The sequence below is a fragment of the Moschus berezovskii genome, chromosome 11 (assembly GCF_049115385.1).
Source record: "Moschus berezovskii isolate FMDL1 chromosome 11, NW_MosBer_1.0, whole genome shotgun sequence".
Lineage (NCBI taxonomy): Eukaryota > Metazoa > Chordata > Mammalia > Artiodactyla > Moschidae > Moschus > Moschus berezovskii.
In genome coordinates this window covers 91,321,156-91,393,244 of record NC_142470.1, presented here as the reverse complement: position 1 = coordinate 91,393,244, position 72,089 = coordinate 91,321,156, and positions in this window count along the sequence as shown.

Below are 72,089 nucleotides of genomic sequence, written 5' to 3'. Positions count from 1 at the left end.
TCTGTGACTCTACCACGCTGGAACAGTTAAGATGCTCACAAAATGCACACTGAATCAATTAATCCACTTCAGACAAATTTGAATTATAGAGTTGTCATTTTTGAGAGATTGTAGTACTGACAGCATCATGTTACTGATAGCATTCCTCACAATAATTCTTAGCTTGATGTAATGCTGGGAAAAACATTTGAAATTTGTTTTTTCTCTAAGACTATGAGTTCTGCAGATTGTATAGATTGTAACTGTGGACATGCATTTTAGCTATCAATTTGTTGGCTCAGAATCTCGTTTAAGCTCCTTCTCCTACCATTTTGGAAAAACTTCCTAGATATCTCCAGAGATTTACATAAAGGACCTGATAAGGGCAAGAGCTAACCAGATGACATTTAGTCTTTAAAGTGATTAATTTGATCTCAAGTTTTAAGGAAGAGCTTTAAGAAAAGGCAGGGTCACCAATTATGAAAGAGGAGGTGGAGACATTTCAGAAGGGATGAGAAAGTGATTACAGGAGAGGTGATGAGAAAGCAGTAGCCTGAACACTAAGATTTGCTGGTGGAACTTAAGTCGGGGTTAAGGAAAATTGGCCTGAAGGCATCTGAAAGGAAAAAAGATAAAAGATGACTGTTATAAGGAGGCTAGTTAGGGAGAGATCTTTAATGATACACTGATTTTTATTTTTTCACTTGTTTCTCCTGCAGCTTCTGGGCAGTTAGTATGTCCAACAGTTTTCTAAACTGAGGGAGCCTTTTAGATGTGGAAATTCAGATTATTTATCTTCCACTTAAAAGCTCATTCTCACTTTCACTCTATAAAGATGGAGAAGAGTAGAACCTGAGTACCCCTCTGGGAGCTTAGACCCACAATGTAGCTAGATATCTCTGGTTATAGCTGACCTCTTTGAAGGATGTCCATGTATCTGCTGACCCTGCCTGTAAATTCTAGCCTGAACTAAGTGACACTGGGTAGGCAATCCAGAGCACCTTAAATGATAGCTGTAAGCCTGTAAACTGGGAATATGTCTTTAAGTTTCCTTCTGTTAATTCTTTACATGCCTAGACTAGAAAACTGAAAGAACATTGTCTCCAAGGTACAGCTATGTGCATCTTGAAGGGAATGTGCCTTCTTTGGTCCAAATAAAATAGTGTCTATTAAAGTAGTTTTTAATGAAATTTCTCAAAATTCTAGCTCACATTATTTGGCTTATATTTCCTCTCAGCATTCTATAGTGACTAAAGTAAAATAATCTAGTAAATTGGATCATTTTATCAGTTTAATAGGAGTAAACTGGTAATTGTTTCTGCAGTGCCTTAAAACATTTGATTTTCAGTGGCTACACCAAAAAGTAAAATTAGATGGATTAAAGGGATATACACATTGAATTAATGGATTGATAGATAAATAATTTCTCTTAACCTAAAGCAGTAGAAATAAATGTTCTGTATTCTAATTATACAGTTTAATCCCAATAGATTATTTTATGACCTCAATCCTGGGTAGAAAAAGTAGATCTGCTTCTGTAATAAACAGAGATTCAGTTTAATACATGTCATGGCTTCAAGAACAAAGTGAAGACTTCACTTCCTTTTCTTCTTTTATTTCTTTCTTCTTCATAAGGAATATTTCCATTCAATCACATCGGCATGGTCAGTGGGGTCAATCACTTCTTGACTGCCTTATTGCAGCCTCTGTTAGTACCGCCTCACCGCTTAGGAGGAATAGAAGACAAGGGCAAGAACGACTTGGGTGAGCGTTGGAACACCCCTCACTTTTTGTGGGAAGGCTATATCCTAGGAATAGTGATGCATTCCCAACTGTCTCCTGCAATGCAATGCATCTGGCAGTCTTGTATGCCATTCTTCTCATCATTATCAGTTTCATCACTATCTTAGGTAATTTCAAAATTACCCTGGTGTTCATATATACCCTGATGTTCATTAATGAGAATTTGGACTATTTTATCATTGAAACCACTTCTAGGATTTTAAAATTTGAAATTACTCTTTCTGACTATCATGATTTCACATCACACACCATCACTTTCCTCTCCTTCATCCTCACCAGGACCTTCTTACCTTCTGTCCTCCATATTCTTAGAGTCAGTTTATCTTCCCCACTAACCCCACAATCAACCATTCTACTTATCAACCATTCTACTTAACTATTTATACTTAACCATTTCTAGAGCTTTATTTCCTTCAACATTGTGAATCTCTCAAACCAACCATCATATTTGACCTCATTGCTCAATTCTCTATTTTTTGAGTGAGTTTCCATAGGATTAATATTGTTTTCTTAAATTTTGAATTGAATTCACCAGTGAACCTATATTGGATTAAATTTTCTTTGTTGTTATTGCTTAGTTGCTAAATTGTGTCCAACTCTTTTGCAACCTCATGGACTGTAGCCCCACAGTTCCCTCTGTCCATGGGATTTTCCCAGGCAAGAATACTAGAGTGGGTTACCATTTTTGTATCCAGGGGACCTTCCCAACTCCGGCAGGGAACCTATGTCTCCTGCATTGGAAAGTGGATTCTTTACCACTGAGCCACCAGGGAAGCCCAAATTTTCCTTGTAGGAAGGTTTTAAATCACAATTCCAATTTCTTTGATATAGGATTATTCAGGTTTTCTATTTCAGTTTTGTTAACTTGTAACTTTCAAGGATTTTATCCAGATTACCTAAGATTTTTTTTGTTTGGTGGGTGTGAAAATATTTAAGTTCTACTCTCATTATATTTCAATTACATGATATAGTGTTATCAACTATAGTCACCATGTTTTTCATTAGATCCTCAGACTTTATTCATCTTATAGCTGAAAGATTATTTCCTTTACTAGCTCTATAACTCATATTTGTCTACAGTAGATTAATTCATTTGGCATACATATTATGAATATTTATTCTGCTTTCAGAATGGTGCCAGAGATTCTGTCCTCATTACTCCTTGAATTCAGAGAAATGTTATCCATTTACAAAATCTATGTGAGTCAGTCACCATTTGCTCTGAGAAAACTCTGGCTTAATAATTTGATGTAATGTCTCATTCCTTGGAATCACCTAACACTTTATTGGACTTCACTCAAGACATTTACCTGATACAATTTGACTTTACCCAGGTTGGCAAGTTTCAGAGAGAAGGAAATCTGGTTTGATCATCCTTGTACTACTCATCACATCAAGTATTTACATGAACAAACTCAAAAACTGAATTTTGAATTCAATTAGCATTGTTATATAAGATAAATTGTAACATTTTTAAACTTCAGAATTATATTCTATCCCTTAGTTTTCAACATAATCTCTCGTAAATTTATTATTTTATAATTATTAAACCCAGAAACAGTTTTCTAGTTAATCTTTTCTGAAAATACACTAGTTGAAGTACTTAAGAAGAATGGATAGAAGAAATTGATGTTAAATAAATGAATCCTAACTCCAATACTTTGGCCACCTCATGCTTAGAGTTGACTCACTGGAAAAGAGTCTGACGCTAGGAAGGATTGGGGGTGGGAGGAGACGGGGACGACAGAGAATGAGATGGCTGGATGGCATCACCGACTCAATGGACATGAGTTTGCATGAACTCCGGGAGTTGGTGATGGACAGGGAGGCCTGGCATGCTGTGATTCATGGGGTTGCAAAGAGTTGGACACGACTGAGCGACTGAACTGAACTGAACTGAATGATTATAGTCAGTATATGTTCTCTCACTCTTGTTCTTCCTCTTTCTTACCACCAAATACCCGCTTGCTTGTATTCATAATGAAGGCCATAGTTTTCTAATACTAATTCAAATATAACCCATTGTGTCTTAGAGATGCAACAAGTCTGGAGATTTTGTAAAAGGGTATGTCTTAGTACTTTGCCTGGATAATATGAAACATATCGCCATTTTTTTTTTTCACCTTGCCCTGGTGTTTGGATAAGGGCAGCACTTCCAGCCTTTTCAGTTTACTCAAACTTTTTATGCTGCCACATATTAGGCATTATTATTTCACTACCTTTCTAAAAGACAGGATGCTGCCCTGCAGCTCTATACCAGGTCAATGATTTAAATCCAGTTGTGTGAGAAAGTCAAAAGTGTCAGGCAATAAATCATTAGGACACATTTACAGAAGAATCCATATCTTCCGTAGAGGTGGTTTGTCTAACTTGGCCTAGCTGTGTTTGATGTTCAACTCAGGACAGGACAACAGAATAAGTGGGTAGGATTGCTTGCTCAGAAATGTTCTCCTTCATCCCTTGCTTTTTCTCCCTTTTCCCCTTGCCCAATCTCAGATGTGAACTTTTTTTTTTTCCTTAGTGCTCCCATATTATGGGAAGAAATGTAGTCTTGGAACACTTCTTATTGTAAAACTCAATGTCTTGAAGCAGGCTTATGAATAACAAAGAGGGAGAAAAGGGAAATTTGTGAGAAAAAAAAGGAGTAGTTTTCCTGAGATGTAAAGATAATTCAAAATGCAACAAACCAATAAAACAGAGATAAATCTGTGAGAAAAAGACCTGCTGAGAGAATATATATTATAAATGTGTAGTTTTTTTACCTGAAATGTTCACAGTGAAACCAAGTGTAGAAAACAGGGTTTCTGAATCTCTTGTGAACTAGAACAGTCATCTGCTCCATGAGTTCCAGGACTGAATGCTAATGCTGCATGTACTCAATGGAGAGTCTTATATTATGTCTTGTGATCTCTGACCTGTGAGTTTACCTATGTGTACCACAGTCTCCCTTACCTCACTATGACCCTGATTTAAAATGTATGCTTCAATTTTAGAATGGTCTCTGGTGCAAGTAATAACACTCTACTATTACTTAATGAAATGTTGTATACCACTCCTAAGAATCATCTCTTCAAACCACTAGTTAACCTGCTCCTTCCACCCCGTGCACCACCCCCCCCCCCCAAAAAAAAAGCCACATGCTTCAAATCCATATGAGATTGGGAGCAAAATAAAACATGATCTTTTATTGTATTATTTATAATACAGAATGCTATTAGGAGAAAAGAAAAAAAAAAAGCTCCTGTATTTCATCACTTCTGTAGTTTAAGAGGCTAGAAGTTAATGATGCAGGTAATAAAGATGTGGACAGTGCTTTACCTTTGATTTTTGTTCACCTGTTTTTGGAGAGCAGTCAGTTGCTTGGCCTGAGGAAAGCAGCATAGACATGATCCCAGAGGCTCCTCAGTTTAACATGCACAGCAATCTGGGAGGAGGAAATCAATAGCTATCTTTTGGACTTAAAGTGGAGGTAGTCCTCCCCATAGACCAGTTGTTCTCCTCCATATCAGCTGAGAGTTGCCGTAGACAGAGTGTTCCAGCGCCCTCTTTTTCAGTGTGAGAACTGGAACACCTGACTAGCATTGGCCCAGAGAACAGGCAGAGTTTCAGCAACCATGAGGAGAGCTCTCCAAGTCTCTTATTCATGTTTTAGATAAAAAGTCATGCTGTAAATGAGAATGACCCCCTCAGGGAAGATCTTCTGGTCTTCAGATGGCTCTCTGAAGTAAACTTTCTGGGCATCTCCAGTACTTGCCTGATAATTAAGACTCTTCTGTTGACTTGTGCTTGTCTCAGCATATTTCAGACGACTTCAGTGACCTGACTCACTGTGATTGACTCACACCCAGTCATTCTACTACTACGTCCTTGTACCTGGAGGGTGCAGATGATACCTAGGCATCCTTTGGCATCTTTCTAAGAGGATAGTGGCTGATAGGAGCAAAGAAATGAAACATGGTTCACATTTATGTTGAGTAGACCAGGTCTTTACGTGGATCCTCTTCTCCATTAGTTCAGTAGCCACCAATTCTGTTTTTAGTTTGCATGTCACTTAAAAGGCCAATATTTTGGGGGAATGAGGGTGAATTAAAATCATTATCAGTCAATAAAGTATTCAGTTCAGTTCAGTTCAGTCGCTCAGTCGTGTCCGACTCTCTGTGACCCCGTGAATCACAGCACACCAGGCCTCCCTGTCCATCACCAACTCCCGGAGTTCACTCAAACTCATGTCCATTGAGTCGGTGATGCCATCCAGCCATCTCATTCTCTGTCGTCCCCTTCTCCGCCTGCCCCCAATCCTTCCTAGCATCAGAGTCTTTTCCAGTGAATCAACTTGTTGCATGAGGTGGCTAAAGTATTGGAGTTTCAGCCTTAGCATCAGTCCTTCCAGTGAACACCCAGGATTGATCTCCTTTAGAATGGACTGGTTGGATCTCCTTGCAATCCAAGGGACTCTCAAGAGTCTTCTCCAGCACCACAGTTCAAAAACATCAATTCTTCGGTGATCAGCTTTCTTCACAGTTAGTGTTAAAGCAGGCATTATTTGATGCCCTTAAATAATATTCAGATATAAGCTATTGAAAGTGGCATCATTAAAAGATTTATTTGAGGAATTTGGGGTGCGGGGAGGGGGAGTAGGTCTTCAAACATACTCCAGCATTTTGTGTGTTTGCTTTAATAGCTAGACTGTCCCTTCTCCCTTTCAACAACTGGCTATTACTTATCCTATGCCCACCATTTGTAAACATGACTACATTAAGAGTTTCAGTGAAATAATTAATACTATAGAGTATTGCTTTTTTCCTGAGATCAGATTTACTCAGACATGCTTCTGATATCTTAATAAAATGTGTCCATGACCACTAGTGTAAATAGGCATTTCCATGCAACAATTTATTTTACTATTCTTTGCTTCACATTGTTTGGTATTGCCTTCCTGTTTTCATATTTAGACTATTTTCTGTCCCTCGTTTCCTGTCTTTTGTTGAATTTTTATAAGCTCTGTCCTGTGGGTGTTATCAGTTCTTCTAGCTATATTTTCCAGGTTTTCTAATAAATAGTCTCTAGTTTTGAATATGGCTAGAAAGACTGTTAGACTTGAAATAAAAAGCACAGTGGTAATTGTGCTATCTCTTTCCTTGAAAAGATTTCAGCATTCAGGTCAGATGTAAGCTGGTTCACACAGTGTCATAGGCACAGGAATGGATTAGCATTCTTGTGAGAGCTGTGCCTGCCATTGTTTTCATAATAATTTTCTACTTGGGGGTTCAGTGTATATTTTATTGGTAACTTTATATATATATCCATTCCATGATTACACTTCTCAGGGAGTAATTAAGTTCAACAAATATTTTTTCACGTCTTACACCGTATTAGGCACTGTGTGATTACTATAGTTTCATAGACACAATATAGGTATGCTCTCTGCCTTCTTGTTATTGTGGAAAGGATTCATAATAACAATGCTTATGTGGCATTTCATAGTTAAACAAACACCTTCAGTTTTATCATCTCATCTGATCTCTGTGGTACTCTGGGAAAAATAAGGGTGGGTATTGCCGTTCTCATTTCACAAAGAAAAGAAATGATTTAAAAAGATGAAGTGAGTTTCTCAAGGTCACAGCTTATAAGGGGCTGGTTTAGGGCAGTGAGTAGAAGAAACTTTTATTTGAAATTGTTCTGTAAAGATAGAAGTCCTTAAATTCCAATAACATGTGACTAAAGACATTTGCTTTATCACAGCCCCAAATTAGTATCTTTCTGATTATAATGGTCTCCATCATTCATCTTTGGAAAATAAAAAAGAAAGATACAGAGAAAAGAACTGCTGTAAAGGCAAGCTATTTGACACTCTCTATAAAATATTATTGTTGTTTCTCAGTTTTATCCCAGAGGGATAGTTAAATCTAAGAAACGCTAATTTATATGTCAGACCAATAGCATAGTCCAACAGAAGATCAATTTAAATGGACATTTATTCTTTGATTTTTATTTTTAAAGAGATACTAGTAGAATAAAAACAATTTCATGAAAGAAGCAGTAATATTTTTCTTTGCTCCTTCTGGTTCTTGCTACAGTTCTCTCTGGCTCTCTCATGCTTACAGCAAAGGCAGAGGAAAGACAGAGCATTTCTTTATCATTAGTAGCCAGCATCTCCTTTCTTCTTTGTAAAACTCGGCACACAATTAATTTAACTAAGAAATTTATTCACATACATTTCATAGCTTTTTTTTTTTATTCTCTGGTCTTAGAGTATATCAACAAATATATGAAACATTTTCTCAGCACTTTATGGGAGAAAGAGGCACTAGAGCTTTCCAAGTATCTTCCTAACCTCCAAGCAGTATTTCACACTTTTGACCACTTCCTGTATCTTGAAGTTCTCTCCTTCCTTAAATTCGATCACCCTGCATTGTCTAATTCTGTTCCTGTCTCCAAATCTCAAACTGCTTTGTTTTTTTCACATGCTTTTCTCATGCTTTCAACTGAATTAATACCTTGAAGTTCTATCTTTATTACCCTTTTCTGATAGACCTTATTGCTTAACAGTGTATCTATTTTCATGCTTTTATCAGTAATCAAATATGAATGACTTTCATATATTTAGTTTTGAATTCTCTCTTAATGCCAATTCAAAATATCTTCTGGATAATATCATCTTAAATAATATAACTGATATTTCAGTATTTTAAAAGCCAAATATCGCATTTCAATGTCAAATTTATTTCACTCAGCACAATGACCTCTCTTTATTTCTGCTGGCAGTATCCTTAATCTTCTAATCTTCTTGAAACTCATTTCAACCTATCTTCATCGCCCTCCCCTTTTATTAACCTATTTAATCAGTTTCTAAGACTTATCAATTTCCTTTTTAAAATTACAATTATCCATGTCTGTATTTATTTATATTGCTACCCTCAGGTACTCTATTTTCACTGCTATCAAGTTTATTTTTTAAACATAGGTATCATCAGTCCTTAACCGTGATTGAAAACTGTCCATATCTCCCAATATCTCCCAAAAAGCCTGAGAGGCAAGTCTGCCTGCAATAACCCTTTATGACACTTACTCACTTTAACGTATCTCTCAGATCAAGTATCATAGTCTGTCCCAGGTAGATATTTTGTCTGAACTTGGTTTTATGGCTTTATCCATGCTGTTTCCCCAATGCATGATTTCTCGACTCCTTCTTACCACATAGTAAGAACTTCATTGATCTTTTGCAGTTTATTTCACATATTCTGTGTAAGTCATTACTGACCATTCAGAATGAAAGTATATCTTGGCTCTGTTATGCTATAGTAGATCATTTGACCTTCAGCATAAAATGCCTTAAAAATTCACTTGTCCTTTATATACGTGTATTTCCTATCTTCCCAACTAATTTATAAAGTGTTTATTCCAAGGATTATGTCTTATCTTTTCCTGCAGTTACCACAATAACTACTCCAAGCCACTTTAGGCATTCAGTAAACAGCTGACTGGTTGCACGTAAACAAAATAAATTCTTCAAGGAAATTATTTCTATTGATAAGCTATATATGCATGCTTTTAAAGATCATTAACAAGAGTATGCATGGTGATCATTCTTCATCAGTGTTTTATAACTGTTTTAGGCACTCAGTAAACTGAAAACAAATAAAAATCTATTAATTAGTTTCAGTTACTTTGGCAGTTGACCAAAGCCCAAAACATATGACAGAAAAACTTAAACAAAAATTTTCCAGTGTCTGGTCCTTTAATCCCAAGCATAGCCTTCTCTAGGTTGTATCCATCCCTCTCTTCTGACAGTTATCAAGGCTTTTCCTACTTGCTTGTGCCCAGAGAAGGTAAGCTTACTTACTGAGGCACAAAAAAGGACAAATTGAAAAGTCCATCTCATATGTGAGTTGAACAGCAGTGGCTTAGTGGTAGTGGTAGCAGGGGTGGGGGGCAGTTATGTATTTACTGGACCCAGTATCTTTCAATCAGATTGTTCTAATAGGCAAAGCAAGGTTCTACACTGCCTTGCGTTGTCTTTCCCCCTTGGTATGCAAACTCTAAAGACCAAGAGATGTGCTTTATTCATTTCTGAATCCTCAGTGCCTATCAGTTTTGTGTACTTACTTTGGTTGCAAAATTTGTTATTTCATTCCTTTTCTCAGTGGGCAAGAGGATAGCATCATGCCCTCGTTTTATTCAACAATAAGTGGATCTCGCTTGTGTGCTAGGTCATCAGCTGCTACTGGGTAACATTCAGGGCTTAAAGAAACAGATAAATATCTACAAAAAACGGGAGACTCCCCCCACTCCAACACAGGCACATGCTTTCCTCCCTTTGTCCCTCAACCCACACATTATTTTATTAGACAGAAAATAGCTAAAGACTAAAGGAAGTAGTCCTTCATGGTGTTGGGATGGTGACTCTGCTGATGATCTAAGTCATGCAATTCCACACTTCATCATGCATGAAGGAGAAAAGCAGATTTTCAGGCCCATCTCTCTAGATCAGTGGTTCTCCACCAGGGGTGATTTTTTCACAAAAGGAACATTTGGCAATGTCTCAAGACATTTTTGATTGTCCCAATGTGCACACTTGTGTGTGTAGGCACACTCTTGGCATCCAGTGGGTGGGGACTATGGATGCTGCTAAACATCCTATAAAACACAGGACAATCCTCACAACAGGGAATTTTCCAGCCCTGAATGTGAATAGGGACAACATGATAAACCCTGCTTTAGATTCTAAATCAGTAGCTAAACTAGAAGCTTGAATTTTGTATTTTTAACGTATACTCTATATGATCTAATATAGATGATTCACAGACTCTCAAGATGCAAATTTGTCCTTTTAATAATTAGTTTATTTCTCTATGACTCAATCACATGAGAAAATTAGGTATGCAGAACATTCAATTAAAACTTTCAGTACTTTATACCAGTGTGTATAATCCTTGTTGACATGGAATACTTAAAATGAGCTTCATGGAGAACCAGCATGACTTCTTATTACTAGTGGGAAGCAAGCCAGGGTTAACACCCTCACCGTCTAGTCAAGTCTGACAGGCTTGTCAGCTCCATTGTCAAAACATGCACCTACACAATTACAGTGTGCAACCTGCTCTGGTGTCCCACAAAGGAAAAGTATTATAGCAGATAACTGCTTCTCGGATCCCTGCTGTCAGAGAAAATAAGCAAGTTATAACTTCTCCATCATCCTGCTACAGAGCGTTTTCAGTGGTGCCTATTGCTGCTTCACTAGGGTGCTACACGCTATTTTTCTCCGGTAAATGGTCCGGCTAACTTTTGACCTTATCTCAGGTCATGTCGTATTGATGACTGCATGAAGTTACTATTCTGGAGGTAAGCCTTTTTCTCCCGGTTATAAAACTTCATACTACTTGTGATATGCTAACAGCTTCGAAGTCACTGGAGGGAAATGCTACTTCTTTCTGTGCAGTACAGAATGTCAGCCACCAAAGAAGCTACCTTCAGCAGGCTCTTCCTAGTCTTCTTTCTCCTCCAATACCACAGTCTCACTCATACCCGCTCCACCTGTGGTCCTGCCGATCGTTTATAACCACAGCTGCCTTCATGGACCCAAGCAGAAACCACTCCTTCGTCTTTAGTTCTGATATCCAGTTACCTGATAAAGTTGTTTTCACCTTCATTGCATTGTCCTTTTTCCTTATCTATAAATTCACCATCTCTGCTTCAGTTTAACCCTTGAAAATCTTTGCTTTCAAAATTACAACTGCCTTCCATTTAGTTTCTCTCCTGCTCTTGTCTCTTGACTGTCTTCTAATCTACCTTCTATGACATTTCTGGTTTTCTTCATGAAACAATTCTCATATGTAATCCTCTACATGCAGTTTACAAAAATTATTGCCTATTACCTATGGCCACACCATGCTATGCTTAGTTGCTCAGTTGTGTCTGACTCTTTGTGACCCCTATGGACTGTAGTTCGCCAGGTTCCTCTGTCCATAGGATTCTCCAGGCAAGAATACTGGAGTAGTTTGCCATTTCCTTCTCTCGGGGATCTTCCTGACCCAGGAATCGAACCCATGTCTCCTGTGTCTCTTGCATTGCTGATGGATTCTTTACCCGCTATACCATCAGGGAAGCCCATTACCTATGGACAAAAATCCACATTCCTCAGATAGGCAACCAAGAACCCTTATAATTTGGGTCCTACCTTCCCCAGATATACTGTAAATTGCCTCTCTGGTATTCTAACAAAGTTGCTTAACTAAGCTGTTATTGTTAAGTTGCTAAGTCATATCTAACTTTTTGCGACTCCATTAACTGTAGCATGCCAAGCTGAATAAGGTGTACTCTTTCTTATCTCTGCTTTTTCTTGCATTGTCCCTTTTATATGGAATGTATTCTTTTTTCATCCTTTTCAGGAGACAAACTCTAATTAACACTGAGGGAAAAGTCTCAAATTGTAATATGACTAACAAGTCTTCTTTGACCTCTCTGGACTAAATATAACAGGTCAGTTTCCCCAGGAAGCAGACTGTATGACAGAGATTTACCTGCAGAAAGTTTTTGGGCATTATATGTTCTTAGAATTAATATCTATGGGAGTAGGAGAGTGGGAAGAAACCAGGAATATCCAGAGAGAGAGAGGCTGAACAGTCATGCAGTCACAACAAAGGCCTTAGAAAATTTTATGGGGAGGTCACAGCTAGCATGTCTCTTCAGACTTGCCCTGAATTCAGACAAGGGGACTTAGCCTTTATACCTCAATGTTGGCAAGTCACTGTATGCAGATAGCCCCAAGAAGAGATGTGACATGAGGTGAAACCCAGGGTCAGTTCTAGAGAGGGGCTCTGCCAAGAGCTGTGAACAACTCAGGCTTCATCAGCGTTGGGAGTAAGTACTGACATCTTCAAAGAGAGACTGAGGAGATATGAACGCAAGACCACATGGCATTCACTATACTAGAGTATCCAAGCTTCTGCTCATACCTTTATTCTAGAAATTGGCATTTTTCTCACTGTTTATATCTTTTCCTCACTAAATCAAGCTGTTTTTTAAAGGGAATGTATTTGGGAATCAAGCTCATGGACCAGGAGAAGGTGCGATAAGCACCCCAATGTAGCAAAAGTCATTTGTACTAGCCCTTTCCTTACTGAAGAGAAAAATAAATAGCATTGATCTGAATACTCTGTTCTTAATTTTAAATGAGACTGGTTTCTATTTTCAATAATTAAAACTCCACAGACTTTCAATAAGCAATATTTATTCTTCTCATTAATAAAGGACTTAGCTTTTCTATAACATCACAGCACGTTGTGCTATTGACACTGTACATTTATGACCCAGAGGAATGATATGGGGAGGGAGATGGGAGGGGGGTTCAAGATGGGGAACACATGTATACCCGGGGAAGATTCATGTCAATGTATGGCAAAACCAGTACAATATTGTAAAGTAATTAGCCTCAAATTAAAATATAAAAGAAAGAAAAAGAAAGAGGAATCTTACCATAAAAAATCTGGACAAAATAAATGAACACTGTCCAAAAAAGAGCTTACCAATGCTCAGTTACAAAGAGAACAGGCACGGTATTCCTTCAGTGCTTGGCAACATACTTAGATTCTCTCTTACTTGTAGAAGAAAACATTATTATAAGATCAGAGGTACATATTGAAATGAGAAAGCTGTGGCCTTTGAATGCAGCTCATTTAGTTCTGATCTTTAGATGCTAAAATATAATTAGTTCATCATTATGAATGAAATTATTCAGAAAATGTAATGGAGTTTTCATAACAATATATTTAGCATAGCATGCAATTATTCATTTACTGTTTATACTATTCATCATGATTCAGTTGACGTCAACATTAAAATTTCATCATGAATATCGAACATTGCCTGGCTTCTCTTTTGTTTAACTTGCAACTTGAAAGTTAAATTCTAGATGTTTTATTCCTAATTATTACTTGTTTTATTCTTTTGAATGCAAGAATATAATGGGAAAATAGTTTTTTTCTCACTTGTTAGAGACACTTAGAATCTTCATAGGTAACAGACACCATTGCTTATATAAATTCCTCAGCTTAGGGAAAATGATGTAGCTACGAGTTACCATGTCTGGACCTGAAGCTCAGAAATAACTTTACCCAGCCAATTAACATCTGAGGCCATTGGAAGCTGGAAGGGTCAAGGAATTATTCCCATATAGGGCCTTCAGTTTTAGCTTTGACCTGATTATACCTTGATTTTTAACTTCTGGACTTCAGAACTGTGAGGAAATAAATTCTTGTGTCTTAAACCTTAGGAAGCAAAAACATATTTTGGTGCCCACTTGAATTGTTATTTTAAAAAAATATCTCAGTTTTTATTTATAAAAGCTGTCTGTTTATGATACTGTTGGTATTTAAGGCTTAGAGATTAACCAGTCCAGTGTTGACAACATTTGGGGCTGCTAGATTTCAGAGAACTAGTGCCCACTCATTGCGTGCCCTCTAGCATCCAGAAGAGCTGGAACAGGCTGGCACAATTTGGTGCTTGGATAAAGCAGAGTTCAGGCTGTGTTCAGTCTGTGTTCAGTCTTCCCACAGCACCCACCCACAAACTGTGACTCCACATCTTTCTCACTCAGCAAGAAGGTCTCCACACTTCAGTTAAAAGTGCTTAGCTCATCATGTTATTTTAGAAATGTTATTTTAGACATGAATCTCTAAGCTAAGACTTAGCCACAGGGACATAGTGAGCTAATTTTTCACTCATTCTTACTATCTTTTACTTCCTGTTGAATAGGAGGACAGCTGAACCTGAGACTGAAACATTAATATTGGTGAATCAGTCAAATGTAATCATTTGTTTTAGGAATACAATAGTTGTAAAAGTATTCACATTCGTCTTAAAACACTTCTTACTCCCAACCCATATGATGCTAATTGTATAAGACATTGCTCAAATTAACCAAACATTTGTAGATCACTTTTTATGCATGCTACATTTTCACGTCTATTATCATGCTTGTGATCATCATAACTTCAAAAGTGTCATTTGTCCAAGGTAAGTGACACTTGTTTTTCTAGTTCCTAGTCTATTTTTCACTGGAACAGTGGCAAAAGTTAGTACAAATAGGGTAACCATATAATTTGAAGAGAGAAATGAGTCACTATTTATAAACACACTAGACACCAGGCATAAGCAGGACTGTCCTGGCACAACAGGATACAAAGTATAAGTAAGAAGGCTCTGGGATATTACCACCATATTTCTTTTCAGTAGAATTTTGAACATGGTCGACACAGGTGCTAAGTCTCCAGGACGTAGTGTGCGCGTGCGCTGTCCCTCAGTTGTGTCCACCTCTGTGACCCTATGGACTGTGCCAGCTCATTTGTGTATGGGATTCTCTAGGTAAAAATACTGGAGTGGGTTGTAATTTGCTCCTCCAGGGGATCTTCCCAGTTCAGGGATCGAACCCACATCTCCTGAGTCTCCTGCTTTGGCAGGCGGATTCTTTACCACTGATATGTTTCAAGCAAAAGAAATCTCTCTAAGAAGTGCATTGTAGCAGTCAAACTCAAAACTGGGATAAAAAGTACTCCAAGATACAGCCCAGTGTAAAGGTTTTTAAGAATACATAGAGTGCTCTCTGAGAAATCAGATCCAGTGGGAGTCATCCATGATTTTTATTGCAGTTCAGTTCAGTCACTCAGTCGTGTCTGACTCTTTGCAACCCCATGAATCACAGCATGCCAGGCCTTCATGTCTATCACCATTTCCTAGAGTTCACTCAAACTCATGTCCATCGAGTTGGTGATGCCATCCAGCCATCTTATTCTGTCGTCCCCATCTCCTCCCGCCCCCAATCCCTCCCAGCATCAGAGTATTTTCCAGCGAGTCAACTCATTGCATGAGGTGGCCAAAGTATTGGAGTTTCAGCTTTAGCATCAGTCCTTCCAGTGAACACCCAGGATTGATCTCCTTTAGAATGGACTGGTTGGATGATTTTTATTTAGGTGAAATCAAACTCTGGTCTTCTCTTGGCATTTCTGAATTTTGCATGTGCAATTGGGCTCATTGCCCTCTGTGCTTCTTAAATCTTTCCTTCACACCTCTTTTAGAGCCTTTATTATCTTGTAATTTTTCATGAATGTGTCCCACTCCCCCAGTAGAATGTGTGTCTCACCACCTTTGCCACCCTTGATACAGAATGACAATTGCTCATGATGGGCACACTGGATGGGGGGACATTACTGCAAACAGCAAATGGGCACACAAGAAAGCAGGCTACTCTTTCTTAATCCTAAAATAAATACCCAACAGAGCCAAGAGCAGAGAAGAAAAGTGGGCCACATTAGTAGTTTGAAAGTCTTTATACATAATTTGTCATACTCAATTTTAATAATAATGGTATCAATAAACATGAAACCAACAAATTGCATATATAGTGTTTAACATGTGCAAGGACTCTTCTAAGACACTTTCACATCACTTGACAGTAAAGACAAAAAGGATCTTAATATGATTTTATTATTCTACAGTCATTAGCATAACTCTCTATTCCAGAAGACCTTTGCCCAGGATGAAAGAAGTTGGAAATAACTACATTACTTGTTACATGAATTCCCAAGACCCATTAGCTCTTCAACAGAAAGCACCAACATTGTTTTTCATATTTCTTGACTCTCTCTGTCTCTTCAAAAGGCTCTCCTTGCTGTTTTCATCAGTCCCAAACTATTATGATTCCTAGCCAATCCTCATCAAGACCAACATTTTGTGAAAAAAATCTTTCAACCAGATTTCAAAATGTGAATCAATCCAGCCTTTCCCTTTTTCATCATAACTGCTATCAGATACTGCAGAGGTTTTATTCTCCTGGATAAGCCATAAACTCTTTTTTCTTTTACCAAAAGCTTATAAATTGCTTTGTTCTGGGAAGCTCTCAGAAAGCACATTACATATAATTGACTTAATTCTCACAGAAACTCTGTGGTGTTTAGTGTATTATTATTCCCATTTTGCAGAGGAGAAACTAATCCTAAATTATTCTGTGAGTAGATGATACAGTTGGAGTCTAGGCTATCTGACCCTATAACCAGTGCATCTGGGTCATATTAATATTCCTAGGAGTCACTTAGAAGCCTCTTTAATTGGTCTCATTTGGAAGAAATCTCAAAACATTAGAAAAAATGAAAATGCTTAAATATTAAAAACAGGCATAATTACACATACAACATTAAAAATACATTATTTACATAAATTCATCAGGTATTCTTCCATTCACTTCAGTTCAGTTCAGTGGCTGAGTAGTGTCGACTCTTTGTGAACCCATGAACCGCAACACACCAGGCCTCCCTATAAATCACCAATTCCTGGAGTTCACCCAAACTCATGTCCATTGAGTTGGTGATGCCATCTAACCATCTCAACCTCTGTCGTCCCCTTCTCCTCCTGCCCTCAGTCTTTCCCAGCATCAGGGTCTTTTCAAATGAGTCAGCTATCGCATCGGGTGGCCAAAGTATTGGAGTTTCAGCTTCAACATCAGTCCTTCCAATGAACACCCAGGATTGGTCTCCTTTAGGATGGACTGATTGGATCTCCTTGCAGTCCAAGGGACTCTCAAGGGTCTTCTCCAACACCACAGTTCAAAGGCATCAATTCTTCAGTGCTCAGCTTTCTTTATAGTCCAACTCTCACATCACATTACCACTGGAAAAACCATAGTCTTGACTAGACGAAACTTTGTTGGCAAAATAATGTCTCTGCTTTTTAATATGCTGTCTAAGTTGGTCATAACTTTCCTTCCAAGGAGTAAGTGTCTTTTAATTTCATGTCTGCAATCAACATCTGCAGTGATTTTGAAGCCCGAAAAGATAAAGTCAGCCACTGTTTCCCCATCTATTTGCCATGAAGTGATGGGACCGGATGCCATGATCTTAGTTTTCTGAATGTTGAGCTTTAAGCCAACCTTTTCACTCTCCTCTTTCACTTTCATCAAGAGGCTTTTGAGTTCCTCTTCACTTTCTGCCATAAGGGTGGTGTCTTCTGCATATCTGAGGTTATGGATATTTCTCCTGGCAATCTTGATTCCAGCTTATGCTTCTTCCAGCCCAGCGTTCCTCATGATGTAGTCTGCATATAAGTTAAATAAGCAGGGTGACAATATACAGCCTTGATGTACTCCTTTTCCTGTTTGCAACCAATCTGCTGTTCCATGTTCTGTTCTAACTGTTGCTTCCTGACCTGCATACAGGTTTCTCAAGAGGCAGGTCAGGTGATCTGGTATTCCCATCTCTTTCAGAATGTTCCACAGTTTATTGTGATCCACACAGTCAAAGGCTTTGGCATAATCAATAAAGCAGAAATAGATGTTTCTCTGTAACTCTCTTTTTTCTCCATGATCCAGCGGATGTTGGCAATTTGATCTCTGGTTCCTCTGCCTTTTCTGAAACCAGCTTGAACATCTGGAATTTCACAGTTCGCGTATTGCTGAAGCTTGAATTGGAGAATTTTGAGCACTACTTTACTAGTGTGTGAGATGAGTGCAAATGTACAGTAGCTTGAGCATTTTTGGTATTGCCTTTCTTTGGGATTGGAATGAAGACTGACCTCTTCCAGTCCTGTGGCCACTGCTGAGTTTTCCAAATTTGCTGGCATATTGAGTGCAGCACTTTCACAGCATCGTCTTTCGGGATTTGAAATAGCTTTCCTGGAATTCCATCATCTCTACTTGCTTTGTTCATAGTGATGCTTCCTAAGGCCCACTTGACTTCACATTCCAAGATCTCTGGCTCTAGTGAGTGATCACACCATCACGATTATCTGGGTCATGAAGATCTTTTTTGTATTGTTCTTCTGTGTCTTCTTGCCAGCTCTTAATATCTTCTGCTTCTGTTAGGTCCATACCATTTCTGTCCTTTATCGAGCCCATCTTTGCATGAAATGTTCCCTTGGTATCTCTAATTTTCTTGAAGAGATCTCTAGTCTTTCCCATTCTATTGTTTTCCTCTATTCATTTGCTTTGATTGCTGAGGACGGCTTTCTTATCTCTCTTTGCTATTCTTTGGAACTCTGCATTCAGATGCTTATATCTTTCCTTTTCTCCTTTGCTTTTCACTTCTCTTCTTTTCACAGCTATTTGTAAGGCCTCCCCAGACAGCCATTTTGCTTTTTTGCATTTCTTTTCCATGGGGATGGTCTTGATCCCTGTCTGCTGTACAATGTCATAAATCTCCATCCATAGTTCATCAGGCACTCTGTCTATCAGATCTAGTCCCTTAAATCTATTCTCACTTCCACTGTATAATCATAAGGGATTTGATTTAAGCCATACCTGAATGGTCTAGTGGTTTTCCCCACTTTCTTCAATTTAATTCTGAATTCACTTATTCTGCAGTTTTTCTTCATTTAAAGGAGCATCTGACATTTTCAATGGTCATGATGCAAGGAAAGTATCTTAATACCTGAAACTTTCTGTCTTATTAAAAATAACCTTTGTATTTATCAGGCCAATGTGTTTTTACAAGAATTTCGACATGAATCTGCTGTTTTAGGGAAAGAGAATTATCTGCTTATAATGCATTAACTATTAAAATTTAAAAAACTGAAGCTCTTATACTTTGGCCACCTGATGCAAACAGCCGACTCATTGGAAAAGACCCTGATCATGGGAAAGAGTAAGGCAAAAGGAGAAGAGGGTGGCAGGGAATGAGATGTTTGGATGTCATTATCAACTCAATGGACATGAACTTGAGCAAACTCCAGAAGACAGTAGAGCACAAGGAAGCCTGGCATGCTGCAGTCCATTGGGTCACAAAGAGTGGGAGACAGCAGCGACTTAACAACAAGAATTTGTTGATGTTACCTCTTTGAAAGTAAAAGCGAATGGATAATCAAATGAGGATGAAAAAAAAGGAGTCCTATGAGTGTGTTTTTTTTTAGGCCTTATCATATGAAGAAATGGGAATGTGAATTTTGGAGGGAGAGAGAATACTCAAGTCTAGAGTCCTATCTCAATGAATGCTATAACTGATTTTGATAAAAAGGTTTATTGTTATGCAATGTAACAAACTTTATTGGTTTCTAATATTATCTATGGTGGCAAGATTCCATATGTCAGTAAGCTAGAAGAATATGACAAAACCAGTTTACGTCTGAAAAATAGTGTTAAATGCTTGTTAACAACTATAGCTCACAATGAAACCTCCAACAAGAGAGGTATTTAGGCAGAACATTGATGACTCTCTTTCTGGAATATTCTGTATGACAGTTAAATATAATGATGTTGAAGGTTCTTTTAAATTACTAGTTCCACAGTACTGATATAACTGTGCTTTTACAGATATAAAGCCTGCATTCAAGTTTTAGTAATGTGGCATTTAGTCAGCCAGCCCTCAATTGACATATTTACCAGTAAATATTTTTGGATGTTGTTGGGAGGGCTTGGGCAAAGCCTTTTACCTACTTATATACATGTTCACATAACTTTGGCCACCATCAGATGTCCAAAATTAAAGAAGTAAAAATGATTGTTTATAAGACTTCTTGGTCCCTAATTCTCTATCTCTGGTGATAAGGATATCCTTCTACCTCCAGTTACAGCTTTCATATGGTAGATTTATTTCCTGATTTCAGGGAGACACAGAAGGGTTGGTTTCCTTCTTACATGTACTGCTTCTCAAGTAACTTTAATTCAAAATAATCAATCTGCCACTGTGTCTTAGAGTGACCTGTCTTGAACACCAACATTACAATCTGAATTCTTAACAGTTCTATCTTGCCAAAAATTTATTAAAGGTCCCACTTTGTGATCAAATATTCCCCTATCCATAACATATGATTTTCACTGACCTTTTCTCCATTCCTATAGTTTTGCCTATCTAGAAAGTTGAATAAATGGAATCACAGTTTGCAATCTTTTGAGACTGGCTTTCACTCAGGCTTAATGCTTTTGAGATGCATTTTGTGTCAAAATTCCTTTTCTTTTAATTGTTCCCTTCCATGGATCACTGTCTTGTCATGGCAGAGAGGCTTGTGTAACTCAATGAAGCTATGAGCCATGATGTGCAGGGCTAACCAAGATGGACGGAGCATGGTAAAGAGTTCTAACAAAATGTGGTCTACTTGAAAAGGAAATAGCAACCCACTCCAGATTTCTTGCCTGGAGAACCTCATGGACAATATGAAAATGCAAAAAGACTACTGAAGCTTTATGAAGTGAAGTGAAGTTGCTCAGTCATGTCCGACTCTTTGCGATCCCATGGACTGTAGCCTACCAGGCTCCTCTGTCCGTGGGATTCTCCAGGAAAGAATACTGGAGTGGGTTGCCATTTCCTTCTCCAGGGATCTTCCCAACCCAGGGATTGAACCCAGGTATCCTGCATTGGAGGCAGACGCTTTAACCTCTGAGCCACTACTGAAGCTTTATAGTGAATATTAAAACCAGGTAATATAAGTCTCCCAATTTTTTTTTCAATATTATTTGTGCTTTCCTTTCATTGCTTTTTCATATGAACTTTAGAATCACATTGACTAAAAGTATAAAATATTCCAGGGATTTTTTTAAAGAATTACATTAAATCTAGAGATCAAATTGGGGAGAATTAATATGTTAAATATATTGTCTTCCAATTCAGGGATCATGTCTTTCCTCTTATTTAGGTCTCCAATTTCTTGTATTAGTGTTTTATATTTTTTACCAAATAGATACTGCACATATTTCATCAGAATTATACTATACCTGTTTCATTCTATTTTGGTGCATATATAAATATATATACACACACACAAATATATGGTAAATTCAGTTATTAGTTCTAGGATTGTTTTTCAAAATTCCATGGAATTTTTTACATAGGCAATCATGATATCTATGAATAAGGGCAATTTTCATTTCATGCTTTCCAATCTGTATGCCTTTCAGTTCTTTCCTTCTCTTATTTCATTGGCTAGTACTGAGAGCACAATATTGAATCAGAACGGTGAGAATGGATATTCTTTTTTCCCAATTTTAAAATAAATATCATCAGCATTTTACTATTAAGTATGTGGGTTAAAAGTATGTTTTCTTTTGAAACATTTTGTCCAGTAAAGGAAGTTTCCCACTAATCTTAGTTTGCTGAGCATTTCTGTAATGAAACAGTATTCTTGACTTCCTCTTGCAGTGATAAGAATAGTTCTAGCCAGAACTATATACCCAGGAAAGAGGACAGATTGAGAGTGGAGGGAAATAGCTGTTTATTACAAAACTGCATAGTACAAGGTCAGAACTGTGGTCTTTAAAGTGTCAATATTGAGTGACATTGCTTTGAACTCTAAACTTGTGGAAACATATATATCACTGTTTCTGTGAAATTTATTGAATAATATCTGCCACTTAAACAGCCATTGAGAAAAAAATTCATAAAAAAGCCTTCAGATCAGTACTTGCTTAATCAGGGTTATGTCCTTATCTTATATAAAGAACAATTTACCAGGTAAATGGGGGAATGGAAATTTTCTATAGCTAGTTCACTTATAATGTATATCCTATATTCTTTCAAAAATATTTTAATTTGTTGCAGAAACAAATATGTAAGCATATTATAGCCTTAATTGTTGGTTAATTAAATAATTTGAATTATTTCTCAATTAATGCCTTAACTGACTGCTCATTTTTAAAAGTTACATTTCTCTAAATGTTTGAAGTTGAATGAGGTCTGTTTTCTCATTGTACTTACCTGACATTTCATTGGAACAGCTGTTCACATTGTTTTGTGTTCTTCAGTTTACATGAATTCTGCATCACAGAATACGTAGCAAGACAGATTGCACTGGCCACTACCTTCTTCCTGAATGTAATTTAAAGTGTTGACATGACTTCAGAAACCTGTAAATGTTTGCAATTATCACTACATTATAAATTATTGTTCCCAACTGTGGTTTCAAAGTAAGGGAGATAAGCCAATATATTCCTACTGATAAATGCTTGAAATCTACATTTGTGGAGTCAGGGCTTAGACATTTATTGGTATATTATCTAAGGAAGATCTTGTCTGACTTTGCCTGGAAAATTAATATTTGGTTTCTTAGTAGATGATATGAGGCCTACAGTTTTCAGATTTTTGGGTGGCATCTTAAAATTTTATAGTTGACTTTGTAAAACATGCAATATAAATTGCAATGTCATGAGGAATCTCTTTTTAATGCCTTTATTAGCTATTTTTCCCTGAAGCAATTCTTAGAAGAGCACATTTTAAAAATTAAACAAATCTGAAGAGGGTTTAAGGAAATGTATGGCTTGACATAATTACAAATTTAGAGCAAAGACTATTCACACACTCATTTTCTTACAAGTGAAATTATTCACTGGGTTTTGCAGTGATGTTTTGTACTCTTGGACTGCACATTTCCAGCCAAATCTTTGTATTCAGTTTTCTTTTCTTTCTTACATCTGTAATGGTATATTGCTGTGCAGAGATTTTTATTCATACAAATTTAGAATACAGTCATTCAATATATGTGATAAAATTTTTAAATCTAACTCTTCCTTCTTTTGGAGTGTTATAATAGAATATCAATTAATATTGCTTCAACCTCTTTGTACCTCTATCTCTTCATACATCAAAAATAGATAATTAACTAGTTTCCTTATCTATTATGCTTCTTGTTTGGGGGAGTCACACATACATGCACACACAGGTATACATGTGTCTAAGTTCCATAATTTTCTGTGTTAGTCACAGAAAATTTGTGTGCCTAACACAGAAAATTTACACTGTTAAATGAAGTATTTAACTTTTTGGATCTTTGGCTTCCTTAGTATAAAATAGGAAAGATAACATCTACCTTTTAGAAGTTTTATGTTCAACTATTGCTGCTGCTGCTGCTGCTAAGTCGCTTCAGTCATGTCCGACTCTTAGTGACCCCATAGACGGCAGCCCACCAGGCTCCCCCATCCCTGGGATTCTCCAGGCAAGAACACTGGAGTGGGTTGCTGTTTCCTTCTCCAATGCATGAAAGTGAAAGGTGAAAGAGAAGTGGCTCAGTCGTGTCCGACTCTTAGCAACCCATGGACTGCAGCCTACCAGGCTCCTCCGTCCATGGGATTTTCCAGGCAAGAGTACTGGAGTGGGCTGCCATTGCCTTCTCCATGTTAAACTAGATGAAGTCATTAAATTAGACTCAGCCTGTGAAGATTCAGCTTTTAAGACCCATGTTATCAATCTGCAGCACTTACTGCAAGCTGAGAATACAGAAGAAGTTATATCGGCCCATCTGGATTGAGTCATTGGCTACTGTGGTTGCTGACCTGTAGTACACCCAGAAAAGAATTCAGGGTGACTATCAGGAATGAAACACTCTGTATTCTGGGAGAACAGGCATAACAGGCCTTTTAGATAGTTTGAGTGTTATAGTTCAGGAAAAATTTTATTAAACCCAGATTCTTGTATCTTCCCATACATAAAGAAGCCCTAAAATTATTAACTGAAATACCTGATCCTTATGATTAGCAATAACCTTATACTGAGCTGTATGCTTGACTTCTTGTATCCCCTAACAAAAATAACATATACACTAGTCTTTTCCTACTTTCTTTTTGGAACAGTTCCTCAGAACTATCTAAGAGGCTGTATCCCAGGATACAGGGCCTTTCCTAGTGGCTCAGTGGTAAAGAATCTGCCTGCCAATGCAGGAAACACAAGTTCAATCCCTGGGTCAGAAGTTCCAATCCCTGGAAAGGAAAATAGCAACCTATTCCAGTATTCTTACCTGGGAAATCCCACGGACAGAGGAGTCTGGTGAGCTACAGTCCACGGGGTCACAAAGAGTCAAGCACAACTTAGTGAGTAAACAACAGCAATGTCCCAGCTTATGCTTGCATGCATGCTCAGTCACTTCAGTTGTGTCCAGCTCTTTCTGACCATATGGGCTGTAGCCCATCAGGTTCCTCTGTCCATGTGTATTCTCTAGAATCCACAAGAAGTATTCGCAAGAATACTGAAGTGGGTTTCCATGTCCTCCTCCAGGAGGTCTTCCCAATCCAGGATCGAACCCTCATCTCTTATGTCTCCTGCATTGCCAGGCATGTTCTTTACCATTAAACCACCAGGGAAGCCCCATCCCAGGCTAGAGTCCTTTTAAAAAATCTATTCCTAAGTCCTCTATTCTTTTTGATGTTATTGTGAATGAAATTATTTTCATTGTCAGTGTACAGAAATATAAGTGATTTCTGTGCATTGGTCTTGTCTCTTACAAGCATGCTGAATATTTTTGTTAGTTCTAATGGTTTTTTTGAAGTTTTCTTGGGATTTTTTAGATACAAGATCATATCATTTACAAATTGAGATAGTTTTATCTTTTGCTTTCCAATCTGCTGCTGCTGCTGCTAAGTCACGTCAGTCGTGTCCGACTTTGTGTGACCCCATAGACGGAAGTCCACCAGGCTGCCCCGTCCCTGGGATTCTCCAGGCAAGAACACTGGAGTGGCTTGCCATTTCCTTCTCCAATGTGTGACAGTGAAAAGTGAAAGTGAAGTCGCTCAGTTGTGCTTTCCAATCTAGAAATCTCGTAATTCATTTGTTGCCTAATTGCCCTACCTGGAAACTCAAGTGCAAAACTGAATAGAAGTGACAAGAGTAGACCTCATGTTCTTAAGTCTGATGTAGGGAGAAAGTATTCAGTCTTTCACCAGTAAATATGATGTTGACTATAGGTTTTTGTAGATGCCTTTTATCAGATTGAGGAAGTTCCCTTCATTTCTATTTTGTTGCATGTGTTTATCATGAAAGTTTTAGTTTTTTTAAAATGCTTTTCTGCATGTATTCAAATGATAATGTGATTTTGTCTTTTGTTGCTATAGTGCATTATATAGATTTTTGCATGTAAATATAATTTTTATTGATTTCCTTTTTTTACTGGAATATTTTCCACTTTAGTCCTGCTACTTCATTTACTCTATCAATTGAAATCCTATCCACCTTTCCAGGCACATCTCTAATTAAACCTCTTTCCAAAATGTCTGCCCCATAACAATTCATATTTGCCATGTAATATTTTCATGATTTGCATTTCATCTTATTCATTCCTATGTATATCACTTTTTTATCACTTCATGTATGTGTGTACATTTGTCTGTGCATACTCAGTCCCACAGTTGTGTCCAACTCTTTGCAACGTCATGACTGTAGCGTGCCAGGCTCCTCTGTCCATGGGATTCTCCAGCCAAGAATACTGGAGTGGGTTGCCATTTCCTCCTCCAGGATTGCATGTGTATGTGCTGTATAAAATCACTTCTCAGAGGCAGGAAACATCCCATGCTTACATTACACCATAGTTTCAGCAGAGTAATACACACAATATAGACATGTTATTCAATAAATGTTTGCTAAATTGTAAGGAGTTTCCAGTTTTGTTGAGTCCAATATTCTATTAGCTATAGCATTGAAAGAGTTGAGATAATCACAGTATACTCAAAACATGCTAAACTTTAATAAGCAGACTTCCACTTTCATTCTTTTATCATTTACTTGGGCTTTCCATCTTCTTGATATAAAGTTATGGCATATATTTTAATATATGAATGACTATTTCTAGAACATTTGAACAGAAAATCCATTTAAGAAAATGTATCCAAGTGGAAAAAGGCATTTCCAGTTTAACTCAAAAAGCTGTAAGTATTAAGCAATGCTAACATGACATATATCCAATCTTCAGCTTTCAAACGTTGGAGATAGTTATGTAACACTAAATTTAGCAGCTAAAAAATACAAAAAACAAAACTTATCTGTCAAGCTCATAGACTCATTGTATATGCTGAAAATCTGATCCCCTTCTAACTTATTTAAAAGATCTCCCTGAAATCCAGAAATTGCTTAGGACCAGAAAACATTTTTTAACATTGGTTATTTAGAATTAAATTTAATTAAGAAATGGCCAATGCAAAGGAGATAGTTTGATCCTCCTCTCTGTCTCCCTGGAAACAGAACATAACGTCCCATGTAAGAGATGCCCTTCCTGTAAAAAGGAGATAAAAAGATGTCCTTATCAACAGAGGCAAGGAATTCAGGGCTGAGACATCTGTGTAAAGTGAAGTGAAAAAGTGAAGTCGCTCAGTTGTGTCTGACTCTTTGTGACCCTGTGGGCTGTAGCCCATGAGGCTTCTCCGTCCATGGGATTCTCCAGGCAAGAACACTGGAGTGGGTTGCCATTTCCTTCTCCAGGGGATCTTCCTGACCCAGGGATTGAACCCAGGTCTTTCGCATTGCAGGCAGATGCTTTAATCTCTGAGCCACCAGGGAAGTCCCAGATATCTGTGTAAACCTTGCTAATCCTTTACTAATATACTACTCAAGTCCAAACTTTGCTTAAATTCCTTATTAATTAAGCACCCAAACATAGTTGCTTTTTCTTGTCAGTTCCTCTCAAATTTATTGCTAGTCTAAAAAAGTATAAAAGCTACCTACCTTGGCCACTTCTTAGTTCCATTTTATGAGACCACTGTGTGCATAAATTAAACTTGTCTTTTTCTCCTCTTAATCTCTCTTGTATTCAACTTGTCCAGTCACAAGAACTCTAGAGGGGTAGAGGTGAAATTTTTCCATGCCCCGAGAATGCACTGGCCAGAGAAAATGCTACCCTGACCTGCTTGTGGCTCCAAGGATCAGCTCTTAGCACAGTGGCTTCTGCTTTTTGCATCACAGCAGCTGAAGAAAAAAGGGATTGGGTTTGAGCCTTCTGTTATGGGATGAATCACTTTCTAAAATAAGTAACCGCTTCATTCTGTGGTAGCCTCTCTGAATTTAGATGCTCACAGTCATTTAATTTAGCAATTTAACCAGAGATCAAATTGCCAACATGCACTGGATTATAGAAAAAGCAAGGGAATTTCAGAGAAAACATCTACTTCTGCTTCATTGACTGTGCTAAAGACTTTGACTGTGTACAGTGTTAATCGCTGAGTTGTGTCTAACTCTCTGCAACCCCATGGACTGTAGCCAACCAGGCTCCTCTGTCCATGGAATTCTCCAGGCCAGAATCTTGGAGTGAGTAGCTAGTTCCTTCTTCAGGAGATCTTCCTAACGTAGGGATAGAACCGGGGTCTCCTGCACTGCAGGTGGATTCTTTACCATCTGAGCCACTGGTGGATCACAACAAACTGTGGAAAATTCTTAAAGAGATAGGAATACCAGACCACTTTACCTACTCTGTAAGAAACCTATATGCAGGTCAAGAAGCAACAGTTAGAATGAGACATGGAGCAATGGACTGGTTCAAAATTTGGAAAGCAGTACGTCAAGGCTGTATATTGTCACCCTGCTTTTTTAACTTCTACACAGAGTACATCATGTGAAATGCCAGACTGGATGACTCAAAAACTGGAATCATGAATGCCAGGAGAAATATCAACAGTCTCAGATATGCTGATGATACAACTTTAATGGCAAAAAATGAAGAGGATCTAAAGAGCCTGGGAAAAAGTGAAATCCTGGCTTAAAACTAAAAAATAGTAAGATTATGACATCTGGTCCCATCATTTCATGGCAACTAGATGGGCCAAAAGAGGAAACAGTGACATATTTTTTCTTGGGCTCCAAAATCACTGTGGATGGTGACTGCAGCAATGAAATTAAAAGACACTTGCTCCTTGGAAGAAAAATTATGACAAATCTAGATAGTGTATTAAAAAGCAGAGACACAAAGGGAAACAAAAAACAGACCAAAAAAAAAAAAAAACACACACACACACAACAGAGACAGACAGAGAGATATCACTTTGAGGACAAAGGTCCATGTAGTCAAAGCTATGATTTTTCCAGTAGTCATGTACAGATGTGAGAGTTGAACCATAAAGACAGTTGAGCACTGAAGAATTGATGATTTTGAACTGTGGTGCTGGAGCAGACTCATGAGAGTTCCTTGGACTGCAAGGAGGAGGAGAAGAGGATGACAGAGGATGAGATGGCTGGATGGTATCACCGACTCAATGGACAAGAGTTTGAGTAAGCTCCAGGAGTTGACGATGGATAAGGAGGCTTGGCATGCTGCAGTCCATGGGGTCGCAGAGAGTCAGACACGACAGAGCCACTGAACTGAACTGAAGATTATTGTTGACCACTTTAAAAATAAATTCAAATGTAGTATTTTTTCCTTCTTTTTTCCACTAATGAATTGTTTTAATTTTCTCTTGCTGAATGCATGGACTAGACTGGGCTGGGAGAAGAGATTTCTACCCCTTAACTATAAGACCTGGAATAATCTTTTACCACTTATACTCTATATACCTGTAGCTTCCCAGGTGGTGCAGTTGATAAAGATTCTGCCAGCCACTGCAGGCGACTCAAGAAATGAGGGTTTGATCCTTGGGTTGGGAAGATGCCCTGGAGTAGGAAATGGAACTCCAGTGTTCTTGCCTGAAAATTCTATGGACAGAGGAACCTGGCAGGCTACAGTCCATGGATTGCACACGATAGAGCACGCACATAAATGCACCCATTCATTTGTAAAATGAGAGTCTGACTAGAAGATCTCCAAAGTGATTTTTATCTCTGAGATTCTATAATTCTTCCTTTGTTTTTTATCCCTTTGTCCTGCCGATGTCAGTTTAACATAGTGACTGCAATCATATTATCGATATGTGGTCAAATACTGATCCAACGTGTGACTGCAGCAGTGTTACTGAACACACCAGGCCATCTGGAACCTGACAGAATAGACAGGGGTGTTAAGGAGACGTTCAACTACATTCTTTTTGGAAAGAAAGCACATTTAAAGCAATTATCTGGACATAAAAAATCCAGTTATGTGTTTGACAGTTAGCAAATGAAGAACCCCTTTCCACTAATCTAGACAGTCACTGTAGATTCACTATAGTGATAGGCTTCAACTCCTCATGAGTGAAGTGGTGCATTTTCCAAACTATGTTCAAAGACTACTGCTGTTCCTTGGGATATTTAGTAAATATTTTCTTTAAGGGTAAGGGAGAATTGTGTGACCAAATATCTTAGAAACTTTTTATACCCCCCCCACCTTTGAATATTTACAACAATGCATATTAACTAACTAAAAAGGTTCTGAGAAGGACTACAATAAAGAAAGCACACATTCTCAAACCTACAGGACCACTGTTACTTTTTTCCTATGGAGCACCTCCAGGTTTTTGGAATGTAAATTCATAAATGTTAATTTCAAGAAATGTTTTCTTACATGTTAAATTCTCCAGAGACTTCAAAGATTGTTTAAAATAGTCAAGCTATATCATTTTTGCATTTTTTCCTTTGTCTTCTCTTTTATATTATCTCATTGTGCTTTGTCGTTCAGTCATGTCCAACACTTTGCCACCCTATGGACTGTAGCCCACCAGGCTCCTCTGTCCATGGGGATTCTCCAGGCAAGAATACTGGAGTGGGTTACTATGCCCTCCTCCAGGGGATTTCTCAACCCAGGGACCAAACCTGGGTCTCCTGCATTGCAGGCAGATTCTTTACCTCTGAGCCACCAGGAAAACCCTAGTGGTCCATCTCATTATTTATGGCTCAGTTTTTAGGAATACAGTTGTTAGGTTTTTCTGGTTATTTTCACTTTCTTATTGTTTTTTCAGTGTTGTTGTTGTGAAGCCACATGTCCTTTCTAATTTTTTCCCATTAAATATTCCTGGTATTTGTTATTCCTTATAGTTTAGAATGGAGAAGTCAATGGCACCCCACTCCAGTACCCTTGCCTGGAAAATCCCATGGACCAAGGAGCCTGATAGGCTGCAGTCCATGGGGTTGCTACGAGTTGGACAAGACTTAATGACTTCACTTTCATTTTTCACTTTCATGCATTGGAGAAGGAAATGGCAACCCACTCCACTGTTCTTGCCTGGAGAATCCCAGGTACGGGGGATCCTGGTGGGCTGCTATTTATGGGGTTGCACAGAGTCAGACATGACTGAAGCGACTTAGCAGCAGCATCAGCATATTTTAGAAAAAGTATGCCTTACCACCTCTACATTAAATTTCTGCTTTTGTGTTTACTGTTTAGTGAGGAACAATTACAGGTGTTTGGTTACCTCAAATAACATGACCACAAATTTCACTTTGTACCGAGAAATCACAGGGATGGGTAAAATTCAGTATTTCTACTCCACCATTCATAGAAACATGAAATGCAAAATAACAATGCAAAGAATCACTCTAGAGAGGGAAACACATCTTTTCTTACAGTCAAGTTTTATCTTTCCCAGGAAATCTTGACCTGATTTCCAGTTCATTCTGATTCCTTCTTAATTGTTCCTTCAAAATGGATTCATTTTATGTTACTTTCTAACTGCTCTGTTTGTTTTGGTTTATTGTTTCATAAGATTATAAACTCCCTAGGAGGAGGTACTGTCAATATTTGTGCAAGTTTGTACATCCACTCTTTTATGCTTTCAAAAGTTATTTTTGAATGAATGCAGGACCATATAAAAGAGTAAAAAGACCTATGTCTTTACTTGAATTCAGTCTAGGACTTACACATTGAAGATATGGGCTAACATTGATATTTTGGGGTCAGGGAAAGTTGATCTCTACAAAAGTGATGCCCATGTTAAGAGGGAAATGAGTGAGAGAAAAGGATGCACATCTATTGATGTAAGAATTATTCTGTTATTTGTATTAACCATGTCTCCAGAGCAGTGATTCCCAGTAGTCAGAGGCAACACCATTCCTACTTTCTGAGTAGTAGAGGGGCTCGTTTATGCGAACTCAACCAAGCCTCAGTGTAAGGTCCCATCTGATTCTGAAGGCCATTGCCTCTCACCATCTCATTATGACCAAATGGCTGGGCTCTCTGGTTCAGACAGCATTGTCTTCTACATGTGGTGGGGCTTTACTAACCTGCCTTTTATGGCTAGATATTGGGAACCAGAATCTTCAGGTGAGACTTGTAGCTAGAAATAGTCAACAAAAAAATCAGTAAATAATTTCTGGTTATTCTCTTTTCCCTATAAAATGTCTTTGTTTAAGTTGCATGTATATATGCTAAGTTGCTTCTGTCATGTCTGACTCTTTCAGACCCCATGGACTATATCCTGCCAGGCTCCTCTGTCCATGGCATTCTCCAGACAAGAATACTGGAGGGTTGCCACGCCCTCCTCCAGGGGATCTTCCCGACCCAGGGATCAAACTCGTGTCTCTTTCCATCTCTTGCATTGGCAGGCTTTACAACTAGCATTACCTGGGAAGCCCTTGTTTAAGCTGACTAGATATTAATATTAATATTAATTGAGTGATAATTTTTTTTAACAAATACAAAGTTGGTTAAATGTTATGTAATGGCCAATGAAATCTAAGACTGGCAAACTTTTTCTTGAAATGAATATATATCAATACCTCATACTGGGTATAGAAAGTTAAGAGGCTGATAAGGAAAAAAAGGTGAAAATAAGACTGGATGTACGCTCTGAATTCTATGCCATCTAAACACCACATATTGGGAAGTAAATTTTGGTAAATCTAATTTTTTTTCTTTTTATCTGACAGCTCCCTTACATGTCTAATATTGACCACAGCTTGCCTCACTGTTCTTGGATGCTTTTACTGACTTTTCTATTTAGTGTCTTGTCATGCAGTACCAGAGTGATTGAATGACAACAATTTCTCTTGGGGATAATTATTCAAATCTTAGAAATCTTGCAGATACATTTATTATATTTCCAAAATTTTAGTACTTAACCAACCAGAGGTTTGCTGCTTTATGTAGTGCAGTTTAAAGGAAGGGCATAATTACTACAGCAAATACAGGTAGTTTTGAAGTTACAGTTTCTATTAATGGGGCTTATAACCCTAGAGAAAAAACATTCTATTGCAACAGTTTGGCCAACTTGCAAGAGTGCAGTAATGAATTCTGTGGCTATGGCTTTGGTGGTTGTTTTTCTTCTTTCTACAGTGGAAACAGTGTCAGACTTTGTTTTTTTGGGCTCCAAAATCACTGCAGATGCTGATTGCAGCCATGAAATTAAAAGACGCTTGCTCCTTGGAAGGAAAGTTATGACCAACCTTGATAGTATATTAAAAAGCAGAGACATTACTTTGCCAACCAAGGTCCGTCTAGTCAAGGCAATGGTTTTTCCCGTGGTCATGTATGGATGTGAGAGTTGGACTGTGAAGAAAGCTGATCGCCGAAGAATCGATGCTTTTGAACTGTGGTGTTGGAGAAGACTCTTGAGAGTCCCTTATACTGCAAGGAGATCCAACCAGTCCATTCTAAAGGAGATCAATCCTGGATGTTCATTGGAGGGACTGATGCTAAAGCTGAAACTCCAATACTTTGGCCACCTCATGAGACGAGTTGACTCACTGGAAAAGACTCTGATGCTGGGAAAGGTTGGGGGCGGGAGGAGAAGGGGACGACGGAGAATGAGATGGCTGGATGGCATCACCGACTCTGTGGACATGAGTTTGAGTGTACTCCGGGAGTTGGTGATGGACAGGGAGGCCTGGCGTGCTGTGATTCATGGGGTCGCGGAGAGTCGGACACGACTGAGCGACTGAACTGAACTGAACTGACTGAAACCATATAATCTTCCATCTCTTCCTTCCTTTCTTTAAACTAATTTTTCTAATTCCCACTGCCACCATATACAATTTTTCTTTTTTCCTCGGAAGACAAACAAAAGACATTCTATGTTATTTTTTATATATGATAGGTTGTGAGTTGATTCATTTATTAACTCTGACAAACATGAAGCTATGTCCCTGTCTCATTTATAGGATGTGATGATTATTTTTGAGTGAACTTTGAAATAACATGAGATTTTATTTTTTACATTTTTATGAGGCTCACTGTACTCTACTTTTGGAGACTGTACAACTTTGACTTCTGTCTTTATCTTTTTATTGTTTCTTTGTCTTAGTCTCTTCCCAAATCTGAGACTGTACCTAATTTCTGTGTTTTGCCCAATTCTTTAACACATAATTGAACTTGCAGTGATTTGTCTCCATTCTAAAAGGTCATGTGTATGGGGAGTATATGTCAGTAAAGTATGAGATTTTATTATTTTTCCTTAAAGAAATTCAAACTCAACAAAAATTATTGTACAATCATTTTCTATGTTTTGTTTTTTACTAAATTATTTTTAAAGCACTTTACTAAGGTGTGATTGACATGCAAAAAGCTATACATATTTAATGTGTAATGTATGGAACTTGATACACTGGTGAAACCATCACCACAGTCTATGCCATAAATGTATTCCAACCTCCAAAATTTTCCTCTCAACCTCTTTATATGTGATGATGATGATTATGATTAGAAAACCTAACATAAGATCTAAGCCCAACATCAGATGTAACCTGCTGGCAAATTTTAAAGTACAGTTGTCCTTTGGTATCCCAGGGAATTTGTTCCAGAGCCAACCTCGCATAACAAAATTGCCAGATGCTGGATCAAGTGCTTTTTATAAAATGGCATAGTACAATTGTCCTTCTATATCTGTGTTTCCATAACTGCAGATCCAAACAACCATGGATCAAAATTTGAGGTTGGTGGAATCTGCAGATATGGGATTCACAGGTTTGGAATGCCAACTGTACACAGTACAATATAGTAAACTATAGACATTATACTGTACAGTAGATCTCTAGGATTTATTCGTCTTTCATAACTAAAACTTTATATTCTTAAAGCATCCTATGAGATATTTTTAGCCTAGATTTACAAATGATGAAATAGAAATTTAGAAAGATTAAATAGCGATCTCAAGGTCATAGGAGCTATTAAATAATGTGCATTAATCAGGATAGTTTTGGTGATTGTCTTGGAACAGATAATCCCTTAAAACTCACTTGTTTAAAACAGTAGATTTATTTTTCATTCATGTTGCAGTCTAAGTTGGACTGTCGCCCATTTTATAATTACAGTGCCTGGAACATATTGTCTTGAAAGAGACCATTGCAAAGGAAAAGAAAGGAGGTAAGTACTCTTGCCTAGAAAATCCCATGATGGAGGAGCCTGGTAGGCCGCAGTCCATGGGGTCACTAAGGGTCGGACACGACTGAGCGACTTCACTTTCACTTTTCACTTTCACACTTTGGAAAAGGAAATGGCAGCCTGCTCCAGTGTTCTTGCCTGGAAAATCCCAGGGACGGGGGAGCCTAGTGGGCTTCCGTCTATGGGGTCACACAGAGTCGGACACAACTGAAGTGACTTAGCAGCAGTAGCAGCAGCAGAGGCAGATAGGTGCCTAACTTCTTGACATAGAACCAACACATTTTATAGGCCTTTGATCAGGACCTGAAACTACTCCTGTAGCTCCAACCCAAGCCAAAGGGAGATTAGGCATATGGAAACTTTAATAAGCATTACATATTTCTGTCCTGTGGTTGAAAAAGTTGAATTCAGATTACTAAAATTCCAAAGCCCACACTGTGCTTTTCCCAGATAGCTTCTGTGTGTGTGTGTGTGCATGCTTAGTCACTCAGTTGTGTCTGACTCTTTGCAACCCCACGGACTGTAGCCTGCCAGTCTCCTCTGTCCATGGGATTCTCCAGGCAAGAAACTGGAGTGGGTTGCCATTTGCTTCTCCAGTGGCTCGTTCTGACCCAGATATCAAACCCAGGTCTCCTGCATTGCAGGCAGATTCTTTATGGTCTGAGCCACCAGGGAAACCATAAAGAGTGGAATTAAATAGGGTAAAGCATTCATAGCTATATTATCAGTTTTCTTCTCCTTGAATGAGGTTAAATAGCATTTTGAAAAAGTTAATAGTTCAATCATTTAGATCATGTTTATAAGGCATCGATACTCAAAAATGTTCTCAGAAATGCCAAATTCAGAAACACAGTTTCTATCTCAGGAAACTGACCTCTACTTTACTCTAGAAGCTTTATTACCAGTCTCTTACCTTCTATTTTTCCATTTGTTTTATTTAATCAACATAAATACAGTTTACTATACCCATTCAAAAGCTTACTACACCCGTTCTATTGATTTTTGTAACAGATTTCAGTAGGACTCACAGACAGAAACAAAGACAGATCCCTCTTATGCTCTGATTGATGCATTCTTTTACCACACATGACAAAGTGATAGATGTACTTAGTTAGCTTTCTCCAAAATCATTAATGCCACACTCACTGGTTGGCTACTCAGGGATTGGTTAGGTAGCTGTTATGCATTGCTACCTGAAACACTACAACACTTAATAAGTGGCCTATTAATTTTCTTTCAAGATAACTCCAAAGGATCAGTTTGAAATATACAGAAAAGAAGAAGAGTAGACCATGGGCTTCAGAGAGATATTGGGTACTGCAGAATTATAACTTACACCTAAGATTAAAAAAGAGAAAGTAAATTGATTTTCCCTGAATTTACAGTTGGGAAAATTGTTGAAAATGCTAAGTTTTCTTGCAAGCCATAATTTAGATGTTGAGTTCTCAGGAATAGGTATGTAGCATCTAAGTTTTAATCTCAAGCCCATAAATATACTCAAGCAATAGAGGGAAATTTTTTGTTTTAGAAAACTTTCTAGACATGAGTCAGAAATAGAGAATATAGAAAATGTACTGATTAAACTAAAAGGTAATAATTTCACAGTTACTGAAGGAACATAATGAATAAAGAATTAATGCTCCAGGAAGACAGGGGAAAAGTTACTGACCTAGACGAAACCCATCTATTACTAAAACTTCATTGAGCCAATTTAATAGTTCTCTTCTATATTTTATATCAATATTACTCTCATTGATTCTTTAAGCTATAATTAGATTTTTCCTTCTGGAATAAAAGCTATGGTTTATCTTCCTCTTTGAACCCAAGATAATTTCTCCTTTATAGTTAATGAGGCAGTAACTAAAGTATAAGACCAGTTAGTCAATTGAACATCATGAAGTTCTAAAAGCTTAAAAATGCTGACTTGATTTTTCTCTTACTTTTGTGGCTTCTATGTACACTCGTGGAGAAGGAAATGGCAACCTACTCCAGTAGTCCTGCCTGGATAATCTCATGGACAGAGGAGCCTAGCGGGCTACAGTCCATGGAGTCGCAAGAGTTGGACACAGCTTAGTGACTAAACCACCACCATGTCCAGTTGAGGAGCAGAGAATATTTTCCTAATATAGAGTGCTTTCTATTTGGGGGAAGATTACTTTTCCATGGCAACTTTGTTCCTGGGATAGCAGAGAAGAAAGAGAAATAAATTAGTATTATCTTTAATCTGGTGTGTGTGTGTGTGTGTGTGTGTGTGTGTGTGTGTGTGTGTGTGTGTGCACGCATAGTCACTCAGTGGTGTCTGACTCTCTGTGACCCCCAGAGACTGTAGCCTGCCAGGGTCCTCTGTCCGTAGAATTTTCCAGGCAAGAATACTGGTGTGGGTTGCCATTCCCTACTCTAGGGGATCTTCTGGACCCAGGGATCAAACCCATGTCTCTTGTGTCCCCTGCATTGGGTGGTGGATTCTTTACCACTGGCACTATGTGGGAAGCCCAAATCTGTCTTACTCTCACAGAGAAGTTTGGCCAACAAATGGCCAAAATAGCAAAAATATAAACAGCAAACACTTCTAAATAGCACAGAGAGTTAATATTTGTTCAAGTAATTAGAAATGGAGACAATCTAAAGGCATGAGCCAGACTGTTCAGCTTTCTATAGGCAAAAGGGGCAAAAGAAGGAAACATTGTTCTAGCCCTGTTCAAGAAATCTTCAGTCTGTTGGGGGAAAATATGACAGACATATACTAGGAAAATTAGTTATTAAAATATTAATTTATCCATTAAACAATATTTATTTTGCACCCACTATATTTTTATTGGAAAAGGAAATGGCAACCCACTTCAGTACTCTTGCCTGGAGAATCCCATGGACAAAGGAGCCTGGTGGGCTACAGTCCATGGGGTTGCAAAGAGTCAGACACAACTGAGCAACTAACACACACATACACACACACACACACACACACACACACACATATTCCAAATAGATTTCTGGAGTCTGGGGAAACAACACTGAATAAGATAAAATATAGAACTTACATTCCTCTGAGGCAGGAAACAGAAAATAAAAATAGCCACATAGAGGGGTACAGGCTATGGAATAAATGCAAAGAAGGGAATGGGCTAGACAGATACTGGTAGAGAGTAAAGTTCAGAATTTTTTTATAAGCTACCATAATTTGGCAAGTCCTCTCAGGAAATGGCTTTTGAGCAGAGACCTGATTAATGGGAAATAGCCAGTAACTGATGTTCCAGGCAGAAGAAACTGCAAGTTTAAAGACCCTGAGGTGAGAACAAAGTTCAGGAATTGCAACAAATGGAGGAAATGAAAGGAAATGTATAGCTGGAGCTCGTTCCTGGGTATGGGAGGGGAGAAGGTGGGAAGGTGGTGAGATATGTACCATCAGAAATGACTGAGATCATTTTGGCTACCATGGTTTCCCTGTCAGTTGAGCTACTATGTCATGTCACACTCAAATGCCTCAGCTTTATGGCTTGAGGTATTAGAATAATAACATTGTATATCTCTTATAAAACCATTCCTTTTCTATTGATTTTTGTTCATAGAGATCATCACAGTGTTATCACGATTTCCATTTAGCACTTACTTGTCCTCCCTAGTTTGTTGAACAATCAATACTCTTTGTCCAGAAAGCAGAGGCCATCTTTATTTCTCTTATCTCTTTTTGGTAAGCATGAGGGAAGGATGCTTCTTGTTTCTTGGGTACATCCTAGTACATTGTTTGTGTGGAAAGAATCACTTCTGCTCTCAGTCAAAGCTTAGTAACATCTAGGCATTTCAAATTGCACCCCACAGCCTGGTTGCCTTCATTCAGGCAAAGCTGAGACCTGAGGCAATATTGCATTTAGAGCAGAGAGGGGCCGTTATATCTAGTGAACCAATCACGGACTTGCCTCTTTATGATTGAATTTTGCTCTAAAATACCTATTTTAAAAGCAAAAACATTTACCTAAATATATTTCCATGATACAAATGTCCAACCACTTTCATAACCCTACATTATCACTGTTAGCATGTATTATATAACTTGTAGACATGTACTGTGTGGTTAAAAATGAATCATGTCACCTCATGTTCTAACTACCTGAGTATGCTTTTCTCATAAACATATCCTCCACCAAACTTAGATCTTTACAATTTACTAAAAGTACAAACATAATTTAAAATTTATATTCACAACTAGAGCTATGCCAAGAGAGATTTCAGGCACTTATTATACAAATAGCAACTGCACACAAGGGATCAAGAAGCAAATAAATAATTGTATTGCAATATTATAATTGCTATAGTACATTGATGTAAAAACTCCAGGATGAAAATATGATAAAAGCAGCCTAAATCTAAGAATAAAGGTCACAGATAACTTTTAGAGAAAGCAGTCCTTAAGAAGATACTTGAAGCAGGGGTTATCTTTTTACAGGACAAGTAGTGGATTACATGGATAGGGAACAAATATGCAAAGGTATAGAGTTGTTACTGAAAGTGGTATATACAGGATAGGAAAGGCAGGTCCCCACATTTGTATCAGAAGAAGTAAGTAGTGGATGAGTTTGGGGAGTACGCAGAAATCAAATGTGAAAATTTTTACAAAGGGACGGAGCATCAGGGGAAGGAAGAAGTTTTGGCTCAGACAGTAAAGAATCTGCCTGCAATACTGGTGATCCAGGTTCAATCCCTGGGTTGAAAAGATCCCCTGGAGAAGGCAATGGCTACTCAATCCAGTATTCTTGCCTGGAGAATCCCATGGACAGAAAAGCCTGATGGGCTACAGTCCATGGGGTCACAAAGATACATGACTGAGTGACTAATGGTTTCAATTTCTGGGTTGAGAAGTGACACCATTTTCTAGAGTATCAACTGTACTCTAGCATGCACGATTCTTTAGCATCTCACAAGATCATGGGCTGTGAAAAATGACTGACTCTTATCCCAATGAAAGAAAATAAAAGAAGCAAGCAAATGTTACTTATACTTTGTCTGGTTTTTGAGGATTCCAGGAAGAGAATGGCTGGTAAATGTAGAAGAAAAATGGTGAATAAAGTTAAAAGGTCTTTAGATTTACCCAAAATGCTCCTGTATTTTTTCAACCCAGAGGGGTAGGGGTGGGGGAGGAGAAATGGAAAGGCTAAGAGTCGGAGAAGGCAATGGCAAGCCACTCCAGTACTATTGCCTAGAAAATCCCATGGATGGAGGAGCCTGGTTGGCTGTAGTCTGTGAGTCGCTAAGGGTCGGACACGACTGAGCGACTTCACTTTCACTTTTCACTTTCACACATTGGAGAAGGAAATGGCAACCCACTCCAATGTTCTTGCCTGGAGAATCCCAGAGACAGGGGAGCCTGGTGGGCTGCCGTCTATGGGGTCGCACAGAGTCGGACACGACTGAAGTGACTTAGCAAGAGTGGAATATAATGAGTCAGAGTGGGGAAAAATGCCTCAGCCAAGGCACCAGTCGATAAAATGGTCTTGACAGAGGTACTCTAAAGTGTTTACTTTGGCTGAGGCTATAATTAAAAAAAACCTCTGAATGGAGGTGCTTGAGTTAGAAATTCAGATATGTATGTGAGTATGGCTGGTCCAGCTTCCCTGGTGGCCCAGACTGTAAAGAAACTGCCTGCAATGTGGGAGAACCAGGTTTGATCTCTGGTTTGGGAAGATCCCTGGGGAAGGGAATGGCACTCCGCTTCAGTATTCTTGCCTGGAGAATCCCATGGACAGAGGAGCCAAGAGCTGGACACAACTGAAGGATTTTCACATTTCTAGTCCAGGGGAACCTGAGTCTCTGACTGCAGCTCTCTCTAGAAAACCATCATGTACTCCAAGTCTCTTGTGGGAAAGGCAGCTTTCCCCATGAAGCCTGCCAGGCAAAGCCTTGTGATCGCCTGTGGTCAGGTGTGAAGAATCATGTATATGCCCCTTGCCTAGTGCTGGACTCTTCAAATATATGTGTGTGTTTGTATATATATATATATAGAGGAACCAGTAGGAAGAACTACTCATGTTATTAGTTATTAATATAAGCAATGCAAGCTCCTCAAAGGTGAATCTATAAGATATTCTGGGTAGTTCATAATAAACTTGTTATTGTTTTGTGGTTATTTGATTTTACATACTTGACTGTTCTGGATTATTTTCATTTTGCCAACTGGCAAATCCAATCTCTCTGTTAAGGCAGAGATTTTTTTTTTTTTTTCTGAAGATGTGTCTTCTTGATTAAATGAACAAGCAACACCACACTAAAGGACTGTCTGAAAACATTTGGAAATGTTTTTTTTTTTGTCTAAGAAATAGCTAGAGGGGTTCATGTTTAAAACTTTTTCAGACTAGCAAGGCCCCAAAAAAGTTTCTTTCAATTTCCTATTAAAATACATGGGAAAACAAACAAAATATCCATACCCACAACACTGAAAATTAGGACAAAGAGTCAGTCTATTGCCAAAAATTGGGAGGATTTTCTGCAAGCTATAGATAGGGAAAGAACTGGATTAAATTGTATTATTAGTGGCCTACATCTGATTGGCTCATCTGAAATTATTGCTAATTTGTGTTACTCCCCTATCCTTTATTGTGTTTTTTCCAAAGTAAATAAAAGTCTTAATGCACAAGAATACGAGCAGCCATCATTCTAGTACTGTGTAGTTACCCTTTGAGGCAGCCAGATTACAATACACCCAAACACCAAAAAGTTTCTCTTTGTATAATTATATTTTAATATCCATAAGGTCAAAAATCATGGCATCTGGTCCCAACACTTCATGGGAAATAGATGGAAAAACAGTGGAAACAGTGTCAGACTTTATTTTTTGGGGCTCCAAAATCACTGCAGATGCTGATTGCAGCCATGAAATTAAAAGACGCTTACTCCTTGGAAGGAAAGTTATGACCAACCTTGATAGTATATTAAAAAGCAGAGACAGTACTTTGCCAACCAAGGTCCGTCTAGTCAAGGCTATGGTTTTTCCCGTGGTCATGTATGGATGTGAGAGTTGGACTGTGAAGAAAGCTGATTGCCGAAGAATTGATGCTTTTGAAATGTGGTGTTGGAGAAGACTCTTGCGAGTCCCTTGGACTGCAAAGAGATCCAACCAGTCCATTCTAAGGGAGATTGATCCTGGGTGTTCATTGGAAGGACTGATGCTAAAGCTGAAACTGCAATACTTTGGCCACCTCATGCGACGAGTTGACTCACTAGAAAAGACTCTGATGCTGGGAAAGGTTGGGGGTGGTAGGAGAAGGGGACGACAGAGAATGAGATGGCTGGATGGCATCACTGACTCTGTGGACATGGGTTTGAGTGAAATCCGGGAGTTGGTGATGGACAAGGAGGCCTGGCATGCTGTGATTCATGGGGTCGCGGAGAGTCGGACACGACTGAGCGACTGAACTGAACTGAACTGAACTGAAGGTAACTGAGCAGACAGCAGGGAAGGGATATGGACAGTGATACATTGCATCTTGGAATTTCTGATCCTCAAAATCAAATGCTGAAGATGGGAGTGGAAAGAGAAAGAGCCCCAGCAGCAGTAAAGATTAGAAAATTTCACTTTTCATCTTCAGCATCATTGCTTAGCTCAACTCATCTACAGGAGAGAAAGTGTGAAAGCAAGGACTAGGCACAGTTTTCCATACTTACTTGCTATCCAACCAAAAACTCAGAGAGAGCAAAGGAAAATCTAGATACCCACTTTGCTGGTGGGGCAAACACTGAGTCTAGATAAATCTCTCCGTAGTTTAAAAATGAGTAAATAATCATATACACATATATCATGAGGCTCACAAATTATATTCAGTTCAGTTCAGTTGCTCAGTGGTGTCCGACTCTCCGCGACCCCATGAATCACAGCACGCCAGGCCTCCCTGTCATCACCAACTCCCAGAGTTCACTCAAACTCATGTCCACAGAGTCGGTAATGCCATCCAGCCATCTCATTCTCTGTCGTCCTCTTCTCCTCCCGCCCCCAACCTTTCCCAGCATCAGAGTCTATTTATGAAGTTTAAAAAGCTAACATTATTATGAAGATTAAAAAATAGTGCTTCTTTGGTAGTTAGATGAAAACATAAAGTATTTTGCCATTCTCAATAGTTAAAAAAAATGATAATCTGGATAAATAGGGCTAGAAATAAATTATTGAGAGACCAGGCTGAAATTTAAATCGACAAGATAAGGGAACAAGGGAAAAGAGTGAGAGAAGGAAATATTAGGATGAAAGGAGTCTGGAAATGGAATTTCAAGATTACAGTCTGCATAGGAGGAAAGAATGATTAAAATTGATGTTAGAGACAGTGACAAGGAAGACAAAATTGTCCCTGAGAAAGATGAAGAATAGGACAAAAAGATGAAATGTTGATGAAACAGTTAAGAAATGTGGAGGTCAGGAAACATATTTAGATAAATTTTATTAACATAGTAACATTGCAATATAAAGAAAATATTCATTCCTGTATTTAAATTTATTTTTAGATTAGTATTCTGGATTCTGGGGGTATAGAAATGAAGAATATGGAAATGTTTTTACTTTTAGGAGCATTTTGGAAAGAAATGATGGTTGTTGAAAAGATCCTAAAATTTGAATAAGATGATATAATTTAGGAACTAGAAGAAGACATATATATTTTGACTCTACTGGACAAATGACAAGGGAAGGTCACAGATCAGATAGGAAAACAGATTATTTAGGACCCTCTAAGCAAGGAGATCCAACCAGTCCGTTCTAAAGGAGATCAGTCCTGGGTGTTCATTGGAAGGATTGATGCTAAAGCTGAAACTCCAATACTTTGGCCACCTCATGCGACGAGTTGACTCACTGGAAAAGACTCTGATGCTGGGAGGGATTGGGGTAAGGAGGAGAAGGGGACGACAGAGAATGAGATGGCTGGATGGCATCACCGACTCGATGGACATGAGTTTGAGTGAACTCTGGGAGTTGGTGATGGACAGGGAGGCCTGGCATGCTGTGATTCATGGGGTTGCAAATTGTCGGACACGACTGAGCGTCTGAACTGAACTGAACTGAAGCCAGCATTAAGGTGGGATTTGTTACTACTATTGGAAGCCATTGGATGATGTTTAAGATCAGAATTGACAAAAATAAGACTTACTGTTTTTAACGAAAGATCACCTTAGTTATGTGGAAGAGTGGAACATAAGGAAATATATAGGATAGATCTTTCAAGAAGTTGCTAAAGCGTTCTAGGTAAGATATAATGATGGGTGTTAGCAGCGCAGATGGAGACAAGCAAACTTGTGTTACATTTTGAAAGCACAATTCAGATGTTTATTGACATACCTGATATAGGATATGAGGAAACATGGGAAACTAAGGATCCAGTTCAGTTCAGTTCAGTTCAGTTGCTCAGTCGTGTCCGACTCTCCGCGACCCCATGAATCACAGCACGCCAGGCCTCCCTGTCCATCACCAACTCCCGGAGTACACTCAAACTCATGACCACAGAGTCGGCGATGCCATCCAGCCATCTCATTCTCGGTCGTCCCCTTCTCCTCCCGCCCCCAACCTTTCCCAGCATCAGAGTCTTTTCCAGTGAGTCAACTCGTCGCATGAGGTGGCCAAAGTATTGCAGTTTCAGCTTTAGCATCAGTCCCTCCAATGAACACCCAGGATTGATCTCCTTTAGAATGGACTGGTTGGATCTCCTTGCAGTATAAGGGACTCTCAAGAGTCTTCTCCAACACCACAGTTCAAAAGCATCGATTCTTCGGCGATCAGCTTTCTTCACAGTCCAACTCTCACATCCATACATGACCACGGGAAAAGCCATTGCCTTGACTAGAGGGACCTTGGTTGGCAAAGTAATGTCTCTGCTTTTTAATATACTATCAAGGTTGGTCATAACTTTCCTTCCTTTTAATTTCATGGCTGCAATCAGCATCTGCAGTGATTTTGGAGCCCAAAAAAATAAAGTCTGACACTGTTTCCACTGTTTTTCCAAGGATCCAGTTATCTTTATCTTAAGCTTCCATATGGATGGTCAGGTATATGCTGGAGTGTAGCAGATTTGCATTGTATACATGTGTATATTTCTGTGTGGTATGAGAGGAGACCCAGAGTGCTGTTTTTGAGGTTTGTTATGTCTGAAGAAGTGAAGTGACGTGAAGTCACTGAGTTGTGTCCGACTCTTTGTGATCTCATGGACTCTAGCCTACTAGGCTCTTCCATCCATGGGATTTTCCAGGCAAGAATACTGGAGTGGGTTGCCATTTCCTTCTCCAGGAGATCTTCCCAACCCAGGGATTGAACCCAGGTCTCCCACATTGTAGGCAGACACTTTACCATCTGAGCCACCAGGGAAGTAGTTCTTAAGTTTGAGATTCATGTTAAAATCTAGATGCCTGTGAGATATCAGAATAGAAAGGGAGCTTAACTACGGCATGTATGTTCTTAGCTTTCAGAGGAGCACTCTGAACTAGAAATATAAATTTGTGAGTTATTAATAGATAGAAATCCAGGCAGGAAAAATACATAATCCACTAGGGAATAAAACAGGTTCCTCTAAAAATGTCTGCATAATTAAGGGACAGAAGCTAACGGAGCGATATAGACAGAGTACGGAAATTTTTTAAATGTGGATTAATAATTGATACTATGTCAAATTATTTATCACAGATAAGGGCAAGAATAAGCAAATATAAATTTGTGTAATACTGCAAAAGTATATCTACCACCCCTGTTTATAGGACAGCACTTAAAATCATGCTTCCAAACAACTGAGAATGAATAAAAATTTAGTATTCAATAATAATGATTTTCTGGTTTTGTACTCCCCATCTATAAATATATTCTAAGAAAATATCCTGAAATATGGATGTAAATTTATGCACAAAAATGTTCATTGTAGAATTTTTGTCAGTAATGAAAATTGCAATAAACATTAGGAGAATGTCCATATGGTGGAATACTAGGAAGACATTTAAAATTGTGTCTGTGAATAATTTAAATTATATAAAAAACAATTATGAAACACAAATAAGTGAAAAAAAGCAGTATGCCAAATTATAGGTACAATATCATCACTGCCAATCTATGCAGAAGAAATTCTGGAAGGGAAAAATTTAAATGTCATTGGCGTTTGCTTCTGGGAGATGGAATTACTCTCTTCCAGTTTCATTGTTAGTTTTCATACTTTGTAAGATTTTTATGTCAGTATTGCTTATGTAATAGGAAACTATATTTTAAAAGTTTCAAACTTGAAAAGGAGTTGTAAGGTTTATGAAAACATGGGATAATTGATATGATATGAAGCCAAGTGAAAAAGAAGAATAAATATTCAGCATGCAGTACTGATTCAAACTTATAAAAAATATGAGTAAACATGTGCATGTGGAGAAGCTTAAGGAAACAATCACACCGAAAATATCAGTATTCATAGGAGTCAGTATAGATAGGAGTCATCGAATAGGAATAGGATAGGATAGTCCAAGAATATAGTCATAGAATAGTCATAGAATAGGAGTCATAAAATAGTCATAGAATAGTCATAGGAAGTCATAGTCATAGGAGCCATAGTCATAGGAGTCATAGAATAGTCAGAATAGGAATGATAGGAGTCAGACAATATTGTAAATTACAGGTTAAATGTGAGTAGGGAAACAAGCAAAATTCCAACAGTTTCTGTTGGAACTCCCTTCAGTGCTTCAAGCTTATGAATGCAGAAATTAATGCAGAGAAAGAAGAATCACAATGGAGCACAGGTAGTACATGGAAAAGGGAAGATTAGAACATAAACAAAGCTCAGGAAAGAAAATCAATCCCAGGAAGTCTAACACTTAAGTGCCAAAATACTGGGCACAGATCAGGGACTTGGTAGTTCATAACAGTTGCTAGAGCACAGAGCCTAAAAGAGAGTGGCATTGGAGAAAGTTTCAGAGCATTGCTACTGGGAGAGAAGAGATGCCCCTTAGGAGTATGCTGGTATTTGAAGAAAAAAAGTAAAACAGAAGAAGAAGGAAAAATGAAAGGCCCCGAAGAAGCAGTGCAGACCACAAAATAAACAAGTCCATCCTCCTCCTCCTCCATCCTCAGTGCCAACCATTAATGAAAATACATGTCACTACCCTAGAAAAAGAGAGCACTCATGAGATTAAAAACCCTGTCTACAAATGCCTCAAAATAGAAAAGACTCAGAGCAATTCCATACAAACTACTCAGAAAAAAAGTTCTTAATCGGTTAAAAATGTTTTTAAATATCCAGTGTAAAGGAGAACAAATTTATCACAAAATAATCTCAAATGAATTAATCATTTGAGAAAAATTAATAATTAAAAATAATTTAAAATGTATTTATTAATTTAATAATTAAAATTAATATTTTTAAAAATTTGTAAGTATTAGAAATTAAGGATAAGATTCAAGGTGCTCAAGGGAGAATAAAAATGAATGAAAATTTAATAATGTACATTGGAAGAAAAGGAAAATAATCACTGGTATAAATATAAAAAGAAAATAGCATCTGGAAGAAAAACTGCATAAAATGGAGGACATACAAAGAATATCTATATACAGGGAACTGGAATCTCTTAAGAATAACAAGACAATGTAACTAAATTAATATTTATGGCAATAATTTGAAAACAATTTTTAAGCAAAAATTAAATCTCTATGCCAACAGTTTGAAAGAACTGAGTGTATCTGGGAAAATCTGGGCCAGATTGATTACTCAAAGATATATCAAGGTAAAATTATTAGACTTTAAAGAAAAAATTCTTAGAGCCTATAGGCAAAATAACCAAACTGTTTTTAAAAATAAGAAAACAATATGGGCACCAGATGTCTCAAGAGCACATCAACTATGGCAAGGTGATAGTTGAGAAAGATTTTCAAGAAACTCAAGAAAATATGGTGTAGGCGAAAGATTTTATGTGTCGCCCACCTGTTCTTCAGATATTAAAAGTGTGAAATCCTCTAAAGAAATCTGTTAGCGGAAGAGCTCCATTCTGGAAAGACTCAACACTGGTAAATATTTAGTATATTTAATTTTAAATCTAAGACTAAAAAGGAAGTGAAGATATGATGGGAGAATAATACAGATGGTTCCCAACCTAGGATAGTTTCAGCTATGATGTTTTGACTTTCTGAGGGAAATCCATAAAAAGCATTCAGTAGAAACCATACTTTGAGTTTTGATCTTTTCCTCTCTTCTGATGCTGGGCATTGGCAGAAAGCTGCAGCTCCCAGTCAGCCACGCAGTCACAGAATCAACAGCTGGTCCACATACAACCATTCTGTACCCAGATAAGCTTTCCATTTTTGACTTTCAGTACAATAGTCAATCAATTACATGAGATACTTAATACTTCATTATAAAATATGCTTTGTGTTAGATAATTTTCCCCAGATACACTTTAATGGAGAAGATCTTAGCGCATTTAAGGTGGGCCAGACTGAGCTACTATGTTCTATAGGTTGTTGTTGTCGTGCAGTTGTTCAGTTGTGTGTTACTCTTTGTGACCCAATGGACTGCAGCACGCCAGGCTTCCCTGTCCTTCACCATCTCCTGGAGCTTGTTCAAACTCAAGTCCATTGAATCATTGATGTCATTCAACCATCTCATTTTCTGTTGTCTCCTTCTCCTGCCTTCAATCTTTCCCAGCATCAGGGTTGTTTCTAATGAGTCAAACCTTTGCATCAGGTGGACGAAGTATTGGAGTTTCAGAATCAGTCCTTCCAATGAATATTAGGGGTGATTTCCTTTAGGATTGGCTGTTTTAATCTTCTTTCTGTCCAAGGGACTCTCAAGAGTCTTTTCCAACACCACAGTTCAGAAGCATCAATTCTTCGGTGCTCAGACTTCTCTATGCTACAACTCTCACATCCATACATGACTACAGGAAAAACCGTAGCTTTGATTATTCTGACTTTTGTCGGCAAAGTAATGTCTCTGCTTTTTAATACACTGACTAGGTCTGTGATAAATCTTCTTCCAAGGAGCAAGAGTCTTTTAATTTCATGGCTACAGTCATCATCTGCAGTGCTTTTGGAGCCCAAGAAAATAAAGTCTGTCACTGTTTCCATTGTTTCCACGTCTATTTGCCATGAAGTGATGGGACTGGATGCCATGAATAAAAAAAGGAAAAGAGAAGAGAGAAGACACTCAATGAGATAAAATACATTTTTTAAATTGCTAAAAGTCATGATTTACAATGGATATTGAACACCTATAAATATGTATGCAAGATATAATAAGAATTCATGAGTCCACACTGATAAAGATATATTTATATAGAGATTTAGATAAAAGATGATTGATAGATAAATACATTAATAAATAATTTGAGGAAAAGTTCTTTCTTGTGATGAAAGGCCGACTAATCAATATGACATAAGTAATTAATATGAAAAAAGCACTATTTACAATCATCATGCTAAAAATTGATTCAGGCAAAAAACATTCAACAAAGTTAGCAGCTTATGGGATGATCAAATTTGATGAGGGTAGGATATTTATATAGTATATAAATCATATATTAGTTCTAAAAGTCAAATTATTTCAATGCATACAAACTGTAAGTGCAGAAACCGGATGATCTTTTAATGAAAACATTTAAACAACATCATCAGTAAAATAAAAATGCTTATCATATGTCTTGGAATGTGATACCTTAAGGATATAATATGCCAAATATCGCATTCAAGCCCAAAATGCATAACCTGATTCAGATTGGGGAACACACCAAACTGTAATTGAGGGACACTATAAAATAGCTGCCCTACAATCTTCAAATAGATCTATGTCATGTAAAATAAAGACAAAAAATAACTGTTCCAGATTACAGGATGCTAAAATGATTATTGACAACATGCAATATGAGATCCTGAATCTCTCTTGAACTAGAAAGCAAATTCTATAAAGATATTATTGGAATAGGTGGGATAGCCTGTAGGTTAGATAGAAGTATTGTGTCAAAGCTAAATTTTCTAAAATTGAAAAATAAATAAGTTATATATATGAAGGGAAGAAGAGCTTATGGAAAGCAGTAAAGAGAGAGGAAGGTAAAGGTGACTGGTGTTGGCGTGAGTAAATTCTCATTCTTTAATACATAAGAATTCCTTTGAGTTTTGGTTTACCCCAGTTCCTTGCATCTTCTTGTTTGGTAACATGGGAGGATCTGTGGAATAGAGCCAGATTTATGTTTGCATTTGACCCAAACCTGAAATGCAAAAATGTTCTTGGAACTTTATTGAATTAGAATGGGCTCATTGGCAAAAGAGAATACATAAAGCCCATGCCCACTGGTTATCAGACTGAGCAGTGTAATCCCAAAATATCCTGAGGGACATCTCCTTATGACAATACAGGTATTATAAAACCAAAACAAACAAGCAAACTGGCAAACCTACCAATCTGTCATAGATCTACAAACGTGAATATATTTGAAATATCCCTGCTTTCAATATGGAGGAAAAGGTGAAGGTATTATGTAAGAACAAAAAAATATGTCTCTATCATCTTCAAGGCTCTGACAATTTTATACTTGAAATCTGTTTTTTAATGCATTAAATTTTGCTCTTTCATTCAAGTAGTATTTATTGAGCACTTCTTATCGTTATGTGTTAGATGTTGAACTAAAATAGCTTCTGAAAAGCCTATTTTTGAATTATTTCCCTTCTCTCCATTTCTAGTGCTAGTTCAATCTCTCATGGGTAGTGACTCAAGTACTTTTTAACTGATATGGCTACTTAAATTCATTTTCCATATAATCTGCCCAACATGTGACCTTCACATTTATCTCTGTCAAATATAAACCTGACCATCGTGCACCCTGTTTTAAAATGTTAACAGTTTTCTTGCTCTGTAAGATAAAGTCAACTGTCTCTGCATGGTACAGATTTGACATGAGTTACTTTCTGCTTTTGGAAAAATGCATATCATCCTTGTGTATTTTTGCTAAAGCGTGCCCTCCTTATTGGAGTTATTTTCCTTGAACTTTTAGAACAGAGAGGCCTTAATCAAAGTATTTCTTCTTTCACCCAACAGTATTTATAGCTCCCAAGTCTGGGCTTTCATGGCCTACTGTATCTGACCTCTTTCATACTAGAGTTTATTTCCGTAGTGTTTCTTTTCTTCCTAACTGGATAATAGCTTCTATGATGAAGGCATCATATCTTATCCAAGTGCAATATTTGGCTTCTATTAGCATTTTAATAAATATTTGTCAAATGTAAAGATAATATTTACACTGACTAAATAATTAAGTCACCTGAAGAAGAAATTAAGATGTTAGGAAGAGAGTGGTGTGTAAAAGAAAACCCCCAAAGACTTCAGAAGCAAGAACACATGTTGCACTACTGAATGCATGTTCTGCCCACAACAAAATTTCAAATTTGTACCTAATGATACCTCATTAACAACACCCAAGATGATTTTAAAAACATTAAAGATGTTGGAAAGAATTAGACATCTGGCTTGAAATAATTCCAGTGGGATATGGTCACGCAATCTCTTTGAAGATGTTTATGCAACACAGAATTATCAAATACCCTACCTACTGCCAAAGAGTGGCTGCAGCCAAATATTAAATAATGTGAAAGAGAATTGTCTCAATGGGATAGATACCAAGAATAGGCCTTGTTTCAAACATGTATTTGGACACAAACAATGCATTTATTCAATAGACTTATCTTTCACACAACACGAGAGAAACAAATGAACAGAAAATACAATTTTGCCTTTCGAACATTTAACTTATATTAATGCCTCCTTATTTTTGAGTAACGCTTTGATTTCAATCAAGGGCAAAATAAAAAAGTAAGAGTTTAATTACTGTGTGTGTGACTTTTTCTACTTACATTGTTTTCATATATTTTTTTAAAATTTTAAGTAGACCTATGTGAATACTTCAAGTGATTCAATTATTAAAAGTACTTAAAGCTATGAACAGCATTCTTTTTTATGGCACAGTTTCTCTCATTTGCATACATAATGACACATCGTTAGCAGAAGCTTTGGAGAGATAAGAAGTGGATAATGTATAGAATTTATAAACATTTCCAGGTCATCTTTATACTCCCTTATCCTCCTCCTTCTATACTGTGGGATTTTAGTCATGATTCCTTTTAAACTACATTATAAAGAACATAAATTTTATTATATTTTAATCCTATGTTCTCTTTCTATCTTGAAGAGAGTTGATTACCATTTCCAATGTTAGAGATAGTTATGGAACCATCTTCCCTTTTTAATTTCTTAGAATAATATGTCCATTTTCTATCTCCCATCTTGCGATTATTAAACCATTACTGCTTCTGGTCCCCTTCCAGAATCTTTACAGCAGTTATTTCTTAGAAAACCATGTATACCTTATAGAGGAATAGAGAATGAGGTAGGATACATGTATCACAAAGTTTCTGCTGGACCAGGCTGGAAAATAGAATCCATTTAGCAAAAAGAATTTCCAACATCTTTGAAGCAGAATTTTGTCACCGTGATTCAGTCAATTCCTCTGGCTTGAATAGGGTTCCTGGGCATTGTAATTATGGCAAGATTGTCACCTATATTATTTGATTAATCATGTGAATAGTATCCCACCCACTTCTATGAGTCATAATTCAAGTTCATCATGGATTGATGATGGTAACAACAACAAAAACAATAATAATAAGCAATGGTAATATTTATTGAACAGTTGTCATGTATTGATATTTTGTTATGGGCTTTAAATTCATTATCCCATACCAGTTGCATGTAATGGGGGAATATTATTTACATTGTATACATGAGGAAAGTCAGTACAGAGTGATTACTTCCCCAAGAATCATGTGAAGTGACAGAAACAAGACATGATCCCAAGTAGAGTACCCAGGGCTTGAACTCTTTGGCACCATTTTATATTGCTACTGGAAAGGAAAAGCTGAAGATGTTAGGAAAATGTGATGATCTGTTGTTGCTAGGATATAGATAATTCAACTCAACTCAATTAAATGTTCACTCTTAAGCAGAGTGTAGATAAATTGAATGAGGTCAAAATGCATCCAGAAAGACGTTAACATGCCCTGTAACAATGGGAGGATATGATTTCTAGGTAAATTCAGGACTATATGTGAGACACAGTGATATCTGAGGTCATAAATCTAGGAAATCTTTGGCAGACCAAACAGTTTAGGCATATATCAAAAGCAGGAGCTGAGTCTATCCAGTGTTCAAGAGAGCCAGGTGAACTGAAACCATCCAATCATTCAGAAGCTGAAATAGTAGAATGTTTTGACATCGGTTATTAAGGAATTCTGGAGCAAAGAGTATATGTTCTTTAGACTCTTGTATTTTTAGAAAGGTAGCCTAAGAACTTTGGGGATAATTTCAGCTGAAAGAAAACTCTGAAGTATTTAGGTACATGCCTCTGCTCCTTCTGCCTATGCTAGTCACTGAGATTATTAAAAGATTCTGTTCTTAACATCAAATGATTATTTTCTCTATTGTGAGATAGTCATATACCCAGGATAAAGTTAATACAGTGAGCATAGTTGACATGCATTACATGCTCAGTAGGTGCTAGACATTGTACTAAACACACTCTAATTGATCATTTCAGTTCAGTCACTCAGTGGTGACTGACTGCGACCCCTTGGACTGCAGCACACCAGTCTTCCCTGTTCATCACCAAGTCCTGGAGCTTGCTCAAACTCATGTCCATCAAGTTGGTGATGCCATCCAACCATCTCACCCTCTGTCATTCCCTTCTCTTCCTGCCTTCAATCTTTCCTGACATTATGATCTTTTCCAATGAATCAGTTCTTTGCATCAGGTAGCCAACATATTGGAGCTTCAGCTTAAGCATCAGTCCTTTCAATGAATATTCAAGGCTGATTGACTGGTTTGGTCTTCTTGCAGTCCAAGGGACTCTCACAAGTCTTCTCCAACACCACAGTTCAAAAACATCAATTCTTTGGCACTCAGCTTTCTTTATAGTCCAACTCTCACATCCATACATGACTACTGGAAAAACCAAAGCTTTGACTGAACAGACCTTTGTCAGCAAAGTAATGTCTCTGCTTTTTAATATTCTGTCTCTGTTTGTCATTGATGATAAGGTACACATGTAGGAGAGGCACTACGTGTTCATGGAAGCCCAGAAAATGTAGAGGGGACAGGACTTGGGCAGTAAGGGAAGCTTCATGAGAGTAATACATGTTGGGAGGTACTGCTTCATGTTGTTGTTGTTCAGTTGCTAAGTCGTGTCCAACTCTGCAACACCATGGACTGCAGCATGCCAGGCTTCCTTGTCCTTCACTCTCCTGGAATTTGTTCAAACCCATGTCTATTGATTGAGTGATGCCATTCAACCACTTTCTTTATTTCTCAAATCTTACGACTGTCGGGACCAGCCCAACAATGAACTGATTTGAGGGAATGGTGCTGCAGAAGAATAAGGAAAAATAAGACTCAGAAATAAAATGGGGATCAGGTGGCTGATGCCATTCATAGGCAAAAGCCCAGATCCTAATCCTTGTGTACCTTTTATTGTTAACCTCTACTTCCCTTTTCCTGCTCTAGAGATATCTGTTTTTTACAATCTCAGATCGGGATAAGATATACAATGCACAGTACTCAATGTCAAACCTTCAGGCCTTTCATGACTTTGTTTAGCCCCTTGGCTAGTGATGCCCTTTCCCAGCAACTCCCTCAAAGCTCTGGTCATGGGAACAATCACTGATGGTTTTCCATCAGTCACATCAGTACTTCAACATCCTGCTTTCAAGATGTCTTTCCAGTATGTACTTCTTACTGCTCCCAGTCCTTCACCTGGAGGTGATGACAAAGTAGTTCTTTTTTTTTCAAAGAAGCCCCGTTAATTATAGTACAGGCCTGTGCATAATAAATTCCCTTCAATGGCCACAAGCTGTTTATACATACAGCTTTTGTTCTGGACCATCTTTACAAGGATGTTTGTATACTAAACAGTCATGAAATGCAGAAATAATATCTCTCTATCCAGTACACATGGACATCACCAGATGGTCAACACCAAAATCAGATTGATTATATTCTTTGCAGCCAAAGATGGAGAAGCTGTATACAGATAGCAAAAACAAGACCAGGAGCTGACTGTGGCTCAGATCATGAACTTCTTATTGCCAAATTAAGACTGAAATTGAAGAAAGTAGGGAAAACCACTAGACCATTCAGATATGACCTAAATCAAATCCCTTATGATTATACAGTGGAAGTGAGAAATAGATTTAAGGGACTAGATCTGATACATAGAGTGCCTGATGAACTCTGGATGGAGGTTCGTGACATTGTACAGGAGACAGGGACCAAGACCATCCCCATAGAAAAGAAATGCAAAAAAGCAAAATGGCTGTTTGAGGAGGCCTTACAAATAGCTGTGAAAAGAAGAGAAGCAAAAAGCAAAGGAGAAAAGGAAAGATATAAGCATCTGAATGCAGAGTTCCAAAGAATAGCAAGGAGAGTTAAGAAAGCCTTCCTGAGCGATCAATGCAAAGAAATAGAGGAAAACAACAGAATAGGAAAAACAAGAGATCTCTTCAAGAAATTTAGAGCTATCGAAGGAATTTTCATGCAAAAGGACAGAAATAGTATGGACCTAACAGAAGCAGAAGATATTAAGAAGAGGTTGCAAGAATACACAGAAGAACTGTACAAAAAAGATCTTCACGACCAAGATAGTCACGATAACGGGATCACTGACCTAGAGCCAGACATCTTGGAATGTGAAGTCAAGTGGGCCTTAGAAAGCATCACTACGAACAAAGCTAGTGGAGGTGATGGAATTCCAGTTGAGCTATTTCAAATCTTGAAATATGATGCGGTGAAGGTGCTGCACTCAATATGCCAGCAAATTTGGAAAACTCAGCAGTGGCCACAGGATTGGAAAAGGTCAGTCTTCAGTCCAATCCCAACGAAAGGCAATGCCAAAGAATGCTCAAACTACCACACAATTGCACTCATCTCACACGCTAGTAAAGTCATGCTCAAAATTCTCCAAGCCAGGCTTCAGCAATATGTGAACCATGAATTTCCAGATGTTCAAGCAGGTTTTAGAAAAGGCAGAGGCACCAGAGATCAAATTGCCAACATCCGTTGGATCAAGGAGAAAGCAAGAGAGTTCCAGAAAAACATCTATTTCTGCTTCATTGACTATGCCAAAGCCTTTGACTGTGTGGATCACAATAAGCTGTGGAACATTCTGAAATAGATGGGAATACCAGACCACCTGACCTGCCTCTTGAGAAACTTGTATGCAGGTCAGGGAGCAACAGTTAGAACTGGACATGGAACAACAGTCTGGTTCCAAATAGGAAAAGGAGTACATCAAGGCTGTATATTGTCACCTTGTTAATTTAACTTCTATGCAGAGTACATCATGAGGAACGCTGGGCTGGAAGAAGCACAAGCTGGAATCAAGATTGCTGTAACCTCAGATATGCAGATGACACTACCCTTATGGCAGAAAGTGAAGAGGAACTAAAAAACCTCTTGATGAAAGTGAAAGAGGAGAGTGAAAAGGTTGGCTTGAAGCTCAACATTCAGAAAACAAAGATCATGGCATCTGATCCCATCACTTCATGGCAAATAGATGGAAAAACAGTGGAAGCAGTGTCAGACTTTATTTTTGGGGGCTCCAAAATCACTACAGATGCTGATTGCAGCCATGAAATTAAAAGACGTTTACTCCTTGGAAGGAAAGTTATAACCAACCTTGATAGTATATTAAAAAGCAGAGACATTACTTGCCAACCAAGGTCCGTCTAGTCAAGGCTATGGTTTTTCCCGTGGTCATGTATGGATGTGAGAGTTGGACTGTGAAGAAAGCTGATTGCCGAAGAATTGATGCTTTTGAACTGTGGTGTTGAAGACTCTTGTGAGTCCCTTGGACTGCAAGGAGATCCAACCAGTCCATTCTAAAGGAGATCAACCATGGGTGTTCATTGGAAGGACTGATGCTAAAGCTGAAACGGCAATACTTAGGCCACCTCATGCGACAAGTTGACTCACTGGTAAAGACTCTGATGCTGGGAAAGTTTGGGGGCGGGAAGAGAAGGGGACGACAGAGAATGAGATGACTGGATGGCATCACCGACTCTGTGGACATGGGTTTGAGTGTACTCCGGGAGTTGGTGATGGACAGGGATGCCTGTCGTGCTGTGATTCATGGGGTCGCGGAGAGTCGGACATGTCTGAGCGACTGAACTGAACTGAACCGATCCAGAACAGAAGGCTGTCCAATATGTTAAAAATAATACTTCCTTCTGGGGCAAAGTTAGCCTTGCTTGTATCCATTTTAAAAGATTTATACCTCCTAATCTTGAATTTCTTGGATGTGACACAAATCCTGTCTGTACATATCATCCATCTGAGTTGCTCCATATTTCCTTTATGATATCTGGGGGCAAGGAAACCAGTGCAAATATCAAGCTCTTGAAGTTCACTCTGCTTTGAGTAATAAAGTCTTTTGTCTCTGACCCAGGAACTTTGTGTCTTCTGTCAACATCATGAAACTCTGGTAGACTAACTTGTTAGCTTTTGAATAGAGATTCTTTACAGTTCTTGACAATATACCTTAAAGAAGGGATTTTAGCTTTCAAAATCAGATAAGGATAATAAGACTTCTTATACTAAAACACTGATATATTAATTGATTAGGGCACAAAGATCAGATCAGTTTGACTAGATTTACATATTTGAATACGGAACTAAAGTAAACTAATGGTAAATAGGTAAACTGAGGTTAGGTGAGATATTATAGAACTTTAAACAGTAAATAGTTTGGAACTCAATCCAGGAAATTCAAAGAGCCAAAAAATGTTTTGAATCAAAGGTATTCTCTCATTTTCTATGTCTATGTGCAGTGCAAGTCACTCAGTGTGTCTGACTCTTTGCGACACCGTGGAATTCTCCAGCCCAGAATACAGGAGTGGGTAACCTTTCCCTTCTTGAGGGGGTCTTCCCAACTCAGGGATCGAACCCAGGTCTCCCACAATGCAGGCGGTTCTTTACCAGCTGAACAAAAAGGGAAGCCAAACAATACTGAAGTGGGTAGCCTATCCCTTCTCCAGTGGATCTGCCTGACACAGGAATCGAACTGGGGTATCCTGCGTTGCAGGTGGATTCTTTACCAACTTAGCTATCTGGGAAGGCCCTTCTATGTCTATACTCTATTAAAAGACCCCACCTGGTGCCTTGATTTTACCAATTTCAAGTGTAGGCATATCATCATCATAATATGGACAATCCTTCTGTATATTAGCAACAATTCCATGTTTTCAGACCTTTGTAAGGTAATTACGATTCATCAGTTCAGTTCAGTCCAGTTTAGTCGCTCAGCCATGTCCGACTCTTTGCGACCCCATGAATCACAGCACCCCACGCCTCCCTGTCCATCACCAACTCCCAGAGTTCACTCAAACTCATGTCCATCGAGTCAGTGATGCCATCCAGCCATCTCATTCTCTGTCGTCCCCATCTCCTCCTGCCCCCAAACCTTCCCAGCATCAGAGTCTTTTCCAGTGAGTCAACTCTTCACATGAGGTGGTCAAAGTATAGGAGTTTCAGCTTTAGCATCAGTCCTTCCAAAGAACACCCAGGATTGATATCCTTTAGAATGGACTGGTTGGATCTCCTTGAGGTACAAGGGACTCTCAAGAGTCTTCTCCAGCACCACAGTTCAAAAGCGTCAATTCTTTGGTGATCAGCTTTCTTCACAGTCCAACTCTCACATCCATACATGACCACAGGAAAAGCCATAGCCTTGACTAGACGGACCTTTGTTGGCAAAGTAATGTCTCTGCTTTTTAATATGTTATCTAGGTTGGTCATAACTGTCCTTCCAAGAAGCAAGCGTCTTTTAATTTCATGTGGATACAATAGCATCCACAGTGATTTTGGAGCCCAAAAAAATAAAATCTGACACTGTTTCCACTGTTTTTCCATCTATTTCCCATGAAGTGATGGGATCAGATGCCACGATCTTTGTTTTCTGAATGTTGAGCTTCAAGCCAACCTTTTCACTCTCCTCTTTCACTTTCATCAAGAGGCTTTTGAGTTCTTCTTCACTTTCTGCCATAAGGGTAATGTCATCTGCATATCTGAGGTTATTGATATTTCTCCCAGCAATCTTGATTCCAGCTTGTGCTTCTTCCAGCCCAGCATTCCTCATGATGTACTCTGCTGCTGCTGCTGCTGCTAAGTCACTTCAGTCGTGTCCGACTCTGTGTGACCCCATAGATGGAAGCCCACCAGGCTCCCCTGTCCCTGGGATTCTCCAGGCAAGAACACTGGAGTGGGTTGCCATTTCCTTCTCCAGATGTACTCTGCATAGAAGTTAAATAAGCAGGATGACAATATACAATCTTGACGTACTCCTTTTCCTATTTGGAACCAGTCTGCTGTTCCATGTCCAGTTCTAACTGTTGCTTCCTGACCTGCATACAGGTTTCTCAAGAGGCAGGTCAGGTGGTCTGGTATTCCCATCTCTTTCAGAATGTTCCACAGCTTATTGTGATCCACACAGTCAAAGGGTTTGGCATAGCCAATGAAGCAGAAATAGATGTTTTTCTGGAACTCTCTTGCTTTCTCCATGATCCAGCGGATGTTGGCAATTTGACCTCTGGTGCCTCTGCCTTTTCTAAAACCTGCTTGAACATCTGGAAATTCACGGTTCACATATTGCTGAAGCCTGGCTTGGAGAATTTTGAGCATGACTTTACTAGCGTGTGAGATGAGTGCAATTGTGCTGTAGTTTGAGCATTCTTTGGCATTGCCTTTCTTTGGGATTGGAATGAAGACTGACTTTTTCCAGTCCTTGGCCACTGCTGAGTTTTCCAAATTTGCTGGCATATTGAGTGCAGCACTTTCACAACATCATCTTTCAGGATTTGAAATAGCTCAATTGGAATTCCATCACCTCCACTAGCTTTGTTCGTAGTGATGCTTTGTAAGCCCACTTGACTTCACATTCCAAGAGGTCTGGCTCTAGGTCACCATCGTGATTATCTTGGTCGTGAAGATCTTTTTTGTACAGTTCTTCTGTGTATTCTTGCCACCTTTTCTTAATATCTTCTGCTTCTGTTAGGTCCATACCATTTCTATCCTTTTGCATGAAAAGTTCCCTTGATAGCTCTAATTTTCTTGAAGAGATCTCTTGTTTTTCCTATTCTGTTGTTTTCCTCTATTTCTTTGCATTGATCGCTCAGGAAGGCTTTCTTAACTCTCCTTGCTATTCTTTGGAACTCTTCATTCAGGTGCTTATATCTTTCCTTTTCTCCTTTGCTTTTCAGTTCTCTTCTTTTCACAGCTATTTGTAAGGCCTCCTCAAACAGCCATTTTGCTTTTTTGCATTTCTTTTCCATGGGGATGGTCTTGGTCCCTGTGTCATGTACAATGTCACAAATATCCTTCCGTAGTTCATCAGGCACTCATACATTGTTAAAACTATATTTGATTCTAATGCCTAATTAGTGATTCTCACCATTAACTTGCTACCAATATTCAGGTGAGAGAAATATTTCCTTCCTTTCTGAATATGATTACAACAGAGATGTCTACATTAATTTCAACTGTGATGAAATGTAATTTATTATTAACTTGGCTTTGCAAAGGAACTATGCGATTGGGACATATTTATATGATGAGTTGCAACTGTGTTCATTTCTTTCTGTTCTTCTGCTTTCCTCAAATAGTTAAATACAGATCCTCAAATTTAGGTATAACAATGAAGTCCAACACTGGGCCCTACATATATGTATTTATTATTTCTGGCTATACTGGCTCACATAAGTTATCTTTTGAAAAGGTGTACATTTCAAAATGGTACTTATGAGTTTATAGTTATCTAGATTAATCTATTCACTGTAGAATAAAAAAGAAAGAAAGAAAAGAAATTTGCTCTAATGAAATATGAAGAACATTTCATATTTTTTAGTGTTATATTTACAGGTTAGTTAGCTACAGATATTGAAAAAGTATAATCCTTATTCAAACTCTAGCAATCAATATGTTCTTAATACAGGGCTACTACTTATCATTTTAAGCTGTGAAAATTCTTCTACTCTAGTGAGAAGCATAATCTCCAAGAAAAAAAAATTCTCCTCATCAAACATTTGATTAAGGAATTGGACTCTAGAGAACTCTTTGAATATTTCTCTGTTCAAAAATCAAAAGATATTTTTAAGCATGATATTTATGTTCAGCTGAGCAGCTAGAAAAAGGGAATTACTTTTTGACTCTGTCACAGAATAAGGCACTTTGTAGCATCCTCTTAAAAGAGAATGTTGTCTCTGCTGAAAAGTAAACATGTTGTAAATCATCTTGACTCTTATTAACACATAAACATTAAGGCTAATCTCTCTCTATGAATGGCACAATATTTATTTTTTCAGAGGTGATTCAGAGGAGATTCTTTGCTTTTTGTTCACAATATATGATTTGCTATTTACATCACCAAAGCTGTACAGATGTATTTAGATAGACACACAGATAGGTATGTAAATCTGGAGTAGAGATAAAGGAGTGACAGTGTGCTACCACTCTCACATTCCAAGTCCATGACAGATATTATTTCCTACAAAGCCCAGAAGTAACCTCATATTTCTTCACAAAACAGCTCTATGGCCAAACACTAGCAAAGAATGAAAGTTAGCATATTAAAAGTATATTCTTGCTCTAATAATTTAATACATCTGACTTCTAAACCACACTGGAATTCTGGCTAAGTGTAAAATTCTTACCCAAGCAATACATAGGCTCTTTAGTTGAATCCATTGCATTCCTGGCTCATATGTTCGTCCATTTTTCAAATATTTGTTGCTGCACAACTATTGTAGCCAAACACTGGTTGAAAATCTACTAAATTTTATACATCTAAAGGGCCCCCAAGACAGCCTCTATTCACGCTGCTTCATATTGCGTGAGAGTGTTGAGATCATATAGGGAAAATTACCTGATCAAAATTGTACAACTAGCATGTGATATAGTGAAATCTGGAACCTAGGACTTTGGAAGAATCAACTAAAATCTGATTCAAGTCACATTTTTGTAACTTAACTTGGTCAAAAGATGTTTTAGACTGAAAATCCCAACAGTTGTTTGTCACTGGGAGTCAATGAAAATAATTTGAATTATTGGGCTTATTAATAGAATAAACAAAGATTCCTTAAAAAAGTTGCTTAAATTTAAGGTACAGTAGTATTTCATCCATATAATGGTATTAATGCAGGTATCTCACAGGATTGTTAAGGAGATTAAATGCCTTAATATATTTAAAGCATCCCTGGTGGCTCAGAGGTTAAAGCGTCTGCCTCCAATGTAGGAGACCCGGGTTCGATCCCTGGGTCGGGAAGATCCCCTGGAGAAGGGAATGGTAACCCACTCCAGTATTCTTGCCTGGAGAATCCCATGGACGGAGAAGCCTGGTAGGCTACAGTCCACGGGGTCGCAAAGAGTCGGACACGACTGAGCGACTGAACAGAACAGAACAATTGAAACATCAGAAGTAATCTTTTATAATGTATTTTCTAGTATATTATTTTTATTTAAAATTCTATCTTTAAAAATGGCACCATTATCAAATAGTTTTATGAATAAATTGCAAAAATCCTCAGGAATCCTTGTCATTTACGTTATAGCAATCTTTCAATTCATAGACAATTATAGTGTATATTATAATATTATAGCATAAAAATTAGTTTAAAAACTCATTTTAGAAAGATGGTAACCTTAACCCTGTATACGAGACTGCAAAAGAGACATAGGTATATAGAACAGTCTTTGGGACTCAGGGAGAGGGTGAAGGTGGGATGATTGGGGAGAACGGCATTGTAGCATGTATATTATCATATGTGAAATGAATCACCAGTCCAGGTTTGATGCATGATACAGGATGCTTGGGGCTGGTGCATGGGGATGACCTGGAGGGAGGATATGGGGAAGAGGGAGGTGGGAGGGGGGTTCAAGAAAGGGAACACATGTACACCCAGGGCGGATTCGTGTCAATGTATGGCAAAACCAACCAATATATTAATGTAAAGTAATTTGCCTCTAATAAAATTTAAAAAAAAGAAAAACAAACATAAAAAAATAAAAAAGTTCAAATAACTTCCAAATCACACTCTGAAAGAATATGAAAATACAGCTGTAGGAGATTATATTATGCTTGTGTGCTCAGTTGTTCAGTAGCGTCTGAGTTTTTGTGATTGTAGCCTGCCAAGTTCCTCTGGTTCATGGGATTTTCCAGGCAAGAATATTGGAGTGGGCTGTCATTTCTTTTTCCAGAGGATTTTCCCAACCCAGGGATTGAACTCGTATCTCTTGAGTCTCCTGCATTGACAGGTGGATTCTTCACCACTGCACCACATTGTTTTAGTTGCTAAATCATGTCCAATTATTTTGTGATCCCATGGACTCAAGCCCTCCAAGACCCTCTGTCTGTGGAATTTTCCAGGCAAGAATATTTGAGTGGATTACCATTTTCATCTCCGGGGGATCTTCCCCAGCCAGGGATTGAACCAGCGTCTCCTACATTAGCAGAGGGATTCTTTTACTACTGAACCACCAGGGAGGCTACATACACACAAACACATACAAATACTATAGGTCATTTTTGCTAATAAACCTGGACTACCAAAAAAAAAAAAAAAAAGCAAATAGAATTCAGAAATATATTTAGAGAAATGAATAGGATTTATTCTAAGGATATGAGTTTAGACAATCCACTTATTGAGTTAGAAAATCCACTTAATTTTTATACTATGTTAATAAATTAAGGTAGGTGACTTCGCTGGCTATCCAGTTTTTGGGATTCAGAGCTTCCACAGCAGTGGTCATAGGTTTGATCCATGGAAGGAGAACAAAAATCCTGCAGGCTGCATAGTGCAGCCACGAAAAAAAATAAATAAAAAGAAGAAATCAATAAATGGCTGTTAAAATAAATTAATACTTAAAAAAAATCACATTACCATCTCATCAGCTTCGGGAATAATAATAAATTCAACATCTACTCTTTTTAAAGCACAAAAATGCAGTCTTATAGTAGCAAATTAAGAAGGAAACTTTTAAAATTTCATAAAGCTCACCTATTAGAAATCAAAAACAAGCATTACTGATACAATATGTAAATCTAGGAACAATATAAGGTAACTGCTATCATTACTGCTTCCCTGTTGGCTCAGAGGGGAAAGCGTCAGCCTGTGATGTGGGAGACCTGGGTGTGATCCCTGGGTCAGGAAGATACCATGGAGAAGGAAAAGGCTACCCACTCTGCTACTCTTGCCTGGAAAGTTCCATGGATGGAGAAGTCTGGAGGGCTAAAGTCCGTGGGGTCACAAAGAGTCTGACACGACTAAGCGACTTCAGTTTCACTTTCTAGCATTACCGTTATTTGACTTGCACTGAATGTTTTGACTTAGGGCTTGTAACTTTGGCACTCTATTATAACTAGATAATACTTTGTGTGGGAGACTGTTCTATATGGTTTCAATTCAGTTCAGTTCAGTTCAGTCGCTCAGTCGTGTCCGACTCTTTGCGACCCCATGAATCACAGCACGCCAGGCCTCTCTGTCCATCACCAACTCCCGGAGTTCACTCGAACTCATGTCCATCGAGTCGGTGATGCCATCCAGCCGTCTCATTCTCTGTTATCCCCTTCTCCTCCCGCCCCCAATCCCTCCCAGCATCAGAGTCTTTTCCAGTGAGTCAACTCTTCCCATGAGGTGACGAAAGTATTGGAGTTTCAGCTTCAGCATCAGTCCTTCCAAAGAACACCCAGGATTAATCTCCTTTAGAATGGACTGGTTGGATCTCCTTGCAGTCCAAGGGACTCTCAAGAGTCTACTTCAGCACCACAGTTCAAACGCATCAATTCTTCGGCGATCAGCTTTCTTCACAGTTCAACTCTCACATCCATACATGACCACAGGAAAAACCATAGCCTTGACTAGATGGATCTTTGTTGGCAAAGTAATGGCTCTGCTCTTCAACACATTATCTAGGTTGGTCATCTTCCAAGGAATAAGCGTCTTTTAATTTCATGGCTACAATCAGCAACTGCAGTGATTTTGGAGCCCAAAAAAATAAAGTTTGACACTGTTTCCACTGTTTCCCCATCTATTTCCCATGAAGTGATGGGACCAGATGCCATGATCTTCGTTTTCTGAATGTTGAGCTTCAAGCCAACCTTTTCACTCTCCTCTTTCACTTTCATCAAGAGGCTTTTGAGTTCTTCTTCACTTTCTGCCATAAGGGTGGTGTCATCTGCATATCTGAGGTTATTGATATTTCTCCCAGCAATCTTGATTCCAGCTTGTGCTTCTTCCAGCCCAGCGTTCCTCATGATATACTCTGCATATAAGTTAAATAAGCAGAGTGACAATATACAATCTTGACGTACTCCTTTTCCTATTTGGAACCAGTCTGTTGTTCCATGTACAGTTCTGACTGTTGCATCCTGACCTGCATATAGGTTTCTCAAGAGGCAGGTCAGGTGGTCTGGTATTCCCATCTATTTCAGAATTTTCCACACTTTATTGTGATCTACACAGTCAAAGGCTTTGGCATAGTCAAAAAAACAGAATGTTTTTCTGGAACTCTCTTGCTTTCTCCATGATCCAGTGGATGTTCGCAATTTGATCTCTGGTGCCTCTGCCTTTTCTAAAACCTGCTTGAACATCTGGAAATTCATGGTTCATATATTGCTGAAGCCTGGCTTGGAGAATTTTGAGCATGACTTTACTAGCGTGTGAGATGAGTGCAATTGTGCTGTAGTTTGAGCATTCTTTGGCATTGCCTTTCTTTGGGATTGGAATGAAGACTGACCTTTTCCAATCCTGTGGCCACTGCTGAGTTTTCCAAATTTGCTGGCATATTGAGTGCAGCACTTCCACAGCATCATCTTTCAGGATTTGAAATAGCTCAATTGGAATTCCATCACCTCCACTAACTTTGTTTGTAGTGATGCTTTATAAGCCCACTTGACTTCACATTCCAAGAGGTCTGGCTCTAGGTGAGTGATCACACCATTGTGATTATCTTGGTCATGAAGATCTTTTTTGTACAGTTTTTCTGTGTATTCTTGCCACGTCTTCTTAATATCTTCTGCTTCTGACTTCTAATCACTGAATGTGAATTACATCTCCCAGTCATGATGATGAAAATGTCTCATGACTTTGAGAAATGTCTCCTTGGGGAAACAAAATAGAACAGTAGTTTATAATTACTGCTTTACCAGTGCGAAAAAAGTCAATATTTCAAAAATACAAATTATAAATATTAGAAAGGAGTGAAAACTATTTTTAAATAATATAATTGTTATAATCAATTATAATATTTACAGGAAAAAATATCTTGACTCCAATAGTACCTAAAAATAAATAATACTTTGCAATTTACTTGAGAAGAAATTTTCACAGTTTAGAAACTTATGAGTCTTTAGCATAAGAGAAATCTTGACCTTAATAGAGGATTATTTCATGTACACATATAAGAAGAGTTGACACTGAAAAGTTAACAATTCTACTCAAGTTAATACATAAACTCAAATCAAGCCCAATAAAATTATTGCTACACACATATACAATTTAAACTGGTTTGGTTACAGCTAAGAACATTTTAAGCAAGAACAATGATTAATGATTTATCCTGCTAGATGTCAAAATATTCCATAAAAGTATAATAAATACATCAACATGAAAAAAATACATCAACATTGAAGTGTCCTTGATACATGCAGTGTTATGGATCAGTCCTGAAAATAAGTGAAGAGGCCAAGCACAAAAAGCTGCATTTTATTTAATTTCATTTTTATGAAATATTTAGAGTAGGTGAATTGATAGAAATGGAAAATCGATTAGTGGTTTCCCCAGTCCAGGAGTAGGAGAGAATTGGGTCTGACTGCTAATGGGCTTGAAGTTTCTTTTGGGGGTTGATGAAGTGTTTTAGAGTTAGACACTGATAGCAGTTGTACAACTCTGAATGCACTACATGCAATGAATTTATACAGTTTAAAGTGAATTTTGTAATATCTATATTATATAATGGAGAAGGAAATGGCAACCCACTCCAGTGTTCTTGCCTGGAAAATCCCAGGGACGAAGAGGCCTGGTGGGCTACAGTCTATGGGGTCTACACAGTCGGATATGACTAAAGCTACTTAGCAGCAGCAGTAGCATATTATATAACAACAAAGCTGTTATTTAAAAAAAAATGAAATTGACCCAGAAATGTACAAATAAATAATATGATGTGTTCAATAATCTATAAATGTTATGCTATATGTATATAGATCATGTATATTCTACATGTTATGGTTATTACATATATTCTATATTACCCTATAGAATTATTATATATGAAAAGAAGCATGAATAATAATACCAATATTTTCAGTATATGGAAGCAAATGTAATCTATTAATAAATTATGCTATAGATATGTAATAATTAACTGTTTCTCAGGAAAAGAAACTTGTACACCTACCTTTCATCATTCACAAGTAAAACTCAGACTAAAAGATGAACATTTAAAAACAACTTTTCACTCATTAGAAGAAAGTAAAGGTAAACTTGGTTTTAGAGTAGTGGTGTGTGTTATGTAAGGCTTTCTCAGGCAAGCCATAAAATACAAAAGCATAATAGAAATGAAACTTACAGCCTGTAAACTTATTTACATATCATAGAACTCTGTTAAAGGTGTAGAAAATAAAAGTGTAAAACAAAACACTAGATAATTATTTGCAATTCATAAAATAAATGATATAGTAGTAAAAAATGAGATCATCATAAAATAGTCTTGCATATTCATTAAAAATCCTAGTGAGATGTGGAAAATACTAAACAAGGCACAAAAAAGAAAATTAAAGTTAGTAATATCTATGAAAATTGCTTAATCCAAATAATAATTAAGGAAATATAAACTAAGCCAATGAGATATCATTTTCTCCCAAAAGACTGGCCAAAAAAAATGAAAAGAAAATCCAGTGTGAATTATTTGTATTGAAAATTGAACCTCTAATATACTGTGATATGTATTGCTTTTTGATAGACTATTAGAATGACTTGATAGAAAATTGATTAGTAGATTGATAGGTGACTGACAGAGTAAAAATACTGGGATGTATAGCCTCTTCAATTAATAGAGAAATATTTAACATCTCCACCAAGAGATATACAATAGTATACACTGAAAAATTTGGAAATAAGCTGTGATACATTGCATTTTTTCAAGATGACTGTAAAAATATCATTGCACACAAAATTTCAGAAAAATATTACTATCATGTCTAGAGAAAGTCTGTCTCCTAAATTAATAAACAATAAACCTGAGCTGGGTTTGTAACTTTGCTGACTGACAGAGTCCTGTGTGTAGGAGGCTGTTTGACTTCCCGGGTTAAGTGACAATTTCTGGTTGGCCTTCTGAGATCTCAGACAACAGTCATTATCAATTTGCCAGCCATGTGGATTAGCCATCTTGGAAGCAGATTAAGCAGCTGTTAGTTAAACCACACCAGATGAAGCCACATGGTGTATACAGGACCCTTCTCTCCAAGACCTTTCCCAATTACAGATTTATGAGCAAACAGAATGACTGTTATTTTGTTAAGCCACTTAGGTTCAGGGTAGTTTGTTACTAACAACAGACAGAAAGAATATAATGTAAGGTTTTATTAAATGGAAAATGATTATATTATACATGTACTATTATTTAACCTCTTAAAATAATTAGTTTGTGTGTGTATGTGTACATTGGATTTCCCAGGTGGCACTAGTGGTAAAGAACTCGCCTGCCAATGCAGGTGGCATAAGACAGAAGGGTTAATCCTTGGGTCAGGAAGATCCCCTGGAGCAACCCTCTCCAGTATTCTTGCCTGGAGAATCCCATGGGCAGAGGAGCCTGGTGGGCTACCGTCCACAGGGTCGCAAAGAGTGAAACATGACTGAAGTGACTTAGCACACATGTGTGTACATGGACAGGTTTCTAAGTGTGCTTATACGTCTGCAAATAGAAAGCAGTGGGGGACATATTATGGAAAACATTTTTAAAATCTATTAAAATTTTATAGCCAAATGAATTGATGTGTTGCTTTCTATAATTAAATATAAATTTTAAACAATTTAAAGAATCCTAATAATAAGTGGCATAAGCCTGCCTTAATATATAGTTGCATTGTGGGTGAAAAGGGGAAAAATCTTAAATATTTGTAATGGTATTTAGAATTCAGGTCCTAAGAATTCTGATTGATTCCTCTTCAATTTGGAGTCAAAGCATTATCAAAATATTTGCAGTCCTATCTGGAGCCATGATTTTGTTGTTGCTATTTAAATAGTATTTGGTAAATCTTAAGGCAGTGTATGATCAGATTTTTAATATCCCTCATTGGTGAAATAAATAGAGACAAATCTTTTCATGCATTTTATTACAATTGTCAGAACTTGCTTATTACACAAACTTGCTTATTTAATTATCTCTATAAATATCTGCATTCTCTTTGCCTTTTCTTGGCATCAAACCACACAGAAACAAATTCCTATTAACCTACATCCTGGGGACTATTTACACTAGCTGAAAACCCTCTGTTTTGAGTGACTAGCACTAACTTTCTTGATTAATTTTTTTCCCCTCTTTCTCTTTGGTGATCTAAAATATTAAGAAAAATAGCAACATAATAATAAAATAGCCACAACAAAGATAGCTGTAAATTTAAGAAGTGCTGAGGTAATTTACGCAAATACATAAAACTAGAAACTGCAAGAGTCAAGGCTTGAATCCAAGTCTTTTGATCCTCAAACACATTGATCCCCTTAACCACTGTGCTATCTCCCTTGATGAACTTGCACCCTTACATAGAAATGTGTCAAAAACCCCTTCATAATCTCATTAATTTCTGATCTCTCCTTCTTTTTACCATCATAGCAATTTCTCACCTTCTGGAGTACTTAGATGCCCTGGACTGAAGGCTCCAATCAGTCTCTCTCAGTCCCCCTCTGATTTATCCTGTTGTCACTGATATCACATGGCAACAAAATTATCTGAGTTTCCATTTGGACTGTTTAATCCCGTGGTCATGTATGGATGTGAGAGTTGGACTCTGAAGAAAGCTGATCGCCGAAGAATCGATGCTTTTGAACTGTGGTGTTGGAGAAGACTCTTGAGAGTCCCTTATACTGCAAGGAGATCCAACCAGTCCATTCTAGAGGAGATCAATCCTGGATGTTCATTGGAGGGACTGATGCTAAAGCTGAAACTGCAATACTTTGGCCACCTCATGCGACGAGTTGACTCACTGGAAAAGACTCTGATGCTGGGAAAGGTTGGGGGCGGGAGGAGAAGGGGACGACCGAGAATGAGATGGCTGGATGGCATCGCCGACTCTGTGGACATGGGTTTGAGTGTACTCCGGGAGTTGGTGATGGACAGGGAGGCCTGGCGTGCTGTGATTCATGGGGTCGCGGAGAGTCGGACACGACTGAGCGACTGAACTGAGCTGAACTGAACTGAATCCTATAAACCTACAATGCATGAAGCTCAAGACAAAACAAAGTATGTTCATTTTGCCTACAATTTTGAACATGTACTTGATGAGTAAGATTAGAGTTTATTCAGGTATGCAATCTGGCATTTTCTTTTACCTGTTACAACAATCCAAGAATATGCTTTCTCAGAGATGCTGACATGTGTGATATTAATTTGCAATTTCTTTATAACTTCTATATACAATTTTTAAAAATACATTCTTCACTGGATTTTTTTTTTCTCTTTTCTTCACTGTTTCTCTATGACTGGATTAAAAATTCACTTCAAATAAAATTTTCTGCATTCAAGTCAAGTAGTTTACAAAGGATCAATGTTTCTAAGAAAAAGACTTATTAAGTTAATCTGATTTTTTAAAATCTGATAATATTTTAAAAAACAAACTCTGCATACAAAAAACATCCAACAGCTAAGCTTTCCACCATTTCCACCTTTTCCCTAAAACATATAACTTAATGAATACTTTCACTATTGCACTTCTTTGTTTTAAAACCTTTGATTAATTATTTGATCCAAGAGCTGTGTCTCTGGATCCACTCCTAATACCTTAGTTGCAGCTTAGCAACTAAGTCAGTCCTTTTTTGGTTTTAGGAAACTACACATGTGAAAGGAAAGAATGAATCCATGGAATGTTTCAATATAAACAGCTTTACATTTTCTAAATATTAATTGATAATAAGACAGAATGAGTCTTGAACCCCTGATCTACTATGGATCTGTCATGGAGGCATATTAGAATTATAAATTAATAATGATATAAATGATTTATAGAAGGATGTCCTTGATTTTATTATAGCTATGTGATTTATTCTGTTCTGCTTTCTTTTCTTCCTTTAATATACTTTCCATTTTGCTTGGCAGATTACCAATAAATACCCAACAATTTTAATTAAGAGACCCTCTTTTCTGAGCTTGTTCTACCATCCAAAGAAAGGAGTCAAGGACACAAACTGACCATCCTAGAATCCTAGCAAGGCATAAGTAGAAATAGAAAAGATAATTATAAAACTATGTCTGAAATAGAAAAGACAATTTTAACAGAAATGTTACTTTCAGATCTTTGTTTGCTTTTTTTCTCCCATCATCAAAAACCCTAAATATTCTGGCCACTAAAAAGAAAGAAAAAAGTTCTACAAAAAAGGATTTTTTTGTTATTTGTATCAATCCAGTGATTAGCAAAATATCTTTCAGGGAGAAATGCTTAATAGAAGTTCCTGGAAACTTCGTGAATGAGTGAAAGGCTGCAGAGAAGATAATACCAAAGCATTTAAGATTGTTTCATGAGAATTAAATGAGAAATTTTCTAAACTTCATTAATTTTATATGAATAACCCTAAACTATGCCTATACTTATCATGGGAATTTGCCAAGCTTCTAGAAGGCCCAAAGCTAAAATGTGAAAAGACAGCCTTGATGATCTTCACAGACAGGCCCTATTACTTTTAAAACGATTGATACTGAGACTATCTATCATCAATGTAATATCAATAGATGAGATTTGCTTGGTATTCCTCAGACTGGCAACAACATAAAAAAAAAAATCAATGACAAACTGTAGACAAAAGATATTGCATCAATTTGAAGAATAAGAAAATATTACTTAGAAACTAATTACAGTAGGAAAGAATATGATTTATTTTTGTTTTCCTTATAATTAGAGATATACACACATACTCACCTGTCAACATGTGGCCAAGACATAACTGATAAGATAGATAGATTTATATGCCTGATAAGATAGGTGAACATTTTGAAAACATAGCAATTATCATTTAACAATACAAGTAGGATCTCAGTTCTTATCATAAACAATTCACCTCTCCTTTCTTAGCTTCAGTTTCCTCATAAAAGAAAACAGAAGTCATAGTTTGCTCTTGTCTGAAGGGCTAGTATATATAATGCAGTAGTTTTCAA